The sequence below is a fragment of the Podarcis muralis genome, chromosome 6 (assembly GCF_964188315.1).
Source record: "Podarcis muralis chromosome 6, rPodMur119.hap1.1, whole genome shotgun sequence".
NCBI lineage: Eukaryota > Metazoa > Chordata > Lepidosauria > Squamata > Lacertidae > Podarcis > Podarcis muralis.
The window spans coordinates 193,300-254,247 of NC_135660.1; the positions used below are offsets into that span (position 1 = coordinate 193,300).

At 44.7% G+C, this 60,948-nt stretch overlaps 1 protein-coding gene across 1 annotated transcript; it reads right to left on the bottom strand.

The window, feature by feature from the left end:
• Positions 1–7,675: 7,675 nt before the first annotated feature.
• LOC114590002 (maestro heat-like repeat family member 5) lies at positions 7,676–53,560 on the bottom strand. Its single transcript, XM_077930220.1, has 14 exons — positions 52,795–53,560; positions 49,585–49,724; positions 47,049–47,165; positions 45,549–45,659; positions 42,988–43,128; positions 41,843–41,962; positions 41,077–41,147; positions 40,849–40,984; positions 40,021–40,116; positions 39,088–39,192; positions 17,343–17,478; positions 16,350–16,471; positions 15,133–15,282; positions 7,676–7,870 (listed from the first exon to the last, which is right to left on the bottom strand). The coding sequence occupies exons 1-14, from the start codon at positions 53,144–53,146 to the stop codon at positions 7,676–7,678; spliced, it is 1,992 nt and encodes a 663-aa protein (XP_077786346.1). The 5' UTR covers positions 53,147–53,560.
• Positions 53,561–60,948: the final 7,388 nt, after the last annotated feature.

A 60,948-nucleotide genomic window follows, 5' to 3' on the forward strand; every position in this document is an offset into this window, starting at 1 on the left:
AGAATACAGTGGCACTATTACTTCCCTTGATCTAGATGCTATACTCCTATTGATGCAGCCCAGAATTGCATTGGCTGTTTTAGCTGCCGCGTCACACTGTTGGCTCATGTCAAGTTTGTGGTCAACCAAGACTCCTAGATCCTTTTCACATGTACTGCTCTCAAGCCAGGTGTCACCCATCTTGTATTTGTGCCTCTCATTTTTTTTGCCCAAGTGCAATACTTTACATTTCTCCCTGTTAAAATTCATCTTGTTTGTTTTGGCCCAGTTCTCTAATCTGTCACGGTCGTTTTGAAGTGTGATCCTGTCCTCTGGGGTGTTAGCCACCCCTCCCAGTTTGGTGTCATCTGCAAATTTGATCAGGATGCCCTTGAGTCCATCATCCAAGTCATTGATAAAGATGTTGAATAAGACCGGGCCCAAGACAGAACCCTGTGGCACCCCACTAGTCACTCTTCTCCAGGATGAAGAGGAACCATTGATGAGCACCCTTTGGGTTCGGTCAGTCAGCCAGTTACAAATCCACTGAGTGGTAGCATAGTCAAGACCGCATTTTACCAGCTTGTTTACAAGAATATCATGGGGCACCTTGTCAAATGCCTTGCTGAAATCAAGGTAGGCTACATCCACTGCGTTCCCTTCATCTACCAGGCTTGTAATTCTGTCAAAAAACGAGATCAGGTTAGTCTGACATGACTTATTTTTCAGAAATCCATGCTGACTATTGGTGATCACAGCATTCCTTTCTAGGTGCTCACAGACTGTTTGCTTAATGATCTGCTCCAGAATCTTCCCTGGTATTGATGTCAGACTGACTGGGCGGTAATTATTTGGGTCCTCTCTTTTCCCCTTTTTGAAAATAGGGACAACATTTGCCCTCCTCCAGTCTGCCGGGACTTCACCTGTTCTCCAGGAATTCTCAAAGATGACTGCCAGTGGTTCTGAGATCACATCTGCCAGTTCTTTTAATACTCTTGGATGCAGTTCATCTGGCCCTGGAGACTTGAATACATCTAAACTAGCCAAGTATTCTTGTACTATCTCCTTAGTTATTCTGGGCTGTGTTTCCTCTGCTGAATCATTTGCTCCAAATTCTTCAGGTCGGGCATTGTTTTCTTTATCGGAGAAGACTGAGGCAAAGAAGGCATTGAGGAGTTCAGCCCTTTCTGTGTCCCCTGTTTGCATTTCACCATCTTCTCCTCTGAGTGACCCCACGGTTTCTTTGTTCTTCCTTTTGCTACGAACATACCCATAAAAGCCTTTTTTGTTGCTTTTAACCTCTCTAGCAAGCCTGAGTTCATTCTGTGCTTTAGCTTTTCTGACTTTGTGTCTACACGTGCTGGCTATTTGTATGAATTCCTCTTTGGTGGTTTCCCCCCTTTTCCATTTTTTGTACACATCCTTTTTTAATCTTAACTCTGTTAAAAGTTCTTTAGATAGCCACCCTGGCTTCTTTAAGCACCTTCCATGTTTCCGTCTCACTGGTATTGCCTGACGTTGTGCTTTTACTATCTCCCTCTTAACAAACTCCCAGCCATCATGAACTCCCTTTCCTTTTAGTATTACTGTCCATGGGATCTCACCCAGCACTTCCCTAAGTTTTATGAAGTCGGCTTTCTTAAAGTCAAGAAATTGAGTCCTAGTATGCTTGGCTGCTCCTTTCCGCTGTATAGTAAACTTCAGAAGAGCATGATCACTCGTGCCTAATGATCCTTCCACTTCTACCCCACTAACCAGGTCATCAACATTGGTTAGGACCAGATCTAAAATGGCTGTTCCTCTTGTTGCTTCTCCCACTTTCTGGACAATGAAGTTGTCTGCAAGGCCAGTGAGGAATCTGTTTGACCTTATGCTCTTGGCTGAGTTTGACATCCAACAAATATCCGGGTAATTGAAGTCCCCCATTACTACTATCTCCCTTCCTTTTGCATGCTTGGCCATCTGTTCCAGGAAGGCATCATCTATGTCCTCCGTTTGGCTTGGGGATCTATAGTAAACTCCCACAATGAGGTCTCTGTTATTCTTCTCTCCCTTAATTTTGACCCAAATGCTCTCACTTTGGCTTTGAGGTTCTAAATCTTGGATCTCTTCACAGGTATACACATCCCTGACATATAACACCACTCCTCCTCCTTTCTTGTCTGGTATGTTTCTCTGAAATAGATTGTATCCCCCCATTATTACATTCCAATCGTGGGACTTATCCCACCAGGTTTCAGTGATGCCTATTATGTCATATTTAGTTTGCTGTACCAAGAGCTCAAGCTCATCTTGTTTATTTCCCATGCTTTGCGCATTAGTGTACAGACAATGAAGTCCATTAATCATTCCCCCGTGTCTCTTATTTAAGGATTTTTTCCTCCCATCACTAGGTCTGCGTGCTGTTTGCTCCATTTGGTCTATGACATTTGGATGATCATCTTCATCAATTGATAGACTCCTACCTTCAGGAGCACTGTCTCCCTCCCCCACATTAGTCAGTTTAAAGCCCTCCTGATGAGGTTTCTGAGATTTTTGGCAAAAACATTTCTCCCAACCGTTGTGAGGTGCAGCCCATCGCTTGCCAGAAGTCCATCTTCAAGAAACTGCAGTCCGTGATCTAAGAATCCAAACCGTTCCTGTTTACACCATTTGCGAAGCCAGTTGTTCACTTCCACTATTTTTCCCTCTCTCCCTGGGCCACCTCGTTCAACTGGGAGGACAGATGAGATGACAATTTGTGCATTTAGTTGCTTCAATTTCCTGCCGAGAGCCTCGTAGCCTCTTTTGATCTTCTGGAGGCTATTGCTTGCAGTGTCATTGGTTCCCACATGAACCAAGAGGAAGGGGTATTTGTCAGTCTTTTCTTCTTATCTCGTTTCCTGTAATCCCTAAAAGAAAAGCCTCTGGTTTCTTTACAAAACGTATATTTTAACATCTTTTTCAATTCATTATATATACTCTCCCAGAAACTTTTCACTTTCTTACAATCCCACCACATATGATAAAACGTTCCTTCTTTTTCTTTACATTTCCAACACTTATTACACGTCTTAAACATTTTTGCCAATTTTACTGGTGTTATATACCATCTATAAAACATTTTCATCACATTTTCCTTTAACGCCGTGCATGCAGTAAATTTTAAGTTTTCTTTCCATAGTTTTTCCCAATCATCAAATTGTATATTATAACCGAAATCTCTGGCCCATTGTATCATTACCGATTTCACTTTTTCATCTTGCGTATGCCATTCCAAAAATATCTTATACATTTTTGACAGAATTTTACAATCATTGTTTATTATGTCGATTTGAAACTTAGAATCTTTTTCTGCATAACCACTTTCTTTAAAATCTTTTTTAAACATTTCATTCAACCTGAAAATAATGCAACCAATCATAATCATATTCTTTAACTTGTTCATATGGTTTTAATTTCCATTTTCCTCCTTCTTTAATTATCAGTTCACCATATGTAATCCATTTACCTCTCATATTAATTTTCTTTACACTCATAACTTCTAACGGAGATAACCAGTGTGGAACTCTTGGTTCTAATAGGTTTTTATACCTATCCCATATTTCTATTAACGCACTCCGGAAGATGTGGTTCCCAAAGCCTTTGTGAATTTTCTTCTTCCCACACCATAAGTACGCGTGCCATCCAAATCTGTTATCAAAGCCTTCTAAGTCCAGTAACTCTTTATTTTCTAATTTTATCCATTCTTTCAACCAGCAAAGACATGCTGCTTCATAATATAACTTCAGGTCTGGCAGGGCAAAGCCTCCTCTTTCCTTCGCATCTGTTAGTAGCTTAAATTTAATTCTCGGCTTTTTGCCCTGCCAGATATACCTTGAGATCACTCTTTGCCACTCTTTAAAAATCGTTACCCCCTTTATTATGGGGATAGTCTGAAACAAAAATAACATCTTTGGAAGGACGCTCATCTTTATCGCAGAAATTCTGCCCCAAAAAGATAGTTTCATTCTACCCCACACCTCCAGATCTTTCCTTATTCCGTTCCAAACCGGTATGTAATTGTTCTGATACAAATCAATGTTTTTAGGAGTTAACCAAATTCCTAAATAGAATCATAGAATCATAGAATCATAGAGTTGGAAGAGACCACAAGGGCCATCGAGTCCAACCCATCGAGTCCAATATTTTACCTTTTTCACACCTCTATCTCTGTTTGTTGTTGCATTATTTCTTTTTTTTAAAAAAAAAATATTTATTACTTTTCCAACAATTTAAACACTACAAAAACAATACAATACAATACAAAAACACTACCTAACATTGACACATTAAACACATTGAACTAACAAAACAAAACAAAAACAGTAAAATAAATCAAACAATTTCATTATCCCATCTTTCATTCACTTTTTTCCACGACGTCCTCACACCTCCCTTTTTGTATTCCACTTCTGTTAATTGTTTCAGCAATTCCTTTCCATCTTCCTCGGTTTTCTATCCTATAATTATCTTAACACATTCTAACCTTATTTTTTCCTTTAATACTCTATTAATCTATTTATACTTAATTCCTTATATCATTTCTACTAAAGCCATATAACTTCATTCCAACATTTTTCTAACATTCATTAATTTTACAGTATTTCTGTAAATAGTCTTTAAACTTTTTCCAATCTTCTTCCACCAACTCTTCTCCCTGGTCTCAGATTCTGCCAGTCATTTCCGCCAATTCCATATAATCCATCAACTTCATCTGCCATTCTTCCCAGGTGGGTAAATCTTGTGTCTTCCAATACTTCGCGATTGTTGTTGCATTACTTCTATCATACTTTGCTCCATATTTTTTGTAATTATTTTAGTTTTCTTATTTAATTTGAACCCTGCCACTTTCCCAAATTGTTCAATCTCCTCTAATAGTTCTTTTACACTTTCTATTGGTTCTTCAATCGTTATTACCAGATCGTCTGCAAAGGCTTTAACTTTATATTCATTCTGGCCAACTGTTATCCCTTTTATTAATTTGTTTTGTCTAACTGCATTAAGAAAGACCTCCAGGACCATTATAAACAGCAATGGCGAAAGCAGACATCCTTGCCTAGTTCCTTTAGATATTTTAATATCTTCCGTAGTCACATTATTTACAATCAATTTAGCTCTCTGTTCTGTATATATTGCCTTTATCCCATTGAAAAACTCTTTTCCCACCTCCACATACTCCAGATTTTTCAACATAAAGTCCCATGCTATGTTGTCAAAGGCCTTTTCTGCATCCACAAACATAAGTATAGCTTGTTTCTCATTCCTGGCAGTCAGATATTCCAAAATATTAATTATGTTCCTTACATTATCCTTCATCTGTCTACCTGGAAGGAAACCTGCTTGATCCTTATGAATAGTTTCTAATAATATCTTTTTCATTCTTCTTGCTAAGATCCCTGCAAAAATTTTGTAGTCTGTATTCAGCAATGAAATAGGCCTATAGTTTTTAACTTGGGTTAAATCCGAGTCCTGTTTTGGGATAAGTGTAATGAATGCTTCTTTCCACGTTTCCGGGATGTCTCTTTCCTTTAAAATATTATTCATAACTTCTTTTAAAGGTATCATCAGAACATCTTTTAACTCTTTATAATAACCTGATGTAAATCCATCTGGCCCTGGGGCCTTTCCCCTCTATTAGGGCATTCAGTTGGTCTTTTTTATCTGCCGGGATCCTTTGCACCTTTTTCCCTTTTAAAAATCTCTCAATTTTCCTCATATTTTTCCTTTCTTTATTTTTATATGGTTGTCTGTAAAAGTCCAAGAATCCTTTTCTAATTTCTTTCGGATTATCTATCTCTTCGCCATTCACAATGATTCTGTTAATTGTGTTCTGCTCCTTTCTTTTTTTTATTTGCCACGCAAGCCATTTGCCTGATTTGTTAGCGAATTCAAAGTTTCTCTGTCTTAACTTTTTAATATTCCATTCCACTTCTTTGTTTATTATCATTGCAAATTGTGATTGCAAGGTCTTAATTTCTTGTTTTATTTTGGAGTTATTCGGTTTTCTAATAAATTTTTGTTCATTGTCCATTATCTGCTTTAAAATTTCCTTTCCCCCCTTTTCTCTGTTTTTATTCTTCAATGAATTCTGCTGGATAAAAAAACCTCGCATCACAGCCTTGCTTGCGTCCCATACTACGCTCATCTTTGTACCCTTGTTGCAATTCTCAACAAAGTATTCAGTTAGTTTCTTTTGTGCTTTTCCTACAATTTTCTGGTCATCCAAAAGATAACCCTTAATTTTCCATCTAAATGTTCTTTCTTCAAAGCCTTTTAGTTCCAATTTTATTGGATTATGATCTGAGATTACTTTAGATTGTATTTCAACTTGTAGTATTCTTGGAGTCAGTTCATTCGAAACCCATATTTGATCTATTCTTGACATTGACTGGTTCGATTCAGAAAACTATGTAAATTGTTTCTCCACTTGTGTTCCTTTGGTGGTGAGAGAGGTTGGGGTTGGCCTAGGGTGTAGTTGTTTGTTTGTGATTGGCTGTGGTGATCTTTGTTTTCGTGTGAAAGTGGGGTGGGTGGGTGTTTTGGATCAGGTTAGCCATATTGATTTGCATGCTGTTGGTGGATTATTGTCATTGTCTTGTTGGGCTGTGTATGTGATAAAGGGGAGCCATACCGGGGTGAAGGCGTCTTCTTCTGTTTGTCCCTGTGTCAGTTTCAGTTTATTGGTTAATTTTTCTAGTAGGGCTGTTTCCCATACTATTTGGTACCATTGGTCCAGGCTTACTCCTGACAAGTCTCTCCAGTGTCTGGTTATGGTGTTTCTGGCTGCTGAAAGTAGGTGGGTGTCAGGGGTTCAGGGACAGAGGCACAGGTGAGTTGGGAGACGGAGAGCGATGGGGAAGAATCCCAGGACAGTGAGGAAGAGGATGACAATGACTTGAGGTCTTCCATGAGTCTCTCAAGTGAATCGGAGGATTCCCAGAAGGGGGCGCCCCTGGTCAGGCCAAGGGGGGTCACAGGGGGGACTTGCCAGGAGCAGGGAAGCAGCAGGGAAACCCCGAGTGGGAGTGGGAGATCGGGGCCGGCTTCCCAGCAGGAACGGAGTGAAGAGGGTGGAGTTCCCAGTGTGGCACACGGAGCAGAGCAGGAAGGAGACAGGGGAAGGAGATCGGGGCAGGACGTCCTGCCGGAAGGGGCGGAGAGTAGTACAGGGAGTAGTGTGAGTGTCAAGAGGAAGGTCAGGGGTAGCGAACGCGCGCCAAGTTCAAATGTGGAGGCGCGCGAAAATGCAGAGAGCCCGGAGGAGGAGCCTGGCCCCAAAGCACGAAGGAGGGGGGAGCAGGCATCTGAGGAATCCGCTTCAGGGGAAAGCAGGAGGGAAGGAACCCAGGGGGGCAGAAAGACCCTGCGGAAAAGGAAAGACAGGAAGAGGTGGACCAGCACAAGCCTCTTAAACTGGTGTAGGGGCGGGACCGATTCAGAGGGGACTTCAAATGTCTAAGGCTAAGAGACGCGGGGCTGCACGCCTCGGTTGTGGAACCAATAATGAACTGCAATAAACATCCTTGTATATAAGAAGATCTTGGCGTTGGTCTTTTGTGAGCTGAGACCTGAGGCAGCCCCTGACAGTAAGTCCCCTCCCTAAAGTACGCAAAAAATTTTTTTGCAAAGCTCACGAAGTTTGGCAGCCATGAGTATGGAGGAGCAGATAGCTGATCTACGCAACACAGTCTCCCAGCTTACCACTGTGGTAGTGGTCTCCCAGAAGAAGGGGGAAGAGGCGGAGAAGCGGTGCCAAGATCTGCAAGCCAGGTGGGATCATGCATGCCAAGTGGGGTTCCCGGGGGCCAAATCTGCTGGAGTAGCCCTGGGCAGAAGGGGAGGCAACTTGGTAGCCCACTTCGATGGGAACCTGAAGCAATACCCCAGTTTTCGAGCAGACGTAGAATATGCGTTGCATTTGCTTCGCGACGACTTTAAAGATGAGGAGGAGAAAGTGGGTTTCATTGTGTCCCACTTGCATGGGGAAGCGAGGGCTTGGCTGCGCAATCTGTGGCGCGAGGATTGCCCTGCTCGAAGGGACTCCGATGAATTTATCAAATGCATGGACGCTTGTTTCCAATCTACCGTGGATGTGGATGTAGCACGCCAAGAGATGCATGGTTTAAGGCAAGGCAAGGCTACAGTACGTCAGTATCATGCTCGCTTTTTCACCTTGCTGAATGTGCTGAGATGGGAGAAAGACTCTCTGGCAGTCAGAGACTTGTTTTGGGAGGGGCTCTCTGGCCCTGTGAAAGACGAACTGGCAAGGGGGGACCGGCCCAAAACCCTGGCAGAAATGGTGCAGCGGGCGCTCGCCATTGGAGTACGCCACGAAGAACGCCCTTGGCGCAATGAGGGGGGTAGCCAGCTTCACGCACCGTCTAGAGTGCCTCCTTTCCTTCCCAGAGATCCAGGACGTACGCGTCCCTCACCTCAGCTGCAGGCAGGGGAGGAACCAATGGAACTGGGGAGTGCAAAGGCTCTGTCAGCTGCCGGAGCCCCAGCATCCGGAACAGTCAAGAAGAAGCCTCCTAGAGGGAACAGGAAGTGTTACATCTGTGACAGTGGGATGCACATGGCCAAAGAGTGTCCCCAGAGGCTCCACAAGCACACTGCAGCCTTAGCAACAGTAACTGCAGCAGCACAACATGAAGAGCAGTTTCAGGGAAACGGCAATGCCTGGCTGGAAGCAGAGATGCTGGGGCACAGCCAGGCGAGTCAGTAAGGCAGTCCCCAGCGCTTTTGCAGCCCACAGACCCCCTGCCACCCAAGCCAGTGGTGCAGCTCACTGCAACTCTCCAGCTACCTAATGGATGCACCCTGGAAGTCCCCATTACAATTGACAGTGGGAGCAACGCAGACTTCGTGGGGGTGCAATTCGTCAAGCAGCATCGCATAGAGCTCCTACCAGCCACGCTGCCTTTGAACGTCGTCACGGTGGATGGCAGGAAGTTGCTGGGTGGGCAGGTGGTACAACAGACGCCACCCATGGTGATGCAGATTGGCAATCACCGAGAAGTCATCAGTTTCAACATCACCCGCCTGTCAGACACGCCTATAGTGTTAGGCATGAGTTGGCTGGATAGGCACAGCCCAACCATGGCGTGGTACCAGCGGCAGCTCACCTTCGGCTCGTCCTACTGCGCACAGCATTGCATCCAGACCGGTCAAGAGGAGGAGGGCCAAGAGGAAGGGCAGCAGCTGAGGCTCAGCATGGCGCAAGCAGTACCCCTCAAGTACAAGGGGTTTTTGGAGGTCTTCTGCGAGAAGGAGGCTGACCAGTTGCCACCCCACCGGCACTACGACTGCGCAATTGACCTCTTGCCAGGGACAACGCTACCGACTGCGAAGCTGTATTCCATGTCCGAGGATGAGATGCAGGAGCTCAGGGAGTTCATAGATCACAACCTGCAGCGGGGATTCATCCGAGAATCAAAGGCAGTAGGGGGCAGTCCTGTGTTTTTCGTGAAGAAGAAGGACACGCCCCAAAAAAGGCTGATCGTAGACTATCGCTTCATAAACTCGAAGACAAAGCCTGCAGCCTTTCCCATGCCCAAGATTGACGACCTGCTCGGGACGGTGAGGAAAGGGAAGATCTTCACCAAGTTGGATCTCCGCGGCGCATACAATCTCATACGCGTGCGAGAGGGTGATGAGTGGAAGACGGCCATGTTCACGCCGTTGGGCACCTACGAATACAGAGTTATGCCGTTTGGTCTCCAAAATGGCTCCCACTTTTTCCAAGCTTTTATGCACCACGTGCTAGCGGGACTCCTCTACAAGAAGTGCGTATGTTTCCTCGACGACATTCTGATCTTCTCGGAATCGCCAGAGGCGCACGAGAGCGATGTTAAGGAGGTCCTGCAGAGGCTACGGGAGCACAGGCTCTACGCCAAGCTGGAGAAGTGCCAATTCGACGTGACGGAGGTGGATTTTCTGGGCTATAGGCTGTCCGACAGGGGACTAGCCATGGACAGCGCCAAGGTCCGCGCGGTGTTGGACTGGAAGAGCCTGCGAACTCAGAAGGAGGTCCAGAGGTTCGTCGGCTTCGCCAACTTTTACCGCAAGTTCATCAGGGGTTTCGCCAGGGAGACGGCAGCTATCACGGACACTCTCAGCTCCAAGAAGAAGAAGTTCACCTGGAGGGACCAGGCGGAGCAGTCCTTCAGGAGACTTAAGAGTCTCTTCGCATCCGAAGAACAGCTGTTACACGTGAATCCCGGCAGGCCCATGCGGGTGGAAACTGACGCATCTGACAGAGCGGTGGGGGCCGTCCTCTTACAGGAAGACCCGCAGGGGAACTGGAGGCCCTGCGCTTTCTACTCCCGGAAGCTCAGCAAGTTGGAACAGAACTACACCATCTGGGGCAGGGAGTTGCTGGCCATCCACGCAGCTTTCAAGGCATGGAGGCACTTCCTCATCGGAGCCAAGCACACCGTGCAGGTCCGCACGGACCACAAGAACCTAGAGTACTGGCGCACGGTGAAGCTACAGAGCCAGAGGCACATACGCTGGGCGGAGTTCTTTGCGGATTTCGATTTCAGGATAGAGTACATCCCAGGTGACAACAATGTCATAGCAGATGCGCTCTCCAGGAAACCGCAGTATCTCGAGGAGGCGGCACCGGTGGCAGCCAAGCACATTTTTGCACCGCAGGCGTGGGCGTGCGCTTCAGCCGCCGTGGACCTGGAGGCGGTGCGTCGCGCGTTGCAGGCGGATCCGTTCGCACAGTCCAAGATGGAAGAGGTGCGGAGAGGCACAGCGAAGGACGACGAGTTCCAAATACGCGATGGCCTGCTGACCCGTAAAGGCGCTCTCTACGTTCCGGGAGACGATCTCCGCGCGAAGGTTCTGCAGCAGTTGCACGACGTACCCAGCGCTGGCCACTTCGGCAAGGAAAAGACGACAGAATTAGTGGCCAGAGACTTTTGGTGGCCCCAGATGCGAGGGGAGGTCGCGGATTACGTCGCCAGGTGTTACACGTGCCAAAGGTCCAAGCCAGTGCACCAGAAGCCAGCGGGACTGCTGGAACCGTTGGAGACGCCACTGCAACCGTGGGAGAGGGTGGCGCTGGACTTTGTCACTGATCTGCCCAGTTCGCGAGGCAAGACGGCGGTACTTGTGGTTGTAGACCTGTTCACCAAGATGGCGCATTTCATTCCTTGCGCGAAGGTGGCGACAGCGGAACAGACCGCCAAACTCTTCATCGACCACGTGTTCAAGGTGCATGGGCTGCCACGGTCCATTCTGTCCGACAGGGGGCGCCAGTTTGTTTCCAGTTTCTGGCAGAAGCTCCTAGGGATCCTGCACGTCAAAATCAACCTGTCGTCGGCGAGACATCCGCAGACCAACGGCCAAGCAGAGAGGGTCAACGCGATCATGCAGCAGTACCTGAGATGTTACGCCAATCAGCGACCCGCGGCTTGGGTGGATTACCTGCCGATGGCTGAGTTTGCCTACAACAACACGAAGCACGCGTCGACGGGGGTGACGCCGTTCTTCGCTAACAATGGAAGGCATCCCAGAACCTTCCCGGGGCTCGTAACGACGGGGGAGGGGGCGCCACAAGAAGCCGACCATTTCGCAGCCGAATTGCAAGAGGTCCACGACGAGCTACGGAGACATTTGGAGCTCGCCAAACAGGCCTATAAGGTGCAGGCAGACAGACACAGGAGGGAGGGGGAAGACATCCAGGTGGGAGACTGGGTATGGTTAGCGGCCCAAGCAGTGCCGGCCAAGTCGTTAGCTAAGAAGAAGCTAGGACACAGGCAACTAGGGCCGTACCAAGTTGAGGCCAGCATCAATCCCGTAGCGTTTCGACTGTCCCTCCCCGAAGGTTCCAGAATGCACCCGGTCTTTCATAGGTCGGTGCTCACCCCCTACAGGGCCCCACACAGATTTCAGGAGTCAGGGACGGCACCAGAACCAAGCGGAGAGTCGCCCAAGAGGGGGAGGTCACCTAGGGCCGAACCAATCAACGAGGTCACAGAGATTCTGGACTCGAGATGGGGGGAAGAGGGAGTAGAATATTTTCTCGCCAGAGAGGGCGCCCCGGCCAGCGCCAACAGTTGGGTGCCGGACTACGCTTTGGACGAACCCCTCCTCAAGGACGAGTTCCATGCCCTTTTCCCACACAGGCCCATGCCAGCACAGTTTTTCGACGATTGGCTTTTCACGCCCACACTTTCCGCCAGCACCTTCCGAGGGTTCTCCTCCGCAGAGGAGATGACGCCAGAGTCGAGCCCTCCAAGGGGATCGTGTTCGGGGTGGACACTGACCCTTCTTACTGGTGGGACGACCTACCAGAAGAGGACTGGCGCACGAGGTGGCGGATGGGGCCTTGGCAAGCAGACCCCACCCAGGCAACAGGGGGAGAGGAGGACATGAACATGTTGGGAGAGGACCATGGGTTCGAGCACACATACAATGAACTGGAAGCAGAGGAGATCGACGTCAACGACCTGTGTCCGGCAGCGACCTCCGCAACGACGGAGCCCCCAGAACCTGCGCCCGAGCAGCGGGAGGGGGGAAGGGGGGGCTTTGAGGGGGGGATGGATGTCAGGGGTTCAGGGACAGAGGCACAGGTGAGTTGGGAGACGGAGAGCGATGGGAATCCCAGGACAGTGAGGAAGAGGATGACAATGACTTGAGGTCTTCCATGAGTCTCTCAAGTGAATCGGAGGATTCCCAGAAGGGGGCGCCCCTGGTCAGGCCAAGGGGGGTCACAGGGGGGACTTGCCAGGAGCAGGGAAGCAGCAGGGAAACCCCGAGTGGGAGTGGGAGATCGGGGCCGGCTTCCCAGCAGGAACGGAGTGAAGAGGGTGGAGTTCCCAGTGTGGCACACGGAGCAGAGCAGGAAGGAGACAGGGGAAGGAGATCGGGGCAGGACGTCCTGCCGGAAGGGGCGGAGAGTAGTACAGGGAGTAGTGTGAGTGTCAAGAGGAAGGTCAGGGGTAGCGAACGCGCGCCAAGTTCAAATGTGGAGGCGCGCGAAAATGCAGAGAGCCCGGAGGAGGAGCCTGGCCCCAAAGCACGAAGGAGGGGGGAGCAGGCATCTGAGGAATCCGCTTCAGGGGAAAGCAGGAGGGAAGGAACCCAGGGGGGCAGAAAGACCCTGCGGAAAAGGAAAGACAGGAAGAGGTGGACCAGCACAAGCCTCTTAAACTGGTGTAGGGGCGGGACCGATTCAGAGGGGACTTCAAATGTCTAAGGCTAAGAGACGCGGGGCTGCACGCCTCGGTTGTGGAACCAATAATGAACTGCAATAAACATCCTTGTATATAAGAAGATCTTGGCGTTGGTCTTTTGTGAGCTGAGACCTGAGGCAGCCCCTGACAGTGGGTTATGAGTTCTTTGTCGTGTAAGTGGGCATTGTTGTCTTGGAAGATGTTTGGTAGGGCCAGTTCTGGGGTGATGTCTTGTTGTTGTTTAGTCGTTTAGTCGTGTCCGACTCTTCGTGACCCCATGGACCAGAGCACGCCAGGCACTCCTGTCTTCCACCACCTCTCGCAGTTTGGTCAGGCTCATGTTGGTAGCTTCAAGAACACTATCCAACCATCTCATCCTCTGTCGTCCCCTTCTCCTTGTGCCCTCCATCTTTCCCAACATCAGGGTCTTGATGTCTAATACTTGCTTAGTTATTTTACATATTTCTCGTATGGCTGTTGTCCAGAATAGTTGGATTTGGGGGCACTCCCACCACATGTGGAGGTATGTGCCTGTGGAGGTGCACCCTCTCCAGCATTTTGGTGAGGTTCCTGGGCATATTAGCGCTAGTTTTCTTGGTCTTAGGTACCACCTGTAGGTGAGTTTCAGAGTGAGTTCTTTTCGTTGATGTGGATTTAAAGGGGGGGTTTAGACCACATTCTGATCCATTGAGTGGGGTTAATCTCATAGCCTTTGTCATTCTCCCATTGTTTTTTTATTCCGTCTAGGGGGTTTGTGGGATTTTGGAGTAGTATTTTGTATATTGCGGATACCATCCCTTTACCGTTTCCCTTTGTTGCTAGGAGGAGGTTTTCAAAGGTTATCAGGGGCCTAGTTGCTGCTGATTTTATTGTTGGATTGTTTAAGAGGGCATGTAATTGGGGATGTGTTAACCAGGGCATTTGGGTGTCTTCTAGTTTGTCTTGTATTTCTTGTGTTGACAAAGGTTTGTTATTTTTACAGAAGTCTATTAGGCGATATAAGCCTTTGGTTTGCCAGGTTTTTATCTGGAGGTTTTGTGCTGCATGGTGGAATAATGGGTGGTAGGGCAGGGGGATTAGTGGGGATGGGGTTGGTATTTTCAATTATGTCCCTCTCTAGGTGTACCCATTGTTTTGTCTCATCTTCTAGTATATATGGGATTATATGGAGTATTTGGCTGGCAATGTAATATGCTTCTATGTTGGGGATTCCCCATCCTCCTTCTGAGGTGGGGAGGTCAGGTATTTGGGGCTTATTTTTGTTTTTTTTATGTGAGAAGATAAAAGAGTGTAGTTTTCTCTGCCCTCTGCGGAGTTGTGTTGGGGGAATCCAGATTGGGAGGGTTTGGAATAGGTAGGTTAGTTTTGGGAGGGTATCATTTTGATCATAGCAAAGTTTTATTAATTGACCTCAGTGTTGCCCATATTGTGTTTCCTTTGCACTGAAATGAACAGGGTGGAATAATGTAATTAAAATACTGCCAAAGCAGACAGCGAGATGAAAAACAGGGTGTTTGATTTTTGGAAGCCGAACTGCAGCAGGATGGAAACAGAGGCGCGAGCCACAGACACGGAAATTGAAGAAGAAGAAGAGTTTGGATTTGATATCCCGCTTTATCACTACCCGAAGGAGTCTCAAAGCGGCTAACATTCTCCTTTCCCTTCCTCCCCCACAACAAACACTCTATGAGGTGAGTGGGGCTGAGAGACTTCAGAGAAGTGTGACTGGCCCAAGGTCACCCAGCAGCTGCATGTGGAGGAGCGGGGAAGCGAACCCGGTTCCCCAGATTACGAGACTACCGCTCTTAACCACTACACCACACTGGCTCTTCTTACTTCCCACACAATGCCTTCTTACTTCCCAGAAAGAAGCTAATTCTAAGTCCGAAGAGAATGTTTTAATTTAGAAGAAACCCGCTCCCCCTGCCTCCGTTTTGAGCCTTACGTTTTCCATCTCAATTCCACATTCCTCAAGGAAGGACCTTAGGAGCTTTCCTGCAGCCTGAGAGACGGCTCTGTCTTCCACTGTCAGGTTGTCAATCGCCTTCAACACGACTTCATTGATCTGGCTGGGCGTGAGGTGCTCCCCAAAAGCCTGGCACAAAGAAGAAAGAAGAGGGAGTTTTCTTCTGCTCCACACTCTGACCACGTTTCAGTAGTCCAAGGGTGCCTTCACAAACCAAGTGAAAGACATCTCCACTCTGCCTTGAGAGGGTTGAACTAAGTGACCCCCGCATCCCTTCCAACTCTACAATTCGGTGATTCTATTTATGTGTTTATTTAAGTAGCTGAAAGATTTTACAACAAACAAAACTAAAAGTCAGGTGACGCCTTGCTATTTTCGATCCACATCTTAAATTGGTTATGACATTGGAACATGAAGAGGTTCAATCTAAAATCAGACTAGAAAATTTTAAAAAAATTCTCGCAGGAACAGAGAGGGTGAATAATAGTGGCTATCCGTTATATAACCAATGCCAAACAGACTGGGTGGGAACCTGCCGGCTGTGTGTTTAGTTCTTAATATACAACAAAAACACCCACCACAAGGTTGGCATAGTTCATTGGCTTGGCAGTGCCTCGTGAAAGATGCACCGAATGAGTCAACTTTTCCTATTCTTTTTCCGCCCCGAGGAGCCCATGCATGGTTCTCTCTCCTCCCCGTTTTAGTCTCATGAGGTAGGTTAGACTGAGAGACTGTGACTGACTTGTGAGTTTCAGGGCTGAGTGGGGATCTGAACCCTAGGTCTCCCAGCACCTGGTAGAATTTCAATAAGTAGAATTCTGCATGCAGTTTAGGCTACCGGGCACTTGTCTTTGAGCAATTGATTCTAATACAATGCATTTCTGAATGTTATTTACACTAATAGCTCGCGCATGTATTTTTTTGCACACTGTTTGGCATTGCGAAATTCAAGGACATGTGAATTTCAAAGGCAGGTTGTGTTTCAGTTCTCCTATTGTTTCTGAAAGCCTCGATTTGATAGTTTGGCTTCCAGTGTGAACTGCTCTGAATCTCTCCCTCATCCCTAGAAGGCGTGGGCTGCCTGAGGGCAGGCTGAAGTTAGTGGGGCAGGGCCCCATTGGCCCGAATGAGCAAATCTTTGCTAACTGGGAGTGGCTGCGGTCTTAGCAATAAAGAGTACAAAAAGCCACCCCTACCTTGGCCACTTTTGCGATGTTGTATTGGAAGAGGGAGGGCCCAGGGATGAAAAAGTCTTCTCGGACCCATCTGACCATCTTGCCTTTCTTATTTTTATTCCCCCTCTTCTCCAGTTCCTTACCTAAGCAGGGTCGGGTTTTGGAATATGCATGCAAAAGAAACCAGCATTAGTTCTCCCTGCTCAAAACCTCCAGTTTTCCCACTGGGACCAACAAAAACAATTATCGATTTCACCTCAAAAATTATAATTCAGAACTGGGAAAAAGGTTCAGAAGGGGGCAACCAAAAGGACTGGGGTGCTTGTGGAGCTGGTTGCAGCATTTGGGGGGGGGGGGTTCCGTTTAGAAAAATGGCGAGGAAGAGGAGACACAATGTATGGCATGGAGAAAGTGGAGAGAGAAAGCTTTCTCTCTCACCGTCAGAACATGAGAACAACTGGACCTCCAATGAAACTGAAGTTTCAGGATGGTCCTTCTTCTTGCAGTGCACAGCTAAACTCTGGAACTCCCTGCCACAGGAGGCACTGATGGCCATGGACCAAGATGGCTTTCAAAGAAGATGAGGCAAATTCATGGAAGAGAAGGCTACCCATGGCTATTAGCCAGGATGGCTATGCTCTGCCTCCATGGTCAGAGGCAGCAAAGTACAGGAGTAGAAAGAGCTTGAATTCTGCTTGCTGGATTCCCACAGGCATCTGGTCAACCCCTGTGGGAACAGGATGCTGGACTGGGCTGGGCCAGAAGGCTTTTCTGATGTTCTTCAGCAGTGAATCCCTCCCCCAAGACTGCCCTCTCGTCTCTGGCCAACAGGGTGTTGGCGTTAGGCCAGTGCTGGCACGAATTCTGGCCCTCCTGAACTCCCTGATCAACCCCAGCAGCAGCCAGCATGGGCAACACTCAGGGATGATGGGGGTTGGAGCAGCCTCTGGAGGGCTACAGACCTCCCACCCTGCGGCTTACAAGAAACAAGCCATTTCCCAGCATCGCCCTCACCCATTTTGGCTATCATGATGTAATGGAGATGGTATAACGCCTCCGCTGACTGCAGGCCAATCTCCTTCACATTGTCTGTGAGGTGAAGGGACAAGAGCGCCACCAGCTGCCCAAGAAGGGGGAAATCCTGGGATACCTAGGAGGTGGAGAGAGAGAGATGCACAGTCAGCCCTCGTCCCACAGAGCCCAGCAAGAGAAAACCATCTGGCATGCTTTCAGTCGGCAAAGGTGGCAGAGGGGCGCAGGGCAAGAGAGCTGTGCTTAGGTGGCCCACCCTAGGCTTGCCCCAGGGCTTTTTCCCCAGCCAGAACTCACTGGAACTCAGTTCTGGCTGTTGAATGGTTGAATGTTGAATGGCTGTGTCAGCATTTGGGTGTAGTATATAAGGAGCAGCACCTAGCTCTCCCATTACCCTGGGGGATGGGTTGGTGGTTGGGTCTGGTTTGTTGTTGATCTGTCCTGGAGTGTCAACACAAGGGGGCTTGTGAAGAAGGCGCAGCAGAGACTGTGCTTTTTGAGAATTCTAAGGAAAAACCATCTTCCGCAGAAACTGCTGCTTGCCTTCTATCACTGTGCCATTGAGAGTGTGCTCACTTATGGCTTATGTGTGTGGTACGGAAGCTGTACTACCCAGGACAGGATGGGGTTGTGCAGAGTTGTTAAGGCAGCAGAGAGCATTGTTGGCTGCCCACTCTCCACCTTAGAGCAGATTTATGCCACAAGGTGCCATAGGAAGGCACTGGACATAGTAAAAGATCCATCGCATCCTGGTCACTGTCTCTTCGAGCTCCTGCCGTCGGGACGGAGATACAGGACAATGAAGACAAGAACGAGCCGTCTTAAGAACAGCTTCTTCTCCAGAGCGATCTCGGCCCTGAATGGGAAGCCTGGACTTTGAAAGTCATCTAATCTTCCTTGCTGTATTATACTGTATTGTTTTAATTAGTGTTTTTATAGTTGTTTTGATTTTGTGTGGAGTGCCCTACCTGGGTGGATGGAGCAGCCAAGTAATTTCGTTGTCCCCGAGAGGGGGCAATGACAATAAAGATATTATTATTGTTGTTGTTGTTGTTGTTGTTGTTGTTGTTGTTGTTGATGATGATGTATTTAGTGTATAAGGAGTTTTTGTTTTTGTTATTAAAACCTTGTTTAAGTTATTTTTTAGTCCCTTTTTAATGCATGGTCTCCCCAGCAAGCTCTCTGCAGTGCTACTATACTGCAAATAGCTAACATCTTTGGTTATGGGCCCAGCTGCTGAGTGGATGACTGCATATTTTTGGACTCTGAGAAAGGTTTGAAAACTCCTTCTCCTGTTAGTGTAGTTTCTGTGGGTCTGGAAGAGTTCCAGAATGGTTGACCGGGTTCCAGAAGCCGAGAAGGCTCTGGTGTTCCCACAGCTAACAGATGAGAACTATAGTTTATGGTCTTTTCGGGTGGAGGCGCTTTTGACCTCTAGAGAAGTATGGACCTATGGACTTCCGGGTTAGCGCAATCGGCTAATGGCGGATTCCCTCCGAGCTCCGGAGGGAATCTGCTCGACAGGGGTCGGGTCTTGCCGCGCCGGCGACACGGGGACCCTTAAAAACCACAGGCGCAGATGCCCGTGGACATGGTGACTCAGCGGGCACCATTAGCGCCCTCCCGACCCGCAAATGAGCCTTTTTAAAGGCTACGGAACGGGGGATGGGGAGTGGCGTGGTGCTGTGGTCTACTGCTTCCCCTGCCGAGCGAAGCCGCATGCCATTTGTCGGAGAGCGCTGACTTCTTCCTTTAAAAAAATTGGACTCAAAATCAAGAACAACAACCCGTGAGTATTTTGGAAATTGGACTAAAATTATTCTTTTTTTGTGGATCTGGCACGAGCGGGGGAGGTGCAAAAAGGAAGTCCGTCTCCCCCCCATTGTAAACAGTTTAAAGCAAGGATTTGCCAACTAAGGTTGAGAGAAGAGCTGTTTTTTTTCCTGATTGGATAAAAGTTATTAATTTCCACGGATTTAAAAGTCTAAGTTACTGTGCTGGAGGACAAGAGTTTATTTGCTTTGATTAAGTGCCACTTTTCCCGAGACCGGGAGTAACCCGTGAAAGGAGCCTGCTGAGGGTTTACAGAAGATTTTGACAGCTGTCAAATTAGCTGTCAAAGTCGGAAAAAACTGAAAGTTTTGGTTTAGCCGGTCATATCGTTACAAGGTATTGAAAGTAAAGAAAGATTGGCACGCTTATACCAAAAAATGAGGCTGAAAAGTCACAACTCAAGAACTTCCGCCCCATATCCCTACTTAATGTGGATTACAAAATTTTTGCTGACATTTTGGCTAATAGATTGAAGAAGGTCTTAGTTGAATTGATACATAAAGACCAAGCTGGCTTTCTCCCAGGCAGATATATGTCAAATAACACGAGGAACTTGATTGATATTCTGGAGAAGTTACAAGTTAACATTAATACAAAAGCTGTTTTGATTTTTATTGATGCGGAGAAAGCCTTTGACAATATTTCCTGGACTTTTATGAGGAAAAATCTGCAAGGGATGGGGGTGGGAGAAAGGTTTGGAAATGGTATAGGTGCGATTTATTCGGAACAAAAGGCGAAATTAATAGTGAACAATGCAGTTACAGAAGAAGTTAAGATAGAGAAAGGGACACGACAAGGCTGCCCAATTTCCCCTCTGCTTTTTATTTCGGTCCTGGAGGTGTTGCTGAACATGATTAGAAGGGACCAACAAATTAAGGGTATTCAGGTCGGAGCTAAACATTACAAATTGAAGGCATATGCAGATGACCTAGTTTTGACATTGCAGGAGCCGATCCCTAGTACTAAAAGAGCTTTGGAAATAATACAAGAATTTGGTCAGGTGGCAGGTTTTAAACTGAATAAATCAAAAACTATGGTCTTGGAGAAGAATCTGACAGTGATGGAGAAGGAGGGGTTTCAGGGAGAAACGGGTTTGTTATTGGTGAAAAAAGTGAAATACTTAGGGGTGAATATGACTGCTAACAATGTTAACCTATTTAAAGACAATTACGAGAAGTGCTGGTCAGAAGTGAAAAAAGATCTTGAAATTTGGACAAATCTGAAGCTTTCCTTACTGGGTAGAATTGCAGTTATCAAAATGAATGTATTGCCAAGAATGTTGTTTTTGTTCCAGACTTTACAAATTATTGATAAGATGGACTGCTTCAAGAAGTGGCAAAAGGAAATATCTAGATTTGTCTGGCAGGGCAAAAAGCCCAGAATAAAATATAAAATCCTTACCGATACTAAGAACAGAGGGGGGTTTGCCCTGCCGGACTTTAAGTTATATTATGAAGCAGCAGCTTTCTGCTGGCTGAAGGAATGGCTACTTTTAGAGAATACAGACATTCTGGACCTAGAAGGTTTTAATAATGTTTTTGGGTGGCATGCGTATTTATGGTATGACAAGGTCAAAGCTCACAAAGGTTTTAGAAACCATATTGTCAGGAAAGCATTATTTAATGTCTGGACAAGATATAAAGATTGGTTGGAAAATAAGACCCCTAGGTGGCTGTCGCCAATGGAGGCTAAAGCTCTGAAAAAGCTTAATATGCAATCTAAATGGCCTAGATATTCGAAAATTTTGGAACAAGAAGGAGATAGATTGAAATTGCAGAGTTATGAGAAACTCAAGAACAAGGTACAGGACTGGTTACATTACCTGCAGATAAGAGAGGCCTATAATTTGGACAGGAAAAATGGTTTCCAGGTGGAAAAGTCAAAGTTAGAAACTGAACTGTTAGAACCCAATGCTAAGACATTGTCGAAAATGTATGATTTGCTGTTGAAATGGAACACTGAGGATGAGACGGTTAAGTCGGCTATGATAAAATGGGCACAAGACATTGGTCATAATATTATGTTTGCTGACTGGGAACGGTTGTGGACCACCGGCATGAAATTTACGGCATGTAATGCCTTAAGAGAAAATATTATGAAAATGATGTATAGGTGGTACATGACACCAGTCAAGCTTGCCAAGATTTATCATCTGCCCGACAATAAGTGTTGGAAATGTAAAGAGACTGAAGGTACATTCTTTCACCTTTGGTGGACGTGCCCAAGGATTAAGGTATTCTGGGAAATGATCTATAATGAACTGAAAAAGGTATTTAAATATACCTTCTTGAAGAAACCAGAGGCCTTTCTCCTGGGCATTGTCGGCCAATTGGTGCCAAAGAAGGATAGAACCTTTTTTATGTATGCTACAGCAGCAGCAAGAATACTCATTGCAAAGCATTGGAAGACGCAAGACCTACCCACCTTGGAAGAATGGCAGATGCAAGTAATAGACTATATGGAACTGGCAGAGATGACCGGCAGAATCCGAGATCAAGGAGAAGAGCAGGTGGAAGAGGACTGGAAGAAGTTTAAGATTTATCTACAAAGACATTGCAAAATCAATGAGTGTTAAGGGCTTTGAAAATGTAATGAAGGGGTTCTTGCGACTAAGATGAGTAGAACGTAATGGGAAGGAGGAAAGTTGAATATAGGCAATTGATGATTTGCTGAATTAGTTTTTAAAAATAAGAATACAAGAAGGGAAGGTGGGTGGAAGCAAAGAAAATAAGGTATTGAAAGCTACAATGTAAGAAAAAGTATCTTTTTAGTGTTATTTTTATATTTTACTTTCTTTTTCTTTTTCTTTTTGGTCTTTTCTTGTTTTTGATGTTTGTTATATGAATTGTTGTTGTTGTTGTTGTTTGTTGTTTTTTTCTGTTGAATGTTTGTTTGATGTTGTTAATGTTTGAAAATTTGAATAAATATTATTATAAAAAAAAAAAGAAAGTAAAGAAAGATTGATACAAATAAATTTGACTTTTGGATTGGAAGTGAAAGGAATACTAAGTAACCAGAATCCCTCTAGAGGGGATTCACGGATATTACAAGAATGGAAATAGGTCGGAAAATTCTGGCAGATCTGGATGAGGTCGTCTTTCTCATGGGAAAGCTGCGAAAGATGTATGAGCAAGGCCATGTTTTGTCTACAAGTCCTACAAAACCGAGGTCAACAGTAAATATACCTTCTGAGCTGGAAAAGGACTTGATGTTCAAAACACAGGCAGCTGGACAAGAAAAGAAACCAAAGACTGAAGAGGAGGAAAAGATACTTGCTGAACAGGAGGAGCAGAAAGGAGGGGCGGCCGAAATGTCACAGAAGGTAAACGAGAGCCGGAGGCCTGTCAAGATGGCTACAAGCTCGACCAAGGTGGAAGCTGGAGTCTTTGGGATATTTGGATTTAAGAAACAGAGCTTGAGCTCCACCTTTAAACAAGTAGGCTTGGCTGGAAGGATCATGGACATTATAGAGAGAGTGCCCCTTCGAGTTTGGGTGTCAATCATAAGGGACTTTCAAAGAAGCCGGCTGAAAGGGACTGAGAGAGATTTGAGAGCCTCGGACATAAGGTCACCAGGCTAAATAGATGAACTAAATGGACTATGGTTTGGGATTGAAACCGGGGAGAGAAGGGTGGGGTTTGGAAATCCAAAGGGGGCCTGATCTTTTTTATGCTGTGTCAAATTTCATGTTGTTTATCATTATAAGAATGGGGAATTCGTGGAAGGGAAATAGGGTCAACCTTAGAAAAAGTTTTTTACATATGATTAAGGTATATAAATTAAAAGTTGATTTATAAACTGAACTAAATATAATAATGAATTAAGGGTTAAAATCTAATACAAATAAACACATTAACAAATTAAGGTTAAGACATTAGGGATAAAAACTTGTTGAACAAATAATTGGATCTGGAATAAAAGAAGGGGAGGTGAGGGGAAGTTGTGAAAAGAAGTTATTGAAAATGAGATTTTAAAGGTGGAATTTTTTGTGTTTTTCTTTGTCTTTTTGTTTTGTTTTTTGTACCTTTTGAAACTTTAATAAATATTACTTTTTAAAAAAAGAGAAGTATGGACCTATGTAACTGATGACCCTCCTGACTCTGTAACTAATGCTTGGTTGAAAGGAGATGCAAAAGCCAGGGCAATAATTAATTTGGCAGTTAGCAACCAGCAAGTAGTCTATATAAGAAATAAGAAAACTGCCAAAGAAATGTGGGACAGTCTGCAGCAGTGCATATTAGAAAAGAGTCAGCGTCTGCATTGATGTTTTTCAAGCAGCTGTACCAGACCAAGTTGCAGCCTGGTGGTGATTTGGCAGCACACTTGAGACGTCTGGAGGCAATACGCTGCAAATTAATTCAAAGGGACATGGAGATACCTGATATTCAGTATGTTTTTATCATTCTTTGTTCCCTTAATGAGGACTTTGATGGTGTAGCTAGCCAGATATCTGCCATTCCACCAGCACAATTAACTGTGGAAGGGGTAATGGCAAGATTAATGGGCGAGTTGGATAGAAGGGAGGCTTGTGCCATAAGCACTCCTATTTCCAGAAACAATGAGAAACGCCATATGCAAACTTGTGGTGATACGACTGCATTTAAAGCTGCAAAGCATTATTGGTTCTGCAATAAGCAGGGACATTTTGCAAAAGGACTGCAGATCCAAAAGAAAGCAAAGTACTCCCAAGTCTGTTTCTGTTCATCAGTCACGGTCGTCAGCCCAGAAGCCGACACCGTACCATAAAGACAGAAACGAGCCGCGAGCTTTTCATGCTCGGACTACAGATCGTAAAAGAATTAAAGGTGCCAAGTGGAAATCTTTTATTGTGGACTCAGGAGCATCTGAGCACATTTGCAACGATCGAAGCTTGTTTATTTCTTTTGAATAGGAAATTCGTAATGTACATTTAGCCAATTCACAAGTCTTGCAGTCGCTTGGCAGGGGTACTATTAAATTTGACTCTTTAAACATTACGATAGCGAACTGCATTTACTGCCCGTCAGTGGACAATTTATTGTCAGTAAGATGTTTTGCTCATCAAGGCATAACTGTGTGTTTCTTAAAGTCAATGTGTGAGTTTTTCGATGGGAACAAACGTCTATTGTATGCCCGGGAATCTGATGGTTTATATAGACTGTATTTTCGCACCTACTCCCAATTGCCTATAAATTGCAGAGCAGCACAGTCAAGCCAGGGGTTGAGGAATGTAAGGCCACATTCTGGGTGTGCCCATGAAGCACACAGAATTCTGGGACATCTGAATTTTGCTGATGTAACTAAGACAAAGAATATTATTAATGGCCTAAACTTAAAACCATGTAAATTCTTTACGCAATGTCTATCCTGTTGCAAGAATAACATTAAGGTTGCACTCAAGGGTAGGTGCTCAGATAGGAAAGTAACTGAGCCATTTGAGCGTGTACATTGTGATTTAGTTGGGCCACTCCCACCATCATTAGGAGGTTCTAAGTACTGGCTTACCCTGATAGACCAGTATACTAGATATTATTGGACTTATGCAATAGCTGAGAAGTCCCAAGCATTTGAGAAGTACAGAGCTTTTTGCAACTGGGTAAAAACGCATTTTAACAAACCAATTAAGAACCTGTTTACTGACCGGGGCGGGGAATTTGTTTCTGGGGATTTTGAGAATTTCCTGGAAGCGCAGGGGACTACTCATGAGTTATCTTGCCCCCGAAGTCCCTGGCAAAATGGGCTTGTTGAAGTTGTGCAGCGTGACCTGCAGGCAGGGGTTAAAACTTATCTGCACAATGCTAATCTGCCCAAAGTCTTTTGGGCTGAAGCGCTCAATGCCTTTTGTTACGTTAGAAATCGCAGTTATCATTCTGGTTTAGATGTCACCCCTGTTGGGATACTGCCAGGGAGACAAAGGCCATCATGCCCCCATGTCGACTCTGGACGATCCATCAACCTCCCGTAGGAACGCAGTATCAGTCAATTAGCGACACAAGCCTCAGAAACAGCTTTCCACATTCCAAGGACTTGTGCACGCCCTTTGCAGAGTTCGCACAACAAAAGATGCACTCAGGAGAGCATTATTTACAACTTTATTCAGCATTGGTCAGAACAAAGAAAAAACATGACTGCTTGCCTGCGTGTTCAGGCACAGAGAGAGAAACAAAAGCTATATACAAAACATAAACTTCCTGTGAGCCAGAAGTACACAGACTGTGACTCAAACAACAGCCTGCTCCCTGTTTAAGGTGGAACGGAAATATCCTAACATCCTCCCCCTTTCCGTGTAACCTGTAGTACCTGTGGTTCAACCCAATTGCAACCTCTGTACGTAATCCTTAAGTTGTTCTCTGTTAACAACCTTAGACAACAGATCAGCAGGAATTTCATTTCCTGGCATGTAGGACACCTGAATGAGTCCTTTCTGAATACACTCTCTTGCACGATGTAGCTTAATCTGCAAGTACTTGGTTCTTTGCTTGCAACTCTCTGGGTTCAGCAAAGCCAAACAGGATCTATTGTCTTGATACACTTGTATAGGACATTTCACAGAAACTCTGATGTCCTGAAACAGTTGTATCAACCATTCACAATCCATGAGTGAAAATGACAAAGCATTGAGTTCTGCTTCACAGGAACTTAGGCTTACTGTCATCTGCTTTTTGCACAACCAAACAGACAGTGGTTGTACATGTAGCATACTCCAGAAGTGCTTGTACCATCCGTGGTGTCACTTCCATAACTAGCATCTGCAAAGATTTCAAGACCTTCAGTCTTCTGACTGGTGAACCTCAGCCTGTAGTGCAAAGTCTGTTTCAAATAGCGGCCTATGTGCTTCAGAGCTTTCCAATCCTGAACAGTAGGATTGTTAGCATGTCTGCTAAGCAGGTTAGTGCTTACAGCTATGTTGTGGGATGTAAACACAGGAGCAGTCAATGACAACATTCCTAGAGTGTACATGTTAGAACATGGGGAGGGATGTCAGTGTAGCAAGCAGGTAAACTTCCTGGGGACGGACTTCCTCCGCATGTGACCAGAGGTGGGTGTGGCCTCACCTGTGCAGGTAAATGATAAAGGCACAGGGCAGCCAGCCATTTTCTCTCTCTGCCATCTTCCTTCGATGAGGAAACATCCAAGGATGCCCTCTTGGCTCTCAGCCAAGAGAGGACGGGACTATCTTACTACAAGATAGATTCTGAGTGTATTTTACCTTTTTAAGCTGTCTGCCTTCTGGGATCATGTTGTGAACAGAACGTGAGTAAACTCTTTTATAAAGACTGTGTCGTGTCTTGTATTTTAAGAGGGAATAAAAGGGGAAATTACGAGAGTAATTATTATAGAGGTTCTAGCGAACCTGTGCAAGCGTTACCGTTGCGAACTTATTTTTTTTTTGTAATACTATTTTTTATTGCTTTTTTTTCCAAGGTCCGATACTTCATCAATAACACAGCAAAAGCGATTTTACAGAAAGAAAGAAAAAGTTTAAAAAGAGAAAGAAAATTCACATTTCCAGATCATTTTTCATAATCTACTGGACTTCCCCACATCTTCCACCCCTGCATTCTTCACAATAAAGAAAAATAAACAGCAAATTGATACCTTGTTTCATGCGTATTTGTGCTTTCACCTAATTATATACTCTAAAATTTAGACTTTTCACTGTCATAACTTAATTTCCACCATTTTCAAATCTCAATACTGAAGCATGTTTTTCCCAAAACTTAGCAAATTCTCAACATTCATATAGCTTATAATGTTTTTGTAGATAGTCCTTAAATTTTTTCCAATCCTCTTCCACTGCCTCTTCTCCCAGGTCTCGGATTCTGCCGGTCATTTCGGCTAATTCCATATAGTCCATCAGTTGCGTATGCCACTCTTCCAGCGTGGGTAGCTCCTGTGCCTTCCAATATTTGGCTATAAGGATTCTTGCTGCTGTAGTTGCATATAAAAAGAAGGTTCTATCCTTCTTTGACACTCTCTGGCCCACAATGCCCAGGAGGAAGGCCTCTGGTTTCTTGTGAAAGGTATACTTAAATACCTTTTTCAACTCATTATAAATCATTTCCCAAAAGGCCTTCACCCTCGGGCATGTCCACCAGAGGTGAAAGAATGTTCCTTCAGCCTCCTTACATTTCCAACATTTATTGTCAGACAGATGATATATCTTTGCAAGTTTGACTGGGGTCATGTACCACCTGTATATCATTTTCATAATGTTTTCTTTCAAGGCATTACATGCCGTGAATTTCATACCGGTGGTCCATAACCTTTCCCAGTCTTCAAACATAATGTTGTACCCAATGTCTTGTGCCCATTTTATCATGGCTGATTTAACTATCTCATCTTGAGTGTTCCATTTGAGCAACAAGTTGTACATTCTTGAAAGCACTTTCGTCTTAGGTTCAAGTAGTTCTGTCTCTAATTTCGATTTTTCCACCTGGAAACCAATTTTTTTGTCCTTTTTAAAAATCTCTTGAATTTGGGCATAGTGGAACCAGTCTCGCACCTTGCCTTTCAATTTTTCAAAACTCTGCAACCTCCAATTATCTCCAACTCTTTCTATTATCTCACAGTATTTTGCCCAGCCACCCTCCATATTGAGTATTTTTGTGGCCTTAGCCTCCATTGGTGATAACCACCTCGGGGTCTTATTTTCAAGTAAGTCCTTGTATTTGGTCCAGACAATGAATAAAGCTTTCCTGACAATATGGTTTTTAAACAATTTATGGAACTTTACCTTGTCGTACCACAAATATGCATGCCACCCAAAAGCGTTGTTAAACCCTTCCAGATCTAGGACATCAGTGTTTTCTAACAAGAACCAATCCTTCATCCAGCAGAAGGATGCAGCTTCATAGTATAACCTTAAGTCCGGCAGGGCAAATCCCCCTCTTTCTTTTGCGTCTGTTAGTATTTTAAATTTTATCCGGGGCTTTTTGCCCTGCCAGACAAACTTCATGATGTCCTTCTGCCACTTTCCAAAACATTCCACTCTGTCCACGATCTGCAGGGTTTGGAACAAAAACAACATCCTTGGCAATACATTCATCTTAACAGCTGCAATTCTTCCCAACAAGGAAAGTTTCAATCTTGACCATGTTTCTAAGTCCTTTTTGATTTCAGACCAACATTTTTCATAATTATCTTTAAACAAATTCAAATTTTTCCCAGTCAGATTGACCCCCAGGTACTTCACTTTTTTAACCACATTTAATTCCGTTTCCTTCTGGAACCCATCTATTTCTGAAGATGTCAAGTTTTTTGCCAAAACCTTAGTTTTTTGTTTATTCAACTTGAATCCCGCCACCCGACCAAACTCATAGATTAATTCTAAAGCTCTTTTTGTACTAGGTTCTGGCTCCTGTAGTGTTAAAACCAAATCATCTGCAAAAGCTTTCAGTTTATATTGTTTTCCTCCGACCTGTATTCCTTCCACCCGCTGATCCTTCCTAATCAAGTTCAGCAACACCTCCAGGACAGAAATAAATAACAAGGGTGATAAGGGGCACCCCTGTCGTGTCCCTTTTTCGATTTTGAACTCCTCTGTCACCACATTGTTTACTATCAGTTTAGCTTTTTGTTCTGAATAGATTGCTTCAATACCATTTTGGAACGCCCTTCCCACTCCCATCCCTTCCAAATTTTTCTTCATGAATTTCCAAGATATATTATCGAAGGCCTTCTCGGCGTCTATAAAAATCAAAACTGCTTTCGTGTTCAAATTTGTCTGCAGTAGCTCCAAAACATCAATAATATTCCTGGTGTTGTCAGACAAATGCCTACCAGGGAGAAAGCCTGCTTGGTCTTTATGAATTACTTCATTTAAAACTTTTTTAAATCTACTTGCCAGAATATCAGCAAAAATTTTGTAATCCACGTTTAGGAGTGAGATGGGACGGTAGTTCTTGAGTTGGGTCTTTTCAGATTCCAATTTTGGTATCAAAGTGATGAAGGCTTCTTTCCACGATTCTGGTGCTCCCTTCCCTTCCATAATTTGGTTACATACCTCCATTAGCGGCTGGGCCAGATATTCCTTCAATGTCTTATAATATTTGAAGGTAAGTCCATCTGGGCCTGGGGATTTGCCTAATTGCATATTCTGAATGGCACTTTCAATTTCCTGTTGTGTTATTTTGTAATTCAGGGCTGTTTGTTTATCTTGAGATAATTTTTGCAGGCCATGACTTTTTAGAAATTGGTTTATCTCGGTCTCTGCTTGAGGTCCTTGAGTAAACAATTTTTTGAAGTATCTCTGGAAACACTTTCTGATTTCTTCTGGTTTCTGAATACATTCTCCTTCAACCTCCAGATTGGTAACAAAGTTCAATTTTTGTCTCTTTTTCAGCTGCCATGCCAGCAGCTTCCCACATTTATTTGCCAATTCGAATGATCTTTGTTTCATCTGTTTAATTTTCCATTCAACTTCTTGATTTATCAATTTCGCATATTGTGCTTGATGGAATTTTATTTCTCTTAAAACTTCTTTTGATTTTGGATTAAGTCTCAACTTTTTCTCTCCGTCCCTTATCTTCTCCAAAATCTTGTCCTTTTTACCATTCCAGAGTTTTTTCTTGATAGTATTCTGTTGTATCAGGAACCCTCTCATAACAGCTTTACTCGCGTCCCAGATCATTTTCTTTTCCACCGAAGTGTTCAGATTTATTTCAAAATAGTCCTTCAACGTTTTTTGGGCCTTCTTCACAATCTCCTGATCTCTAAACAAGGTGTCATTCATTCTCCATCGGAAGGATCCAGCTGGTGTAAGTCTCAAGTCCATTTTCAAGGCGTTATGGTCGGAGCAGGTTTTGGGGCAGATCTCTATTTTTTTAGTCTTAGGTGCCAGTCCTCTAGTTATCCAGATTTGGTCGATTCTTGTCCAAGATAGGTGGGCCTCAGAAAAGAATGTCCCCTCTTTACCTAGTGGGTTCTTCGTCCTCCAAATATCAATCAAGTCCATATTGTCTGTTAATTCAAAGAAAGTCTTAGGTAGTCTGCCATCTTTAGTCGGGTTTTGATTTTGTGACTTATCCATGTAAGTGGAGACAACCCCATTCATGTCTCCCATCAAAATGATGTTAGTATAGTCAATATGGTCCAGCATTATCTCATGCAGCTTTTTATAAAATTCCGATTTCCCCTCGTTTGGTGCGTATATTCCTACTATCAAAAATTTTTCTCCTTGTGATTGTATTTCAATCGCCAAAATTCTTCCTTGTTCATCTTTAAACACAAACTTTGGTGCTAGGCTCTCCTTTGCATATATCACTACTCCTCTTTTTTTTACCTTATCTGATGAAATAAACTCTTGGCCTAGTCTCTTATTGATTAACACTCTCCTATGGAGCCTAGTCACATGTGTTTCTTGCAGGCAAATAACGTCCAATTGTTCTTTCCTCAATATATGAAAAATCTTTTTCCTTTTTTCGGGAGAATTTGTGCCATGAATGTTCCAACTAAAAAGCTGCAGAGACATCCTGAATCAATTTGTCAACCGATAGGGTTGTCTCCCTTGTCGTCTATGTCTGGAAGTGGATCTGGTTTTGCGCCAGGCGGAGGAGGTGGCCAAGTACCTGCTATTCCTTTCCGAAGGTCCTCCCCGTAGTCGTTTAGGAACTTTTCTTGCTCCTCAGCTGTTCTGATTCTTACCTTCTTCCCTTTCAAGTTGAAAGATAGTCCTTGAGGAAATTCCCACCTGTAGGGGATTGTGTTGTTTCTCAATAAACTTGCAAGGTCTTTATATGTAGTTCTTAAATCCAGCAACTGTTTTGGTATATCTCTGAAGATTTCTGCTGTCTTTCCCTGAATCACCAATGAATTTTTAAAATGTAGGCCTAGTATATTATCTTTTTCTTGCTTAGATCTCAAAATGATCAAGCAATCTCTTGGTTTGTCCTTCTTGGCCACTCTTCCCAATCTAAAAGCGGTGACAATTTTAAAGTCCTTCTCTTCTGCCAGACCCCAGAACTTGGATATTTCTGCTGTCAAAAAACCAATCAAATCTTCTTTCTCTAGTTCTGGGATATTTCTAAGCCTGAGATTACTTTCCCTGTTTTTCAATTCTGCCATGGACAGATACGCTTGCTGTTCAGTGACCTGTCTGCTCAGTGGTCTTACTTCCCCTCTTAATTCCTCTATCCTCTTTTTATTTTGGTCTGCTTTTGTATTTGCTTCCTCGGCTATTTTTCGATTTTCTGTTGTAGTTGTTTGAAGGTTTCCTATTGCCTGTGTATTTTGAGCGACTTGATCTGTCAGTCTATTAATTGTGGCTGTCACCTGGTCAAATTTAGCCGCTTGTTCATCAGCTTTCTTGTTTAATGCTGCCAGCTGGTCCAATATTTCTTTAGAGACAGGGTCGAGCCCTCCTGCAGCCATATCCCCAAAAGCTGGCTGTTTAGGTTGTCCTTCTTGCAGACCTGTAACAATTGGGACAGATGATCTACGTGGCTACACAGGCAAAGTTGATTGCAACAGTTCAGTTTGTTTTGCTTTCTTGGCGGCCCTTGTTTTTGCTGCACCACTCATTCCACAGCTGTCCAAGTATCAAGGTCAAATTGTAAATCCCATGGGAAAAGCAATCCAGAATGTAAACATCCAGACGTAAAAATTCCAAAACAACCAGCAGTTCTCAGAGACTAAAAATTCCACAATCCAGCAGGGGGAGCTCCCCAGAAATTAGGGAGAAGGATAAAAAGTTTCCACCATTAAATTCCCAAATAAAAAGTTAGGTAAAATCCAAAACAAGGGGGAGAACCCTCTAAGTTCACTTTAAACTGCAGAGAGTAAAAGTTCTTAACAATGGTGCATGCAACAGTTCCTTGCTTGTAACTTACAAAGTAGCCCGATGTAACTTTATGCTTTTATATACAGTTACCGCAGTCTGATGTTTCTTTGTATCTAGACAGCCCGAGAGCTGGGTTTCATAACTTTGTAATCCACAAGAAGAAGAGAGAAAAATCACAGTCTATGTCCACTTATAGTGCAGTTTTAACTTTTTTTTTTACTTTTAAACGATCAAATCCGAATTTGCAAGGTATATTCCAACTTCTTTTAAACTCCCTTTCAGCGCTTCCGCTTTAGTAGTTCTTTGCTCAATACTTTAAGCGGAGCCGGAAGACGGACTTCCTTTTTAACGTCTCCCGCTTTCAGCCGAATTTCACAAATTTAAGTTCAAAAGTCTCGGGTTTCTTACTCACGAGTATGTTGTTTCAAATCGAATGTTCAAAGAAGAAAGGTCAGCGCTCATCAGCAGCAGCCGGGCGGCTTCACTTCCGCGGAAAGAGCGATGAACTCACAGCACCGCTACCCCCTCCACGTTCCGGAGCCCCTTACGGGGTCCCTTCTTCGTTTCCGAGGTCGCTCTTGGTGCCCGCCGAGTCCCACGACCACAGGCTCACTCTACCTGTGGTTTTTCTTAGCGGGTCTCCGCTCTGCCGTAGCGGACGACCCTTTTCCGCGGAGCCCCTCTTCACAGAGTAAAGAGGACCGCCATTGCCGTTTCGCACCGCCTCCGGAAGTCCGTTACCATTGCGAACTTAAAGGGGAATGTCTATAAACTCTGCTGATATTTTGGGAACTTGTTAGCACAAATTGGATTAGGATATAATCTCACAATATATCCTCTCCTGCACCCCTGAACATTCCCACAAATGTCAGGCCTTGAACATCTAGCAATGAAATTCAGCTTGCCTAGAATGCATCTATACACTGTAGTGTCAGAAAACGCTTCAGCAGTACCGTCTACCTGGTAACCTGTCACCATCGGTGTGTCTGCTGGGTTTGCATCAACCAAATTCAAACTGGTTAATACATCAGCAATTTTCTGTGTTTGGTGTACCAGAAAATTACCTGCTTGGTCCCTTTCCACCTGCAGAGAAAGATAGTTGGATACCTCACCAAGATCCTTCATGTCAAAGTGCTCCTTCAGCTGAGCTAGGGTGCTTTGGTACAAAGCCTGATTCTTCCAAAACATCAGAAGATCATCAACAAAACATAAACAATACAGTTTGTTTTGCCCCTCCTCCTTGACAAACACACATGGATCAGCTTTGCCCTGGTGAAAACCTAGAGAAAGCAATGTCTCAGTGAGTTTTGTGTTCCAACATCTGGCACTCTGCTTGAGACCATATAAGGATTTCCTCAGTTTACAGACCATTCCCTTCTGTATCTGCATTCCATCAGGTGGAAGCATAAACAGCTCCTCCCCCAAAACCCCATACAAAAAAAGCTGTATTAATGTTGTGATGGGAAACATGCAGTTTCTCCTCTGCAGCAATCTTGAGCATCAGCCGAATGCTCTCATACTTGACGGTGGGTGAATAGGTCTTGTGGTAATCCTGTCCTGGTACCTGTGAAAAACCTCTGGCAACCAATCTGGCTTTGTGTCTGACAACCTTGCCATTCTGGTCTGTCTTGGCCATTTGCTGCCAACCAGCCTCATTCCTGGGACTACCGGTACCAGCTCCCAAGTTTGGTTCCTATTCAAGGAATCAACTTCAGCCTTCATGGCATTAAGCCAAGGCTGAGCATCTTTAGAGGTCAACTCCTGAACCTCTTTGAAGCTTGAAGGTTCCCACACCTTCTCTGAGCTACTAAGAACAGCAGTTGCTGTCTTAGCAAACTCATCAGCAAATCTCTTTGGAGGTTTGCCTCTTGTGGCCCTTTCAGATCTGTGTACTAGACGCAAGTCTTCTTGACTCATCTCCTCCTTCTTAGGAGTAAAGTGACCAATGGTGAACAGTGGTTCTTCCAGTTCATTGTCAGATGCATCAGATGGTCTGACTGAGGCCTTTGCGCTCTTGTAGTCTGCTGTGTCATCACTGTCGCTGACTACAAGAAAGAAGATTCCACCTAAACCTTAGGAAGAACTTCCTAACAGTAAGAGCTGTTCGACAGTGGAATTTGCTGCCAAGGAGTGTGGTGGAGTCTCCTTCTTTGGAGGTCTTTAAGCAGAGGCTTGACAACCATATGTCAGGAGTGCTCTGATGGTGTTTCCTGCTTGGCAGGGGGTTGGACTCGATGGCCCTTGTGGTCTCTTCCAACTCTATGATTCTATGACATCAGCAGCAGCGCTGCCCACTGAGCTGGAATCCGAACTCTGATCATCATCATCATCCTCAGCTTCCTCTTTTACCTCAACATTATCTGTTTTTTCACATCATCTTCATCTTCCTCTGGGTAACTCTGGAAAATTCCCACATTTTCCCCCCACTTAGGATTGTACTCAACATTCTTTGTGAACTTAATGGACTTAGAGTCAGTCATCCATACCCTGTATGCACCTTTTTCGTACCCCATGAACAAACCATGTGCCCCACGCTTCCCAAGCTTGTTGCTCTGTGGGGTGTGTACCCACATGCCAGAACCAAAGATTCTCATGTGCTTGACGTAAGGTTTCTTACCAAACATCTTCTCATAGGGAGTACAACCAACAGGTGATGACAGTCTCCTGTTATAGGAATAAACGAACGTGTTCAAAGCCTCCCCCCAAAACTTCTCAGGGAGCTTGGCATCATGCAACAAGGTTTTTAGGCCTTGAAGCAAAGTTTGGTTTGCTCGCTCAGCAAGTCCATTCATCCATGGCGATCTAGGCGTTGAGAGGTCATGCTGGATTCCCTTCTCAGTCAGGAAAGCTTCAAACTGCTGAGAAGTGAACTCCCCGCCCCGATCAGTAAAGAGACAGCCGATACGTTTACTGTGAGCATTCTCCAACCAAGCACAGAATGCCTCGAACCTAGGAAACGCTTGTGATTTCTGCTCGAGCATAAACACATGAATGTACCTGGAAAAAGAATAAATTAGAACCATGAAGTACCTTGCTCCACCCAAAGAGGGCGCAAGTGGACCAACCAGGTCTGCATGGACTAGCTGGTAGGGTTTGGAAGCCTGCCTGCTAGACTCCTTGCCTTTTGGAGCAACCTTCACCTTGTTCTCTGCACAAGATACACATTTCATGTGAAACTTACAGGGCTTGATGTTCAAACCCTGAACCAACCCAGGCATCCTGGCCAGCGCCTGCCAAGACATGTGACCAAATCTTCGGTGCGCCTCGTGAATACATCCTGCATGAAGAACTTTGTTAGCTTGTGCAACACAACAAGATTCAACATTAGACACAGCAGCACCATTGTCATCATAAGTTATACAGAACAAACCATCTATAAACTTTGCGTGCAAAATGTCCTCTTTGCCTTTCCTGATGACACAGACGCTCCTCTTGAAGGAAATCTCAAAGCCACGCCCAGTCAGCTGTGGGATGCTGAGCAAATTGTCTGCAGAATCTGGAACATAAAGTACATCTCTGATGGTTGTGTGCAGACTTGCCAGTCTCACATTTCCGACTCCTGCAATTCGCAACATCAGCCTGGTGGATCTCTCCATCTTGAGGCGTGAAGGAGATAAATAGATGCTTATCTTTTGATAAATGCCGTGTAGCTCCCAAATCTACAACAAATCTGGCTTTGGCCTTTGGAGCAGCTTTTCCAGCAAGCAAAACCTTGTCTTCCACCGGCTTGGGCTTCTGCTGCTTGCCCCCCTGCTCCTGGCCATCAAACTTGCCTTTAGCCTTTGGTGAAGCTGTGCCAGCAAACAAAACCTTGTTTTCCACCGGCGTGGGCTTTCCACCCCCCTTCTGCTTTGGGCCATCTGCTGGCTTCTGTCTCTGTTTACTTCTGGCCTTCCGGTATCTGTGAGGATGACCTTGGCTCTCATGAGAAACAGAGCTCTTAGCTGCCGACTCCTTGGCTCCCCCTGGAGGCTGGAACGCTGCCTGGGATGATGTCACAGTTAGCTCCCCCTGCAGCTTGCAACCGGTGCCCTCGGCATCCCTGCAATCACTCTCGATCTGGGAAACAGCCAGGACCTCCGATGCAGTCAAACTCTGGGCTGGGATGACCGGCAGATGGGCTACTTTCAAAGCATTCCACATCTGACGTGCTGTCGTGTTGCCAGCCAGTGTTACAATTTCCTCCAGAGAGACGGATAAGACTATGGCCCTTGAATCTTGGGCCCTCCATCTATCTGTCAGAGGAACTGGAGGGGCTTCATACACAGTATGCCACACTCCAAACTGTCGCAGCAAGCTCTCACAGCATATTGCCCAGGTCTCATAATTGTGGACATTCAACTTTGGGCACTGAGTGCCATCATCTGAAGCTTGTAAAAACTCCATTCCAGGTTTTTACTTGAGCCGTGAGCCTTTATGCCTTCAAAAACACCTTATCTTGGCAGCTCATAAATCTTGAGGCCTGCTTGGCTCGACTCCCAGGCTAAATTAGCCTGCCGGACATCAAAGGCTCTGCCGCGGCAACGAAAAGCCTTACTTTTCTCCACATACCTTTCACAGTCTTTCACAGTCTTACTCTCCTGTAAGTGCTGTGAATCTGGACCCGAAACCTGTTGTTGGGATACTGCCAGGGAGACAAAGGCCATCATGCCCCCACGTCGACTCCGGACGATCCATCAACCTCCCGTAGGAACGCAGTATCAGTCAATTAGCGACACAAGCCTCAGAAACAGCTTTCCACATTCCAAGGACTTGTGCACGCCCTTTGCAGAGTTCGCACAATGAAAGATGCACTCAGGAGAGCATTATTTACAACTTTATTTAGCGTTGGTCAGAACAAAGAAAAAACATGACTGTTTGCCTGCGTGTTCAGGCACAGAGAGAGAAACAAAAGCTATGTACAAAACATAAACTTTCTGTGAGCCGGAAGTACGCAGACTGTGACTCAAACAACAGCCTGCTCCCTGTTTAAGGTGGAACAGAAATATCCTAACAACCCCCTATGAGAAGCTGTTTAAAAAACGCCCTAATCTGAAATACCTACGCATTTGGGATTCAGATGTAATTATGCATTATCCCGCTAAGCAGAAATTGGGTGAGCGTAGTGTTCAGGGGAAATTAATGGGCTACCAGCAGGGAGCGTACAGAATTTACATACCAGCAAGTGGCAAATTTCATATTACCAGAAGCATGATACAAACTGTAAATTGGAATGGCTGTTTTCCAAGATACTAACGGTATAAATGACACTGAGGAAGAAGAGGAAGTAGCAGCAGCAGCAGCAGCAGCAGCAGCAGCAGCAGCAGCAGGAAATGGTGCTTCTGAATTAATGGAACAAGACAAAAAGCCTGTTGAATCTGATAATCTGTTTGATGATTTAAAGTCATGGGCACCCGAGGGGAGGTTAGATTCTCTTGAGTTTTCTGACTGTGAGCTTAGCCTACAGGCACCTCTTCAGTCTGACAATGATGATTTACAACCTGAAACTAGTAGTTCACTTAGTCCCATTAAGTCTGAGGAGTCTGACTCTCCTTCCGGACTGAGACGTTCAGATAGAAAGAGACAGAAGCCACAACGTTTTGCAGATGAACATTTAAATACTGTGTATGCCAATAAGGCGGTTTTTGAGCCAAAAAGCTACAATGATGTTCAGAATTTACCTAAGCACCAAGTTGTAAATTGGTATAAAGCTATCAACTCTGAGATAGCTTCTTTAAAAGAGCATAACACTTGGTCTCTTGTACCACAAACCCCAGATATGAGACTTATTGATTCAAAATGGGTTTAAGAAAATGCAAATGGGAAGGATACGCCTATGGTGTGTGGTTTCACCTTTACAGGTGAAGATAAGCCATTTCCTAACAAAACTTTGTATCGTTCTGCTATAGGCAAGCTAAATTTCATTCAAAGAATCTCAAGACCAGATATAACTTATGCCTTTCACTTTCTGGCAAAATTTGTGGAAAAGCCCACTACGCAATGTTTCTCTGCTCTTAAGAGAGTGGTAGTGTACCTTAAACATACCAAACATTATAGGTTGCAGTTTACATCATGTATTGACAAAGGTTTTGAAATTTTCTGCGATGCATCTCATGCAGTGGAACAAAATAATTGCAGGGATGTGTCTGGTATGGTGTTTTGTTATAACGGTTGTCCATTTGAATGGAAGTCCCAGACACAAACCATTATTTGTCTCTCCACAACAGAGAGTGAATTATGTGCATGCGTTCAGGCCGCTCATGATGTGGAATGGTATCTGCAAGTATTTGCAGACCTACAGATGAAAGTAACACTACCAGTAAGAGTTTACCTTGATTCCCAGAGCGGACTTGCTATCCTGTGTTCAGAGACCAATACGCAGCGCACTAGAGTCTTAAGGTTACGTTTACAGTTTGTAAAGAAACTAATTGCTGATGAAATGATTGTATTTCAATATGTTCCAGGTGACAATCAAATTGCAGACATTTTTACTAAAGCACTTCCAAAGGTTACTCATGAAAGACGTGTACAAAATATGCTTTATGATTTTGTTCCACAATGATGAACCGCAGGGGAAATGTTGAATGGTTTCTTTAAATGTAAAGGTTCATCATTGTTCCACCAGTTGTGTATGTCTTTCAGGGGCCAGAGCAAGGGCCAGAGCAAGATAACGAGACCCAGCTTTACAGCTGTGAAACACAGCAGGTGCTGAGTTGTATTGATTAAGCTGTGTCAGCATTTGGGTGTAGTATATAAGGAGCAGCACTTAGCTCTTCCGTTACCCTGGGGGATGGGTTGGTGGTTGGGTCTGGTTTGTTGTTGGTGTATTTAGGAGTTTTTGTTTTTGTTATTAAAACCTTGTTTAAGTTATTTTTGAGTCCCTTTTTAACGCATGGTCTCCCCAGCAAGCTCTCTGCAGTGCTACTATACTGCAAATAGCTAACACTGGCACCTCTCAGGTGGGCACTATTGCCATTATAAGAGAATGAGGGAGGTGAGTTCATGGTGAGTCCTGGCACCTCTTTTTCTAGAAAAATAGCACTGGCTGGCACCTTTCCCTGGGATGGCCATGCCATACAGCTTTCATCTAGTTCACACCTGAACTTTCCAACGCAATACGATTTGAAATTGCAGCATTAAGCCTTGGTCACTCACATCAAAGTCCAGATGCTCGGAGGCATATTTCAGGAGTGCGTTGGTGGTCTTGACTGCTCTTTGCCGCTCACTGATTTTTCTGGAGTCAATCCAGCCTTTTGTGTGCTGCGAGAGAGAAATCATCATCATCACATGGAAGGACAACCCTTAATCCAGGTTTGCAAATTCACAAAGCTTCATAGAGGGGACAAATTGCAAAAAGGGGTTGTTTTGTAAAGGAGAAAGTTTGCTGCAATTTGTTTATTAATAATAATAATAATAATAATAATAATAATAATAATAATACCCCACCTCTTTCCCAGACAGGGACTTGAGGCAGCTTACAAACAAAACAAGAACAACTAAAGACACAGAAAAAAGAAGCCATTTAAAAAAAGCATTAGTAGAATTAGATATTAATTGGCTCTTGGGTTGCTTTTGTTTTATTATGCATTTTCTGTTCTGATTTTGTATTTTTATGTTGTGAACCGCCCTGCAATCTGTCATTTGTGTGTTTGTGTGTGTGATAATTGCAACAATACAACATACACCTCACCACAGCCATAGCAATGGAATGCAGGAAGCATCCTTAGACCAAGCCCAGCCATTGTTCCACAGGTAATGAGGACTGGCAGTTGGCCCTTTGGGCTTTCAGGCAGAGAGCCTTTTCCCAGCCCCACCTGGAGATGCTGAGGACTGAACCGGGGACCTTGGGCATGCAAGACAGATGCTCTGTCCCGAGCCACGGCCCTTCCCCATACGCCATCAGCAGAGGACATATCTTGTGTGCCTTGCACAAGCATTGCTAGCAGAACAGAGGCCCACTTGACCATCAGCACCCACAACCAGTGAGTTGGCCACAGATGCCCCCCGTGCAATCATTTCAAGAGGGTCTGTCCTCCGGCATGGGAGCTGCTGCTTCCCCCTGCTCTGACACCTTGGGGGCTCCCTTACCACTAATATCTCCTGCAGCGTCTTCAGAGAGGGGGCCTCTGACAGCAAGCTGGTGAGCATGTTGAGCCAGATGTACACGGTTTCTTGATAACAGTCCTGGAAGGAGAGAAGCAAAAGCACTTAGAAGCTGAAGACCCCCATGGAAATCCCATATGCTCTGGAGCCTTCTAGTCCAAATTTGTAACAAAGCTTATGCAGGGGTTCAAGCACGGCACACAAAGAGTCATAAACATCAAACGTTTCTTGATGTATGTAAGGTTACAGGTCATGCGATATAAAGATACAGGACTCCACACTGGGCTCAACTTCCTTGGGGTGTTCCAAGGCAGAGGGCCGCCTTGGTGGTGGGGCCCACCCCGTGGAACACCCTCCTATCAGATGTCAGAGAGATATATCATTATACTTCCGTCTGAAGACATCTGAAGGCAGCCCTGCATAGGGAAGTTTTTAATATTTGACGTCTGGCTGTGTTTTAATTTGTTGGAAGCCGCCCAGAGTGGCTAGAGTAACCCAGTCAGATGGGCAGCATATAAACAAACAAGCAAACAAATAAAATTAAATGCAGCGTAGGAGGGAGGCATGAGAGTCACAAAATGCAGGCATGCAGGAATCATACGTGGATGCATTCTAGCAAAGGTGAAATGTAATAAATATGGAAACATGATTAAAATCAAAAATATACACCCCAAGTCTCTGGCTGTTACATCATTGTGATGGGTCAAGTGTCTCAGGCAGCATTCTTTGCGGCTTACACGGCTCAGACTCTTTGCCCTCAAATCCTTTAACCTGGCAACCCCATTTTCCTCCAAAAGCAGAAGGTCCAGTCACCTGGCTCGGTGTTGCTTTGACCGAGCTCCCAGCTTTGATCTTCATAACCTGCAAGGATGGCAACTGGAAGACCTTCTGGGTGATTTTTTGTACCAGCTGAGAGCGGGTCAGAGGGTCCATGTATGGTCTCAAGGCACTGAGAAGAGAAAGAAGGGGAGAGGAAAGGATCAGCACCCAGCAGTCCATAAACCTGGTGAAGAAATATGTACTGTGCCTGGCCGTACTTACGTCAGGCGAATGATGTTTTCCATTGCCTCGTGCAGGTTGGTGATTGATGCTATTGGCTCTTTGATAACCTCCTGTGGTGGGGAAGCACACAGCATGTCAGGGAACTGGAGGCGCCATCCCTGCCACCACCACACCAAGCCCTGAGGTGTGCTCTCTATCCAGCCCACTTGACAACTTCTTTGCAATTGGCAAGTGGGTCCTCCTAGAGGAGAAGAGTGGGCTTCCTGGATCTGGGAATAAGATCCCTTTTTCTCCTGGGCAGAGCTCTACCCCATAAGAACAGCATAAGATCAGCCTTCTGGACCAGGCCAAGGGCCTATCTAGTCCAGCATCCTCACAGCATTCTCACAGTGGCCAACCAGACGTCTGTGAGAAACCAGGGAGCAGACCATGAGCCCAAGAGCCCTCTCCCCGCCTGTGGCTTCCAGCAACTATATTCAGAAACATTGCTTCCTTCCTCTGTGGAGGTAGAACATAGCAATCATGGCTGGGAGCCATCGACAGCCCTCTCCTCCTGGGAGAACCTAGCCTCTTTTACTTAGGCGCTGGTGACAGCCTGCTGAGGTTGCCACAATGTAGGGCTGCCTTTCAAGAGGGTTTGGAAACTTGAGCTGGAGCAGAACGTGACCACCCAGAAATGGTTTGGGGCCAGATGGTCAGAACATGCAACCCAGAGCTAGACCTACACAGCTATTTTTAAGAAAAAACGCTCTGAAAAGAAACCCCAGGAGATTCCCCCTCTTTTTTTCTTTTTCTTTTTACTCACTATGATGCAGAAGGTGAGCTCCTCTTTGTGGGGGAAGGTGACATGTCCCACATTCGATTGCACAAGCGCCTTGGTTGTTAAAGTTGCTGCCTTCATAAAGCTCTTCTTCAAATCCTCGTTCTGAAAGGAGAAGGGATTTTATAAAATTGAGTTTGAATCAAAATCACAAGGAAACATAAAGCCACACTGACCCTAACCTTAATTCTAATCCTTACCCTAACACTAACCCAATCCAAAAATTAACCCAGAAATGGTCTTGTTAGATAGTTAAATTCATGTTGAATTGCTGTTTTAGGGTTTCTTTAAAAAAAGTCTGGAAAGAATTAATCCATTTTGCATTACTTTCTATGGGAAAGCGTGCCTTGGTTTGGAACGCTTTGGTTTCAGAATGGATTAAGTTTGAGAACCAAGGTACCACTGTAATGCCCCATCTGGTCCTAAGGGTGGAGCCAGTATACACCCCAGTCTACAACCCTTTGGTGGATGAAGCCAAAGACCCTGCCCTAGGGCACAGTCTGAAGGCATGTGGTGCAAGGACCTTGACGGAGCTCAGGAGGTCTGCTCAGTGCCTGGATGGTGACCACGGGGGAAATGGTTGCACACCTCCTGGAGTCGTATGACAGGAGAAAGGCAGGATATACCGTATTTTTTCGTGTATAAGACACCCCCTATTAGGGGGGACTCCAAATTAAGAAAATGGGGGGGGGGGAGGATTGCCCAGAGTTGCTGAGCTTTTGGAAGGGAGGATTACCCACAGTTGTTCAGCTATTTGGGGGGAGGGGATTCCAAAAATTGCTCACCCGCTGGACCTATGCTGCCACTCACACACGTCGCAAAACCCACCTATTGTCTGTCCCTCGCCGGCAGAAACCGCCAATCGCCTTCCCAATTTCCGCAGCGACAGCCAGTCAACACCACCCCTTGCCGCAGCCACCAATAACACGCACAATAGCCACTGACTATCTCCGGCTTGCAGCGGCAACCAAACCCATGTCCCCCCTATGCACTATCTGTGTATAAGATGACCCTCATTTTTAAACATCATTTTTTAATAATAATAAAAAACACCTTGTCTTATACACGGAAAAGTATGGTATAGCTGAGAGAACAAACAACAGGAGTCCGTGTGATAATCAGAGCCATACCTTCCTGCTGTTCTGGAATTGGAAGAGGAGCTCCTGTGTTAACTGGTCTATAAAAAGGGGGAGCTCATCCTGCCGTGCCCCGATTGCCATTTGCCCGCAGCAAAGGATGACGGTGATGCTGGCATTGGTCTCGCTAGTATTCTGGAGGGAAAGGATGGGGAAAGTGAGTTTGGGAACCTTAAGTGCAATTGGAGACAAATCACCATTTAGTTGGGACCTTTTAGCAGCTGGGAAAATATTAGTAGTCAGTAAGTTGTTGTGCGAAAGGTGGAGGGCAAAAGGAGAAGGGGACAACAGATGACGAGATGGCTGGACAGTGTTCTCGAAGCGACCAGCATGAGTTTGACCAAACTGCGGGAGGCAGTGGAAGACAGGAGTGCCTGGCGTGCTCTGGTCCAGGGGGTCACGAAGAGTCGGACACGACTAAACGACTAAGCAACAACAAGAAGTTGTTGTGCAGACTTACAAATTTTGTATTTTTTTTTTCTCCAGGAAACTCAAACTGCTGGCAAGCCAGGGCTCCCCCATCCTATATATGTGCATCGGGTTCTTCCTGCCTAAATGTAGAGCCTGACATTTGACCCTATTGAATTTCATCTTGTTAGTTTGGGCCCAGTTCTCCAATCTGTTAAGGTTATCTTGAATCCCGATTCTGTCTTCTGTGGCATTGGCTACCCTTCCCAGTTTGGTGTCATCTGCAAATTTGATGAGCATCCCCTCAATTCCTTCATCCAAGTCATTTATTTTAAAAAAAACGTGGAACAACAACGGGCCCAGGACAGAACCCTGTGACACCCCACTGGTCAATTTTTCCCCAGGATGACGAGGAACCATGAAGGTGTTCTCTTTGGGTTTGGTCAGTCAACCAGGGAGAAAGTGCAGGACAGTGTAGGGTAGGCTGACCACTGGTGCTCTTTTCCATGGGAGCTGCTTTTTTAAAATTAAAATGAACTGGGTGGATCTGCTCATCTTCTCCATAGTGAGGGTTGGGAAATTTCCTTGGTCATTTCCCAACTCACAGCAAAAATCCAGGGGTACCACACTCCTGGGTTTCATTTCTCTTGGATGGCAGAGCACAAGAGAGTTCAGGGCTGCGTTCAGGTGTAACAATAAACCAGAGGGCATCAACATAGGTTGGCCTCTAGCTCCCATCAGCCTCAGCCAGTATGGCCAGTGGTCAGGAGGGATGGGAGTTGCAGTCTGTAGCATCTGAAGGGCACCATTTTGATTACCTCTGTGATAAACTATGGTTTATTATTGTGTGAATGAGCCTTGGACTCATCGGCTCCTGCTCCCTTCTCCTCTAGCACAGTTGCAAAAAGGAGACCAGAAGCTTGAGGGAAGTTAACTGAAAGTGGAAGGAAAAGGTTCTGATCCCCTTCCAGCTGGGTTGGAGAATTGGAGAGTCGGGGGCACATGACCCCAAGGCCCCCTCAGGTTATGGAACTGTTAGATCCGCACGCAGTTGCTATGCCTTTGTAATAATTTGCTTAATTGACAAATATATGGAGGTGAACACAGAGAGTGACACTCAACTATGCTTTGCTTCAAGTAGACCTGTTGAAATGAATGGGCCTAACTTAGTCATCTTCATTAAATTCAATGGGTCTACTCTAGAACATAGTTGAATGGGGCCAGCAGGCACTCCCGTACGCAGAAGAACCCTTGCACGAGAGCAACTTGGGCAGCTGCCCTGCCCCGGGATGCAGCTGAAACCTCTCCCCTCTTTCTCTCTGCCTCTCCCAGCCTGCCGACTGCCTTCTCTCTTGGATTCTGCTCTCTCCCCTCAGTTGGAGAGGTGTCCCCTCTTCCAAACTCTAAGAGGTTCTTCATTCAAAGCTTTCTGACAGCAGAACACTCTCCCTTGGGAGGTTGTGGACTCTCCGTTGGAGGTTGGATGGCCATCTCTCAGGGATGCTTGAGCTGAGATTCCTGCATTGGAGGGGGTTGGACTAGATGACCCTTGGGGTCCCCCATTAGCTTCCACTATTGAAGAAATGCCAACCAACCATCTGACAACCAACCTAAAAACATGGGCCAGTGTACTTTTGTATTGCGTGTACTCTGGGGATGACCAATGGTTTCTAACGATTCCGTTTGACTGACTGACTGAGCCAAGGGATCAGATCAGAGCTAGGATCTGGAGCCACAGAGACAGGACTGCTGGAGCCCACTTCAGAAGGATGACTGAGACATACCCACAGAGGAAGTTGTCTGGCTTCCATACTGAGAGGATGAGCAGATCTAATTGCCTTTTTGGAATGGTAAGGATCCCATCCCTTGAAAAAGAGCATATTTGGAAATGGGGCAGGATTTGTTCTTTTCCAACACAGCTCTGTTTTCCTAGATCAGAGGAACCCAGAGGCTGCTTCACATGCTTTGGTGTGGATGTAAATAGCTGCTAAGGATCCAATTTGCCAGGATCTTTGTCTAACCATTGGCCATGCTGTCAGGGGCTGATGGGAGTTCCAATTCAAAACACACGGATGGGGAAGGGGCACCAGGCTGGGGATGGCTGACCTACACTCTTGCTATGCTCCTTCCTCACTTCACACCCTTACCTCAGACGTCTGAGTCTTCCTTGCAATGGCTGCGCGGCCAAAATCCCGCACTGCCATCAGCACCTGGGAAATATGGGTGCTTGAAGCCACACCGATAGCCTCAGAAATTCCCTGGAGAGAATGAGGCACGTCAAACATGTCGTTTTCTTGATTGCAATTAGTAATAATAATAATAATAATAATAATAATAATAATAAATTTTATTTATATCCCACCCTCCCCAGCCAAAGCCGGGCTCAGGGCGGCTAACAACAATAAAATAGTACAACATTCTAAAAACATTTCATTATAAAAATTAATTAAAATCAATTAAAATGAAATTGATGGCAACCATTAAGCTAAGCTGATCATGAGGGATGGAGGATAAATGTGATTCTGTAAGCAGATTGCTGCAAAATGTGGGGAACCAAATTTAAGAGTGGGGAAATGAGACACTTAGAGAACCAATTTGAACAGATCCTTTCATCCCGGATAATAATAGGGGTGGTTTGAAGAACGATATTTCTGTGGATTCTGATGTGAACTGACCAGACCACAACTCCCAGACTCATGTGCAGCTTGAAATGCAAGGATGCCTTGCATTCTGACATTTTCGAATCTTGTGATACAGTTCTTGGCTTCATTAAACACCCAACTACATTAAAATGCATCATTTATACACTGGAAGTATTTGTAATCCACCCCTCACCCAAAGGCGCCAGAGCAGGAATATGCACCATCTAAACCAGGGTGCTCCAATTTCTCATACCAAGTGGGCCACAAGAGTAGTTCAGCACAGAACCTGTGGGCTGCACACTGACTTGTCATGTGGGAGAGGGGAGCAAGGCCAACGTTTGACACACACGCCCCGGCCTGCATGCTGCCTTCCCAAAGGTAGGCAGGTGAGGCGCTGGGTTTTGGGAAGGAGGCACGAGGCTCTGGTGGGACCTAGCGCCTTCCCACCTTCTTGCCAAAGGTGGGAAAGAGCTAACTGAGGACTCTAGGACCCTGACAGATCACACCTGCCTCCTTCCCCAAGCCCAGCACCTCCTTACCCAGCTTTGGGAAGGCGGTGCAAGGCCTACAGGTGTGTAGGGGTGCCTCCAAGGTTGCTGAGGGCTGCCAAGAAAGGCATTGAGGGCCACTTGTTGGCTGCTCTGATCGAACCCAAAACTAAACAAATCTGCCCCAGATATGTTGAATGCTGAAAAGCTGTTCCTCTGTAAGAGGCTTTGAGGGGGTGACTGGGTGGGCACGAGCAGAGACCAATCCAGAAATCAGGACAGAGGGCTGGTGGGGTCTGTGGGGTAATGTCAGGGACTGGCTGGATGAGTAAGAGTGGGGGACCCTGGATTGTGGTGGTGGGACACTGGGGAGCAGCCTGGGGAGGCGCTTGAAGCAGGAGGGTTCAGAAGGAGGAGGCTCTTCCAGGAAACTGCTGGAGGTGGAGAGTCTCCATGTGAGCGCAGTCCCAGTCCCGCTGGCTCTCCTCCCCCCCTGACATCCCACACATTCACTCACCTCTCTGTCTGCTTCCTCTTCGAGAGCCAACCTCAGGAGTAAGTGCAGGTACTGGTGGACTGTCTCTGCGCTCCTGGAATCCCGCAGCTTGAGTCCATAATATCTATAGAGGGCATTCTAAGGGTTGGGGAAGGTTTGGGTGAGTCACAGGGAGGAGACCCCACCAGCTACATCATCTGCTTTTGGAAAACCAAAGAATTTCAATTTTAGCGTCTGAAAATGTCGGGTAATACTAAATAATAATAATAGATTGCAAGTACTAGGCAATTGTTTTAATGATTTGTATGCAATTTTACACATCTTCTGAATTCCCAAGTCATGTTACAACTCTTTAAAGGTAAAGGTAAAGGGACCCCTGACAATTAAGTCCAGTCGCAAATGACTCTAGGCTTAAAGCTCATCTCGCTTTAAGGCCGAGGGAGCCGGCATTTGTCCGCTTCTGCAGACAGTTTTTCCAGGTCATGTGGCCAGCATGACTAAGCCGCTTCTGGCGAAACCAGAGCAGCACACGGAAATGCCGTTTACCTTCCAGCCGGAGCAGTACTGGCTTCGGCTGGGGAGGGATTGGATATAAATATATTATTATTATTATTATTTTATTTATTTATTTATTTACTTACTTGTACTATGTGCTTTTGAACTGCTAGGTGGGCAGGAGCTGGGACCGAACAACGGGAGCTCACCCCATCGCAGGGATTCGAACCGCCAACCTTCCGATCGGCAAGCCCAAGCAGCACAGTGGTTTAACCCACAGCGCCACCCGCGTCCCTATTACAACTCTTTAGTATTCCTCATTTGGGGAATTTGAAAGTTGACAAGTTCAGCATGTCCTAATTGCTCTTCCTCCACTGTTGGAGGCAGGAATGCTTCTGAATAAAGAAAAAAACATGCAACATTTCCTGGGGTCCAAGTCACCCCACCAAATCAAGTTCATGGATTGGTTCTTCTTCCGGTCTACAGATCCTGCACTGATCGTCTTCTCTGCTTCCCCAAGTTTGCCTGGTCCTCTTTTCAAGCCCCCCCAGACTGGCGGTTACCACTCCTTCTCACCAGCGGAAAGTCGTCTCCTGCATGTGCAAATAGGACCTTCCTCCAAGCTGGGCTCCCAATAGTTCAGGCCTAGGCAAACACAGCCCTCCAGCTGTTTGGGGACTCCAATGCCCATCACCCCTGACCTGCTGGTCCTGTTAGCTAGGGATGATGGGAGCTGTAGTCCCAAAGCAGCTGGAAGGCCAAGTTTGCCTTTATCTGTGATAGTTAATGGCAGTTCCCCTCAACTTGAACCCTTCTACATGCTCCCACCAGCCCCAGGCAGCATATGGTCCAGAACATTTAGAGGGCACCAGGTTGGGAAATCCTGGTTCATGCATCAGACCAGGGTGGATAAAAATCAATGACCCATTATTTTTTTTAATGGATTTCTTTGATTTAAATCACATTTTTTAAAAAAATTAAATTGGATTTCTAAAATAAAATGCTTTTAGAGGAAAAATCTTTCGGAATATATTTTTCTATTTAAGTTGCATTATAGTCCAAAGGCTATTCACTGGGAAGTAAGGATTTATTTTAAGTTTTTCATATATGCTAAAATTCAGTCTAAGAATTTTTTTTAAAAAAAATGTTTAACTACATCATGGATATATAAGCTATAATGTTATTGTTTTAGTTAAATAAATTGTTTAAATTCTTATTAAGGAAATGATTATTTTTCTCCTTCCAATAAGGTACAGCAGAAAAGTTGTCCAAATATACAATGGTACCTCAGGTTAAGAACTTAATTCGTTCCGGAGGTCTGTTCTTAACCTGAAACTGTTCTTAACCTGAAGCACCACTGTTAGATGTATCGGTTGGTTGCTTGAGAGCAATCAGGCAATATGGCTCAAGAGTCTGTTTTCAAGCTTTCTTCTTAGTGATCAAAACTTTTAGAATGCAGAGCACCTCTATTCCCTGTCTTGCTCATTCACGGGCAGAATCTGAGAGTGGGCGGCCCTTCAACCTTCCCCAGCAGAGTAATTTCTTGGCGCCCAGTCTGCGCCTCCCCTCTCTGCACGGAAGCCTACTGCGCAAGGAAGGCTTGGGTAATGGGGGACCCCCCTCCTCCCCGCTTTGCTCAGGCAAGGTGTCCAGGCACCGCCTCGCCTCCTCCGACCCCTGCATCTCCTCTCCTTCCTCCGCTGAGGAACTGCTGCTTCCCACGATCTTTGGGGGCTCTCTGTAATCCACCCGGCTTTTCCCCTCTCGCCCCTGAGCCAATGGCAGTTCTTAACACGAGGTACTATTTCTGGGTTAGCGGAGTCGGTAACCTGAAGCGTCTGTACACAGTTAACTTATTATACCCCACAATAATTTCATAATTATCTGTCTATGCATTTCTAACAGTATAACCAAATCAGTAGTAAAAACTACTCTGGAAATTTATTATTCCCAAAATGAAACCTTCATCTGGTTGTAAATATTAAGATTATACAAGCAAGAATGTAAAAATATGTTTTAAATTGATTTGATTTCAATCAAATCCACCCTGCATCACACACACCTGGGGAGATGTCTGGAGGTGTTGGAGGATGGTGTCCAAAATCTCCCTTTCATCCATCATCTCCAAAGCTTCTCGGATTGTTCTTCCTCCCAGCATTTTCTTACCCATCCACAGGAACTCGAAGTTTTCATCAGAGAGTTCTTCAGAAAGAAAGAGAGAGAGGAGTGAGTAAATGAGGCGGATGAGAGGGAAAGGTACCGTATTTTTCCATGTATAACACGCCCCCATATATAAGACGCTCCATATTTTTGGGCACTCAAAATTTAGAAATGGGGGCAGATTGCCAAGACTTGTTAAGCTTTTTAGGGGAGGGGTTGCCCAGAGTGGTTGAGCTTTATTTGGGGGGAGGGAGCCATTAATCAAATTGCACAGTTGCAGGCATCAACCACCAAGTCACCTATCGTCTGCCAGTCGACAACAGCCCTTTCCACAGCAAAGAAATCATGGCTGGAAATCTCCTCCTGGCAGCTACAACCAAGCGCCCGTCCCCCCTCAGCACTCCCCCTGTAGAAGAGGAGCCCCAATTTGACACTTGATTTGGGGGGTAAAAATCCTCGTCTTATACACGAGAAAAGACGGCAAGTTCTTTCTCAGGGGGCTTCTCGCCTGTTGCAATGAGCGGGTGCATGCCATATCTGAACAGGGATCATAGAACTGTAGCGTCTGAAGGGACCTGCGGGGTCACCTAGTCCAACCCCCAGCAATGCAGAACAGGGGCAGCCACCCGGAAGTCCCTGCTCCATGTTACACGCCTCATAACAAGGAGGGGGGGGGGGACTTGCACCCAGACATCAAGGAAACCAAGAGAGACCCCGGCATTGTATCATCATAATAATAATAATTTATTACTTATACCCCGCCCATCTGGCTGAGTTTCCCCAGCCACTCTGGGTGGCTCCCAATCAAGTATTAAAAACAATACAGCGTTAAATGTTAAAAACTTCCCTAAACAGGGCTGCCTTCAGATGTCTTTTAAAGATAGGATAGCTACTTATTTCCTGCACATCTGAAGGGAGGGTATTCCACAGGGTGGGCGCCACTACCGAGAAGGCCCTCTGTCTGGTTCCCTGTAACCTTACTTCTCGCAATGAGGGAACCGCCAGAAGGCCCTCGGAGCTGGATCTCAGTGTCCATGCTGAACGATGGGAGTGGAGACGCTCCTTCAGGTATACAGGACCGAGGCTGTTTGGGGCTTTAACACTTTGAATCGTGCTCGGAAACGTACTGGGAGCCAATGCAGATCTCTCAGAACCAGTGTTATGTGGTCCCGGCGGCCGCTCCCAGTCACCAGCCTAGCTGCCACATTCTGGATTAATTGCAGTTTCTGGGTCACCGTCAAATGTAGCCCCACGTAGAGCACGTTGCAGTAGTCCAAGCGGGAGATGACTAGAGCATGCACCACTCTAGTGAGACAGTCCATGGGCAGGTAGGGTCTCAGCCTGCGTACCAGGTGGAGCTGGTAGACAGCTGCCCTGGATACAGAATTAACCTGCGCCTCCATGGACAGCTGTGAGTCCAAAGTGACTCCCAGGCTGTGCACCTGGACCTTCAGGGGCACAGCTACCCCATTCAGGACCAGGGAATCCCCTACACCCACCCGCACCCTGTCCCCCAAAAACAGGACTTGTCAGGATTCAACATCAATCTGTTAGCCACCATCCATCCTCCAACCACCTCCAGGCACTCACACAGGACCTTCACCGCCTTTACTGGTTCTGATTTAAAGGAGAGGTAGAGCTGGATATCATCCACATACTGATGAACACCCAGCCCAAACCCCCTGATGATCTCTCCCAGCGGCTTCATATAGATATTAAAAAGCATGGGGGAGAGGACAGAACCCTGAGGCACCCCACAAGTGAGAGCCCAGGGGTCTGAACACTCATCCCCCAACACCACTTTCTGGACACGGCCCAGGAGAAAGGAGCGGAACCACCGTATAACAGTGCCACCATCTCCCAGCCCCTCTAGACGGTCCAGAAGGATGTTATGGTCGATGGTGTCAAAGGCCGCTGAGAAATCCAGCAGAACTAGGAAACAGCTCTCACCTTTGTCCCTAGCCCACCGGAGATTATCAACCAGCGCGACCAAGGCAGTTTCAGTCCCATGGTGAGGCCTGAATCCCGATTGGAAGGGATCCAAATGGTCTGCATCCTCCAGGCGTGCTTGGAGTTGTTTGGCAACCACCCGCTCAATCACCTTGCCCAAGAATGGCAGATTTGAGACTGGGCGATAGTTGGCCAAATTGGCTGGGTCTAACGGTGTTTTTTTAAGAAGCGGTTTAATGACCGCCTCTTTCAGCGGGTCTGGGAAGGCTCCCTCACAGAGAGAAGCATTCACCAACCCACAGAGCCCATCGCCCAGCCCTTCCCGGCTCGCTTTTATCAGCCAGGATGGGCAAGATTCAAGGAGACAGGTGGTCGGTTTCACTTGTCCAAGCAGCCTGTCCACATCCTTGGAGGTAACAGATTGGAATTGATCCCATGTAACAGGACCAGACAGAACTCTAGCACTCTCCCGCCCTGGCCCTGCTCCCACAGTGGAGTCTACCTCCTTCTGAATCTGAGCGACTTTATCTGCAAAAAACTTTGCAAAAGCATTGCAGATCTTGGGGTCCCTACCAGGCCCTGGTGGTACAGGTGGTTCCGATAGATTGCGAACCACCTGAAAAAGTCTCCTGCTGCTGTTTTCTGCAGATGCCGTCGCCATTGCCACTTGGTAGGCTTGACGTTGAGCTCTAGCCCGTGTCCAGTCTGATTCAGAGTGAGTTTTCCGCCATCAGTGCTCTAGCTGTCTCAACGATTGTTTCATCGCCCTCAGCTCTGGGGAAAACCATGGAGTTGTCTGGGCTCCATGCAATCGGAGAGGGCGCTTCGGAGCCAGACAGTCAATAGCCCTGGTTAACTCCGCATTCCAGCGGGCCACCAGGGAATCAGCTGAGAGGCCATCAACTTGGGATAAAACATCCCCTACCACTCTCTGGAAACCAGTTGGATCCATTAAGTAGCGGGGTCGGACCATCCAAATCGGTCCCACCTCCCTGCATTGGGGAAGGGTCGCGGAGAAGTCCAGTTGCGCCAGGAAGTGATCTGACCATGGCACTTCTTTTGTTTCGCTTTTAGTTAGTGTCAGATCACCAACATCCGTAGAGGTAAACACCAAGTCTAAGGCCAAGGGGAACCCAAAAGGGATCTGGTTCTGCCTACTCACCTGGGAACGCTGACCCAGAGTCCTCAAGGCTCTTCTTTTTTGAGGGCCGCTGCTGGCTTGGCTCTTGCTTGCTGGTCCGGGGCTGTACCAGCCCTGGCAAGACTAGTGGTCTGGCCTCTGCCGCCCTGGCCTCTGCCGCTGATGTTGATGGCTTTGCCAGTGCTGGCAGTAGGAGAGGGGCCTCCTCCTCATTTGAGGGGTAGATCTTGTTTTTGGGTGGAATTTTATTTTTCTTCCTGCCCTCTGTGGCTGATGTTGATGGCTTCGCCAATGGCGGCAGTAGGGCAGGGGCCTCATCTTCATATGAGGGATAGATCTTATTTTTATTTTTTCTTTTTAGAAAAAAAGCCATCCTGCAAGATGCAAAAAGATTAGGAATTATTGGGAAATGATATATAATGAATTGAAAAAACTGTGTAAAAAGACTTTTGTTAAGAAACCAGAAGCATTCCTTCTAGGAATTTTAGACCAAGATGTAAAAAAAGAAAACTGGGAATTATTTATGTATGCAACAACAGTGGCAAGAATTTTATTAGCACAAACTTGGAAGACAGAAGAAATACCCACGAAAGAACAATGGCAAGGGAAACTTATGGAATATGCAGAACCGGCAAAACTAACAGAAAAATTACATGAAAAGGACAACAAAGACTTTAAAAGAGAATGGGAACCATTTACAACATATATGAAGAGGCAACATAAAGAAATGGACTCATTGGCAGGGTTTGAGTGAACAATCACAACTGTCTACAACAAAAAATAAGACTATATGTATTGAGGAAATTTTGGGGAAACATCAAATACGCAAGGTGAACAATAGGGAAATAAAACAAATGTGAGTACGAGGGAAGTCCAGGGGAGGAGGGTCGAAATATGAAAAATTGTTAAAGATATAGTGTTAGAAGTAGAATCCATGGAAAAATCAATAAAAAATTATTTTAAAAAAATAAATAGAATCTCTGGATAAGAAATTGTCATTTTTAGGTAATCTGTTAAGACTGGAATATGATATTCCAGTTTTGATTGCTGGAAATTTAGCAATTGGGAAATATTATCCTGGATAGTGACAGAATTTGGGAATGATTCAAAGTATTTGGTATTGTATTTTTATTTGTAAACATTGAAATGAGGAAGTCTTTTTACTCAGAGTGAGAAGGATGACCAAATATTTGACAGACCTGGAAATAGCAAGCTCGTGTAGATCCAAGGGGGGAGGAAGTGGATACCGTGGAAGAATATTGTAAAATTTATGGAGGAAAATGATCTGACATGATCTACTATTCCAGCCTGGTTATCTCTTCCTAATTCTGGGTGCTGTGTTTTATTATCTTCAATATCTCTTGTGAAAAGGTCTTTTAATGTACGGTCAGTAAAAGCCTGGATGTAAGGCCTGCCTTTTGTGTGAATAGTTTTGTTTTAGTTTTCTCATTATGGGTGGATCCCAGGACAGACTAGGTCTGGCTGAAGGTCTGCCCTGAAACCTTGCTGGAAGGATCGCACCTTGCTGTGCCACTTTGCAGGAGTCGACTCCTGCAGGCGGCTTGTCTTGTGTGCGGGTGGAGGTGCGCTGCCTGCAGAAGTGGACCCTGGGACTAGCTACCTGGAAAACCTCTGTGCCTGAGGACGCCACAACTCCTGTAGCCTTTTCAGGCTTTGCCCTCGGATGGGAAGAGCATTGCACCCGAGAGAGGGAAAGGGGAGTCAAACAGGCACTCAAGGGATAATTTCAGAGAAAAAGCTTTATTTCTACCATCCGGGATTGGTAGAAGGAGCTAGAGTGATAACTTCACAAACAAGCACAAGTTCACAGCCATTTGCACAGAGCATATATTCCCCTCCAGTTCCCTCCCCCTTCTCCCCCTCCTCAGGAGTCCTGCCTCATGAGTTTCCCTGAGCGTGAACAGAAAGCTCTTTTTTTAAAAAAAATAAAATAATATTTATTGCTTTTCCAACAATTTAAACACTACAAAAAAGAAAAAAAAATGGACAATACAATACAACACAAAAACACTACATAACACTAATACTAATACATAACATTAACACATTAAACTAAGAAAACAAAAAAGGTTTAAAACACATCACATTTCAATATCTTATCTTTCATTCACTTATTTCCACGACCTCCTCACACCTCCCTTTTTGTATTCCACTTCTATTAACTGTTTCAGCAATTCCTTTCCATCTTCCTCTGTTTTCTATCCTATAATTATCTTAACACATTCTAACCTTATTTTTTCCTTTAACACTCTATTATCTATTTATACTTAATTCCTTATAACATTTCTACTAAAGCCATATAACTTCATTCCAACATTTTTCTAACATTCATTAATTTTACAGTATTTCTGTAAATAGTCTTTAAACTTTTTCTAGTCTTCTTCCACCGACTCTTCTCCCTGGTCTCGGATTCTGCCAGTCATTTCCGCCAATTCCATATAATCCATCAACTTCATCTGCCATTCTTCCCGGGTGGGTAAATCTTGTGTCTTCCAATACTTCGCGATGAGTATTCTTGCTGCTGTTGTTGCATACATAAAAAAAGTTCTGTCCTTTTTTGGCACCAATTGGCTGACCATGCCCAGGAGAAAGGCCTCTGGTTTCTTCAGGAAGGTGTATTTGTTTTTGTTTTTTTTAATATTTTTTATTGCATTTTTTCCAGATATAAATACACAGTCAGATATACAAAGAAACAAGAACAACAACAAGAAAAGAAAAAGAAAAAAGATATATCATTTCCAAGCTTTTTTCAATCTTCTACCGGACTTCCCCACATCTCCCTCACCGTGCATTCTTAACAATAAAAATATCAGCAAATTATAACCTTGTTTCATGCGTTTCTTTTGTACTTTCCAATTATTGCATTTTAAGTTTAAATTACTTAATACTAATTTACTCTAAAGACAAATATGATGTTATTTTAAACATTTAAACATTAATCCTTTCATTTAGTGTAACTTAGTTTCATATATCATCCACTCTCTTTGCTGGAGCTAACCTTTCCAAATCATGCGGATTCTTATAGTTCATATAACTTATAAATTTTTTGCAAATAGTCCTTAAATTTTTTCCAATCCTCCTCCATTGCTTCTTCTCCCAAATCTCGGATCCTGGCAGTCATCTCGGCCAATTCCATATAGTCCATCAATTGCGTCTGCCACTCTTCCAGTGTGGGTAAATCTTGAATCTTCCGATGTTTTGCGATAAGAATTCTTGCTGCTGTAGTTGCATACATAAAAAACGTTCTATCCTTTTTTAACACCTTTTGGCCGACAATGCCCAAGAGAAAGGCCTCTGGTTTCTTAGGAAAGGTGTACTTAAACACCTTTTTTAACTCATTGTAGATCATTTCCCAGAAGACCTTCACTTTTGGACAGGTCCACCACAGGTGAAAGAATGTCCCTTCAGCCTCCTTACATTTCCAGCATTTATTATCAGACAAATGGTATATCTTAGCAAGCTTGACTGGGGTCATGTACCACCTGTATATCATTTTCATAATGTTTTCTTTCAAGGCATTACATGCCGTAAATTTCATACCGGTGGTCCATAACCTTTCCCAGTCTTCAAACATAATGTTGTACCCGATGTCTTGAGCCCATTTTATCATGGCTGATTTAACTGTCTCATCCTGAGTGTTCCATTTAAGCAGCAAGTTATACATTCTCGAAAGTACCTTAGTCTTTGGTTCTAACAATTCTGTCTCTAGTTTCGATTTTTCCACCTGGAATCCTGTTTTTTTGTCCAACTTAAAAACCTCTTGAATTTGAGCATAATGAAACCAATCTTGCATCTTATTCTTTAGTTTTTCATAGCTCTGTAACCTCCAGTTATCTCCAATTTTTTCTACTATTTCCCCATATTTCGGCCAACCAGCCTCCATATTGGGTTTTTTCCAGGCCTTGGCCTCCACTGGTGATACCCACCTCGGGGTCTTACTCTCTAATAAGTCTTTATATTTTGTCCTGACCATAAATATTGCTTTTCTAACAATATGGTTTTTGAACATTTTGTGAGTCTTTACCTTGTCGTACCACAAATATGCATGCCATCCTAACGAATTATTAAACCCTTCCAGATCTAGGACATCCGTGTTCTCTAAGAGCATCCAATCTTTCATCCAGCAGAAGGCTGCAGCTTCATAATATAACCTTAAGTCTGGCAGGGCAAACTCCCCTCTTTCCTTTGCATCTGTTAGTATTTTAAACTTTATTCGGGGCTTTTTGCCCTGCCAAACAAACTTTGAAATATTCTTCTGCCACTTTCAAAAACATTCCACTCTGTCCACGATCTGTAGGGTTTGAAACAAAAACAACATCTTTGGCAACACATTCATTTTTATAGCTGCTATTCGACCCAACAAGGAAAGTTTCAGTCTTGACCAAGATTCCAAATCCTTTTTAACTTCTGACCAACATTTTTCATAGTTATCTTTAAATAAATTCAAATTTTTGGAAGACAAGTTAATCCCCAGGTATTTCACTTTTTTGACCACATTTAACTCTGTTTCCTTCTGAAACCCATCTGTTTCTAAAGGTGTCAAGTTTTTTCCCAAAACTTTAGTCTTTTGTTTGTTCAACTTAAATCCCGCCACCCGACCAAACTCATGAATCAGTTCTAAAACTCTTTTTGTACTGGGTTCTGGCTCCTGTAGTGTTAAAACCAAGTCATCTGCAAAAGCTTTCAGTTTGTATTGTTTCACTCCGACCCGTACTCCTTGCACCAGCCGGTCCTCCCTAATCATATTCAAAAGCACCTCCAGGACTGAGATAAATAATAGGGGAGATAGGGGGCACCCCTGTCGTGTTCCTTTTTCAATTTTGAACTCTTCTGTCACCACATTGTTCACTATCAACTTAGCTTTTTGTTCTGAGTAAATTGCTTCTATACCATTTTCAAACCCCCGTCCCACTCCCATCCCTTCCAAATTTTTCTTCATAAACTTCCAAGAAATGTTGTCAAAGGCCTTCTCCGCATCAATGAAAATTAACACTGCTTTAGTGTTAATGTTGGTTTGCAAAAGTTCCAGAATATCAATAATATTCCTAGTATTGTCAAACAAGTGTCTGCCTGGGAGAAAGCCTGCCTGGTCCTTATGGATTACTTCATTTAATACCTTTTTAAGTCTACTTGCTAAAATGTCCGCAAAGATTTTGTAATCCACATTTAGGAGTGAGATGGGACGGTAGTTCTTAAGCTGGGTCTTCTCAGTTTCCGATTTAGGTATCAATGTGATGAAAGCTTCTTTCCACGTTTCCGGTGCCCTCCCTCCCTCCATAATCTGGTTACAAACCTCCAGTAATGGTTGTGTCAAATAGTCTTTTAATATCTTATAGTACTTGGAGGTAAGTCCATCTGGGCCTGGAGATTTGCCTAGTTGCATATTCTGAATGGCTGCCTCGATTTCCTGTTGTGTAATTTTATAGTTCAATATTGATCTCTTCTCCTGAGATAGTTTTGGTAAGCCATTACCTTTTAAAAATTGATCTATCTCAGACACTTCCTCAGGCCCTTGCGTGTATAGTTTTTTGAAATATTTCTGGAAGCACTTTCTAATTTCATCTGGTTTCTGAATGTTTCTCCCTTCAACCTCTAAATTAGTAACAAAGTTCAATTTTTGTCTCTTTTTCAACTGCCATGCTAGCAGTTTTCCACATTTATTCGCCGATTCAAATGATCTTTGTTTCATTTGTTTAATTTTCCATTCCACCTCTTGATTTATCAGTTTCGCATATTGTGCTTGATGGAATTTAATTTCTCTTAAGATCTCTTGATTTGGGTTTTAGTCTCAATTTTTTCTCTCCATCTCTTATCTTCTCTAATATCTTATCTTTTTTTCCATTCCAAAGTTTTTTCTTGATCGTATTCTGTTGTATCAGAAACCCTCTCATTACCGCTTTACTTGCGTCCCAGATTGTTCTCTTTTCCACCGAGGTGTTCAAATTGATTTCAAAATAGTCCTTTAAGGTTTTTTGGGCCTTCTTTACAATCTCTTGATCTCTTAGTAGGCTGTCATTCATTTTCCATCTGAAGGAACCGGCTGGAGTAAGTCTCAATTCCATTTTCAAAGCATTATGGTCGGAGCAAGTTTTTGGGCAGATTTCCACTCTTCTAGTCTTAGGTGCCAGCCCTCTAGTTGTCCAAATTTGGTCGATTCTTGTCCATGACAGGTGGGCCTCAGAAAAGAATGTTCCTTCTTTACCTAAGGGGTTCCTTGTCCTCCAAATATCAATCAAATCCATATTGTCAGTTAATTCAAAAAAAGTTTTTGGTAGTCTGCCATCTTTGGTTAGATTTTGATTTTGTGACTTATCCATATGAGTAGAGACCACCCCGTTCATATCGCCCATCATAATGATGTTGGAATAGTCCAGATAATCCAGCAATGTCTCATGTAGCTTCTTATAAAATTCCGATTTCCCCTCATTTGGTGCATAAATTCCTAATATCAAAAATTTTCTCCTTGAGTTTGTATTTCAATTGCCAAGATTCTTCCTTGCTCATCTTTAAACAAAAATTTCGGTGACAAGTTCTCCTTTGCGTAGATCACCACGCCTCTCTTTTTAACTCTGTCTGAAGAAATAAATTCTTGGCCTAGTCTTTTATTGATTAACACTTTCCTGTGGAGTCTAGTCACATGTGTTTCCTGCAAGCAAATAATGTCCAATTGTTCTTTTTTCAAAATATGGAAGATCCTTCTTCTTTTTTCCAGGGAGTTTGCTCCATGAATATTCCAGCTGTACAGCTGCAGAGACATCCTGAATCAATCTGTTGTTCCTCTTTAAGGGGTGTCCTTCTTTTCGTCCGGACCCGGAGGTGTAGGAGTTGGTACTATTCCGGATTGTGGCGGTGGCCAAGGACCTGCTATTCCCTTCTTCTGGTTGTCTTCTGTTGTTTTAATTTTAACTTTCTTTCCTTTGTAGTTGAAAGATAAACCTTGGGGAAACTCCCACCTGTAAGGGATCCCGTTGCCTCTCAGTAGTCTTGCTAGATCAGTATATTCGGTTCTAAGGTCCAAAAGTTGTTTTGGTATATCTTTGTAGATTTCCGCCCTTTTATCTTGAATATCCAATGATTTCTTGAAATGGAGGTCTAATATTTTGTCTCTCTCCTGTTTAGATCTCAGAATAATCAAACAGTCTCTGGGCCTGTCCCTCCTTGCAGCTCTTCCCAGTCTAAACGCAGTTGTTATTTTAAAATCTTTGTCTGCTTCTATGCCCCAGAACTTAGAAAATTCTATTGTCAGGTAGCCAATCAAATCTTCTTTTTCGAGCTCTGGGATAGATCTTAGTCTCAAATTATTTTCCCGATTTCTCAATTCCACCATAGACAGGTAGGTCTGTTGGTCACTGATGTGCTTGTGGAGTGGCCTTACCTCCCCTTTTATGGCCTCAACTTTCTTGATCAGCCTTTAAATTGGCTGCTTCAGCCAATTTCCGATTCTCAGCAGTTGCTTCTTTAAGGTTCCCAATTGCTTGTGTATGTTGTGCAACTTGTTCAGTCAGTTTTGTGATAGAGGATGTGGCTAGGTCAATTTTTGCCGTTTGGTCATCCACCTTCTTGTTTAAGATTGCAAATTGTTCCAGCATTTCTTTTAATAATGTATCCGATCCTCCTGCAGCCATATCCTCTGTTGCAGGCTGTTCAACTTCCTTTTCTTGTACTCCCAATACAGCTGGGACAGATGATCTGCGTGGCTGAGCAGTCAAAGTTGTTTGCACAAGTTGAGTTTGCCTTGCTTTCGTTTTTGCAGATCTTGTTTTCGGTGGGCCACTCATTCCACACCTGTCTATGAGTCAAGGTCAAGTTGTATATATCCCATGGGAAAGACAGTTCCCAAATGTAAATAACAAAGCAGCAGAGAGTCAAAATAAAGTTTGTTCCCAAGCACTTGTAAATCCAAAGATCCACTAGGGGGAGTATTATTACAGTTCAAAGAAGAAAGAAAGAAGTTTGTCCACCATTAAAGTCCCTGCAGTCCCAAACAATTTAACAATAGTCCTTCAAACTTTTTTAACTTACAGAGCACTTCCCAAGTTGCCACAAAGTCTCATCTAAAAGATGCCAGTTACAGTTCCTTAATTGTATCCTCCAATAACACTCAACTGTAGCAGTTTCTATTTTAGATACAGTTTCCGCAATGACAGCTCTCTT

Bases quoted from the DNA above. Each gene is read 5' to 3' on its own strand.
- LOC114590002 (XM_077930220.1), bottom strand. From the start codon at position 53,146: ATGGCTTTTTTTCTAAAAAGAAAAAATAAAAATAAGATCTATCCCTCA. The intron at 43,129-45,548 runs GTAAGGGTGTGA...CTTTCCCTCCAG, and splicing joins GGAAGACTCAGACGTCTGAG to AATACTAGCGAGACCAATGC. The intron at 15,283-16,349 runs GTAGGGGTGGCT...TCTTTGTGCCAG, and splicing joins ACATCGCAAAAGTGGCCAAG to GCTTTTGGGGAGCACCTCAC.